The sequence below is a fragment of the Dreissena polymorpha genome, chromosome 10 (genome assembly GCF_020536995.1).
Source record: "Dreissena polymorpha isolate Duluth1 chromosome 10, UMN_Dpol_1.0, whole genome shotgun sequence".
Classification (NCBI taxonomy): domain Eukaryota; kingdom Metazoa; phylum Mollusca; class Bivalvia; order Myida; family Dreissenidae; genus Dreissena; species Dreissena polymorpha.
Window position 1 is genome coordinate 21,807,420 of NC_068364.1, and position 51,573 is coordinate 21,858,992.

The 51,573-nt window shown below is 35.2% G+C and overlaps 2 protein-coding genes and 1 non-coding gene across 3 annotated transcripts; 1 reads left to right on the forward strand and 2 right to left on the reverse strand.

Annotated features, from left to right (window-relative positions):
• Nucleotides 1-2,559: 2,559 nt before the first annotated feature.
• LOC127848346 (60S acidic ribosomal protein P1-like) lies at nt 2,560-12,460 on the reverse strand. Its single transcript, XM_052380767.1, has 4 exons — nt 12,270-12,460; nt 8,174-8,234; nt 4,125-4,328; nt 2,560-2,633 (listed from the first exon to the last, which is right to left on the reverse strand). The coding sequence occupies exons 1-4, from the start codon at nt 12,339-12,341 to the stop codon at nt 2,620-2,622; spliced, it is 351 nt and encodes a 116-aa protein (XP_052236727.1). The 5' UTR covers nt 12,342-12,460; the 3' UTR covers nt 2,560-2,619.
• LOC127849359 (small nucleolar RNA SNORA73 family) lies at nt 5,161-5,378 on the reverse strand. The gene has a single exon (XR_008034868.1). It is a non-coding gene; the product is annotated as a small nucleolar RNA SNORA73 family (small nucleolar RNA).
• Nucleotides 12,461-13,105: 645 nt separating the features above from the next.
• On the forward strand, nt 13,106-49,081 carry LOC127848341 (thioredoxin domain-containing protein 5-like). Its single transcript, XM_052380759.1, has 9 exons — nt 13,106-13,424; nt 19,010-19,097; nt 21,960-22,115; nt 23,244-23,486; nt 29,577-29,663; nt 30,227-30,358; nt 33,209-33,288; nt 33,748-33,874; nt 44,100-49,081. Exons 1-9 carry the CDS (start codon nt 13,249-13,251, stop codon nt 44,238-44,240), a joined length of 1,230 nt encoding a protein of 409 aa, XP_052236719.1. The 5' UTR covers nt 13,106-13,248; the 3' UTR covers nt 44,241-49,081.
• Nucleotides 49,082-51,573: the final 2,492 nt, after the last annotated feature.

Here is a 51,573-nt window from a genome sequence, read left to right on the forward strand (position 1 = left end):
TCAAGAACGCTTAGGCCTAGGATCATGAAACTTGATAGGTAGATTGATCATGACTCGCAGATGACCCCTATTGATTTTCAGGTCACTAGGTCAAGGTCACAGTGACCCAAAATAGTAAAATGGTTTCCGGATGATAACTCAAGAACGCTTAGGCCTAGATCCTTAAACTTGATAGGTAGATTGATCATGACTCGCAGATGACCCCTATTGATTTTCAGGTCACTAGGTCAAGGTCACAGTGACCCAAAATAGTAAAATGGTTTCCGGATGATAACTCAAGAACGCTAAGGCCTAGATCATGAAACTTGATAGGTAGATTGATCATGACTCGAAGTTGACCCCTATTGATTTTCAGGTCACTAGGTCACAGTGACCCAAAATAGTAAAATGGTTTCCGGATGATAACTCAAGAACGCTTATGCCTAGGATCATGAAACTTTGAGGTAGATTGATAATGGCTGGCAGATGACTTCTATAGATTTTCAGATCACTAGGTCAAAGTGACTCGAAATAGTAAAATGGTTTACGGATGATGACTCAAGAACGCTTATGGCTAGGATCATGAAACTTCATAGGTTCATTGATCATGACTCGCAGATGACCCCTATTGATTTTCAGGTCACAAGGTCAAAGTGACCCGAAATAGTAAAATGGTTTCTCGATGATAACTCAAGAATGCTTATGCCTAGGATCATAAAACTTCATAGGTACATTGATCATGACTCGCAGATGACCCTTATTGATTTTGAGGTCACTAGGTCAAAGGTCAAGGTGACCCATAATAGTAAAATGGTTTGCGGATGATAACTGAAGAACTGAATAACGCTTATTCCTAGGATCATGAAACTTGATAGGTAGATTGATCATGACTCGCAGATGAACCCTATTGATTTTCAGGTCACTAGGTCAAGGTGACCCATAATAGTAAAATGGTTTCTGGATGATAACTCAAGAACGCTTATGGCTAGGATCATGAAACTTCATAGGTACATTGATCATGACTGGCAGATGACCCCTATAGATTTTCAGGTCACTAGGTCAAAGTCACAAAAAACATATTCACACAATGGCTGTCACTACAACGGAGAGCCCATATGGGGGGGGGGCATGCATGTTTTACAAACAGCCCTTGTTTACATAGAGTACTTATTTACATTCATCAATGATGAAAGTGTCAGGGTGACAGTGCACAATATTTAAACCTAGCACTCTGTAAGTCATGGGTTCGATCCCCACTCTAGAATGGTTCCTAAGATAAAAGGCAGAGAAGTACTTGCCCCACTAGGTACTACAAACATTGAGTCATTTTCAGACTTATTCATTTTTTGCTAAACTTCAAACTTTCTACATTTATAAAGATAACAGACTTGAACCAGTCTACTTAGTGCAGGCCCGAGGCTTTTTAGGTCATAACTAAAATTGTGTGCGTGCTTTAACTGCATACACTTTCAAGAAGCAGTTTGTTGCATCAACAGAGGTCACTTGTGTCTGCAGCGGCCTCCCCTTGTCCAGAATGTCCTTTCGACTAAGCTGTCAACATTAAACTGATTATGTATATCTCTTAACAGCACATTGCAGCAGAAACAATTACTTCACAACACTTATTTTGTTTTAACATTTCATATTTAATGAAACATTTATGTCCCTAAGTATTAGTTTACAAATCCATAACTTTTATTTATGCTTGTTAAAATAGTAAACTGCAACAACTTTAATGTAAACACTGGCAGCAACTTTGCTGTGCTCGTCCTTTCCAACATGCATTAAGTTTTATTCTTACTCAATAAACATAAAATAATGCCTCCACAGCACTGCAGTGTAATGAGCGGAAGTTCCTCATAGGATATTTTCTGGTTTTTGAGCAGATAAACTTTCTAAAGTTTATTTTACATGAAGACAATTCCAAAACATACCACTCACTAAACTGATAAGCCCAAATGTTTTCCAATACAAATATACAAACTAAGTACCATGTCGTTTTCTTTTTTTCTTTCTATATAATTCCTATTTGATGCTTTCTATATATAACAAGACTATTGCCAAGCAATAAAAGTCCCCTACCGGCTCAACCATTGTCAGAATTGGTTTTGTATTTGTTGCTATAGCAACCAGAATTTTTGACGTAGGAACAAAAAGAAATGACCTGCATATGTCCATATTGCCATCTATCCATGTTCCAAGTTTCATGAAAAAATACTAAGAACTTTTAAAGTTATCGCAGGATCCAGAAAAACACCATTTTCAGCAGTATTTCTAGTCTTTTTGTTGCCATAGCAACCAGAATTTTAGGCGAAGGAACAAAACGAAATGACGTGCATAATGTCCATATTGCCATCTATCCATGTTCCACATTTCATGAAAAGATATCAAGAACTTTTAAAGTTATCGCAGGATCCAGAAGTGTGACAGACGCACAGAGCGAAAACCATAAGTCCCCTCCGGTGAAACCGGTAGGGGACTAACTAGACAAACCATTACACTAAAATAGAGACAATAACAGTACAAACTGTCCAGTAACTGGTGAGCCAAAAAAGTTATCCAGTAATAATACAAACAAGGTCAGTTTTTTTACTCTTTTTTTCTTTCTATACAGTTCAAGTCACAAACATAACTGCACTCTTAGTCGAAGAGACCTGAAAAACAAAGATATTTTCATGTTATAATCTATATTCTTTTGTAAATACTAAGGTCTTAAAATGCTTGGTGAACACAATTGATCCCAACTAATAAGACATATCATATGTAAACTTTAAATCTGTTTTGCCCAGAATTTCAGATTCATACTTTGCTAGAATTTTTTAATACCTCTTATTCCAAACTCAACTATTCCCTAGGCACAAACACAATTTTTTACAGCTATACTGAGTCAGGGCTCAAACATAGCACTGGCAAACTCGCATGATGAGATTACAATTTTAACAAGGGACAAAATTGTCACAAAACCAGGTTTTCAATGTGAAAAAAGTCAGATAATGGGAGACAACTAAACCTGAACTGATTTAATCAGTTCAGTTTTAGTTGTCTCCATTTTTCTGATAATTGTTTATAATTAACCCCATTTGTATCAAAAAAAAAATATTTTTAGTCCTGGTGACCTTGACCTTGGAATTATTGACGTAATTCTTTCGTGCCACACACTGCTCCATGATGGTGAACAAATGTGCCAAATGATTTTAAAATCTCACGATGAATGACACAGATATGGCCCGAACAAGTTCATTTATGGCCATTCTTGACCTTTGAACCCAATGTGTGACCTTGACCTTGGAGATATCGACGTAATTCTTTCGCGCGACACACCGTCTAATGATGGTGAACAAATGTTCCAAATGATTTTAAAATCTGACAATGAGCGACAAAGTAATGGCTGCTCTTTATAGCCAGTTTTGTCCTTTAAACTCAAATTGTGACCTTGACCTTGGAGATATTGACATAATTCTTTCGCGCGACACACCGTCAAATGATGGTAAACAAATGTGCCAAATGATTTTAAAATCTCACAATGAACAAAGTTATGGCCCGGACAAGCTTGTTCCGCCAGCCAGCCCGCCCGCCGACATTCGCCAATGTAATAACCAGTTTTTTCCTTCGGAAAACCTGGTTAAAAATGCCAGTAATTTATCTACTGCTTGCAAAAATTGATGAAGTGAACACAAATCAATCATTGTACATCACTACTTTGCAATCAGATTCAAACAATATCTTTTGAACTGATAAAGAGTAAAGCTAAAATGTCGCTTATTATCAAAGGTCTCTAGTAAAATGAAATTGTGAACAGAAAATATTTGGGAGTTGAACTTCAAGCCACTCTTAACAAATTTTCTTGTAGTAAAAATTGTTAAATTCGACCCCTGTACTAAAATATGCACCCCGAATACGAAATCACTAGATTCGGTATAAAATGAGCTATGTTCTGGGAAAACAGGGCTTAATGCATGTGCTAATAAAGAATAGTCCACACAGGCTTTTTAGGGACCCAACTGATATGTCGTTAAGAAGAGACTTCCTTCAAACAGAAAATTCAATAAAAGCAGGAAGCATTGTCCAAGAATCTGGAAAGACACTTTGCACACATGCATTAAGTCCCGTGTTCCCTGAACGCAGATCATATACAATGTTCATACCGAAGCCCATGTCATCCTCAGACTCAGAGTCTTCCTTCTTTGGCTTCTCTTCCTTCTTCTCCTCCTTGGCAGCAGCGGCTGGTGCTGCACCACCACCACCAGTAGCAGTGGGGGCACTTGCAGCTGGGGCAGAGCCTGCTGAGCTACCGATGTTGGTGATCAGGTCCTTCACATTGATACCATCCAGGGCTCGGGCGAACAAACCTACAAGACGTGAAATATAACTCAGATTTTTAAACATAACTAATCCCAGTATAGTTTGAGTGATACTACTCACATAAATGAATGCATGTTAAAATGTGCACACACAAGTACTTATCTCTGTAACAACTACATATATATGTAATTGTGTTCATTAAGAAGTTAACTTACCTATACCCATAACTCTGACAGGTAATTTAGCAGAATGATGCCACTTCCATACTATGAAGTCAGTTAAATAGTTTTTAGCAGCAACTACATGTCACTATGCAGGGCTTGCTCAGCTATTCGCCAAATAAGGCAATTGAAATTTTGCTTAAGAAATTTCCATTTGGCTACAAGGTTTTCTTCATATTTACCTATATCTATAACCATGAAATGCAAATGCGAACCCAGTCTAGGTTTGCAGGAAAGTTACCTTGAATGTCCATCTAACTCCTCCTGACAAATTAAAGTAATTGAGCTGAAAGTTGTTTTCAAGTAATAGCAGGGCTTTTTCCCTTCTTTAACAAGGGCCTTGATGTTAATTTGTAGCATCACAGATAAATTACTGGGTAGTGATCAGATTAACATTTTTAAGATCATGAAGCCTAGGGAAATTGACGTGTAAAATTGTTACAAAATGCTTGTAAAGAAATAAAATAAACTAGGATGTTTGACAGTTTCTGTTTTATAGTTTATAAAACGTGACTTTTTATTGGTACATGCCTTGTGAAGTTTCAGCACAAGTTTTACAATTTGCATGAAAACAACTCGAATTTTCTCCACTTAAAATAGTTCCAGTACCAGCCACAAAATGGTCAGAAAAACACTACAAGACGTCACAAAAAGATTATTTTATTCCGTGTATGGCTAGTCTCCCCAGTACTTGCTGTGCTAACAGCTCTAGGAAGGTTCTGGAATATACACGGCCTGAACCCACAGAGGTCCAGTTGATGTACCATGATGTGGAACGGGAATATACCTCCAGTCCAGCAGGACATTCAGCTCCCATACGCCACACGACAATGTGCGTACCTGGGCGAACCAGGCACACTACATTGCCTACATGGATTTCAAACTGTGTCCAAGAGCAGACTACCTACAAACAATTTGTAATACCTCCTACAAAACTTAAGTTAACGAATGGAAACTGTTATTCTACTTCTATTAAGTGACTGACTTGAAACAAACTAACTACAAATACAATCCAGTAAAGCTAATCTGCTTTCTTTGTGCTTTAAAGATTGATAAATGCAAACTTAAGTTAATTAACATAACAAGAGGGCCTGAAAGGCCCAAAGTCGCTCACCTGAGATTCAAAGGAACTGACCTGTTCTGTGCAGCCTAAGATGTCATTAGCACAAAATGTTCTTACCAACTTTCATGACTAGTGAAAACCCTGGCAGCCACGTCAGGGCTCGAATTTAACTTTTTTTTCTACTTGCAAAACATTGCGAGCAGCTTTAATACCAACTCGCAAAATCAAAAACTTTCTCGCAAATTCTGCTGCAAACATAATTTAATTTCGTTTTTTTTATTCAACAGTTATTGTGAGTTAACTTTGCTTTATCTTTCGTATTGTTAAATCCATCTGTGGGCAAAAAGAAACTAGTTATTTTTCGCTTCGACGCCATGTCCGTTCAAGTTCAATGAACACGTGTGAATTAGTCGACTGTTTAACGTTCTTTGTACCAATACGATCCTCGTATCTGTACTATAAGTATACTAGTCTATATACAAAGTGCGCGCTTCCGCATACGGGTATGAGGACGTTCTATTACCTCTGGTTTAGTGTTCAGGACGTCGAACGCATTTAGCAATATTACTGTTGTTGTTTTTCACTATTACTTTACTCGCAAAAAATTACTAGTGGTTTAAAACTTAACTCGCAATCGGAATTTTTCACTTGCATTTTGCGAGTGTGCGAGTGTTAATTTCGAGCCCTGCACGTTTTTCAACAGACCAGAACCATTTTCATACACATCCAAGATATCATTTTAACAAATATACTGACAAAGTTTCATGAAGATTCATAAGTCCATAAAATAAGGAAAAATGCCACGCCCACTGGTGGCCATGTCCAACTGGAACCATTTGCGAACTTGTCCAAAATATCATTGGGACAAATCTTCTGACAAAGTTTCATGATGATCGTACAATAAATATGGCTTGAAGATTGTTAACAAGGTTTAACTATAGCTATATAAGGAAAAATGCCACGCCCCTTGGGCGGCCATGTTTTTCCACCAATCGGAACCATTTTCGAACTCATCCAAGATATTATTGGGATGAATCTTCTGACCAAGTTTCATGAAGATTGGACAGTAAATGTGGCCACTAGAGTGTTAACAAGATTTTACTATAGCCATATAAGGAAAAATGCCCCGCCCCTGGCGGCCATGTTTTTCAACCAACCGGCATCATTATTGAACTCTTCAAGATATTATTGGGATGAATCTTCTGACCAAGTTTCATGAAGATCAGACAATAAATGTGGTCACTAGTGTTAACAAGATTTTACTATAGCCATATATATATATATTCATGTAAGGAACTAGGCCCAAGCGTTCTTGAGTTATCGTCTGACAACCACCTGGTGGACTGAAAGACCGACATGAGCAAAGCAATATACCCCCTCTTCTTCGAAGGGGGGCATAAAAATGCCCCGCCCCTTGGAAGCAATGTTTTTCAAGCAAAAGTAACCATTTTCGAACTCATTTAAGATATCATACAGACCAATCTTCTGACCAAATTTAATGAAGATTGGACAATAAATGTGGCCTCTAGAGTGTTAACAAGGTTTTACTATAGCCATATAAGGAAAACTGCCCTGCCCCCTGGATATAAGAAAAACTGCCCCCCCCCACCTGGCGGCCATGTTTTTTCACCGATCTGGACCATTTTCGAACTTGTCGGAGATATCAATGAAACCAATGTTTTGACCAAGTTTCATGATGATCGGGCAAAAATTGTGACATCTAGAGTGTTCACAAGGTTTCTCTATAGCCATATAAGAAATACCGCCCCGCCCCCTGGCGGCCATGTTTTTCAATGGACCAGAACCATTTTTGAACTCAACCAACATATCATTTAAACAAACATTTTGACAAAGTTACATGAAGATTGGGCATCAAATGTGACTTCTAGTGTTCACAATGTTTTTCCAGTGCTCCAGCTAGGATTTGAAAAGGGCAGGGGGGCTTATGATTCAAAAGGGCCCTTTCGACGCGCAGTAATTTGTCAAAAGGGCACTTTCGACGTGCAGTATTTTGTGAAAAGGGCATGTACGAGCGCGTGGGTGTTTCTGAAATGCTTCTTATTGCATGTTAATTTATATGTTATAAATAATTGTATTATTCCCATTAATATTAAACCATTCAAATATAATGTCTACAATGAGGATTAAAGTAATTACAATGTAATAAGAGATTTATGAATAATCATATGTAAAAAAAAAAAGATTTTTTTTTTGGGGGGGGGGGGGGGGGGAGGGGGGCAGGGCGGAGGTTCGGGAGGGCAGGGCGCAGCGCCCTTCGATTTAGGCCTAGCTGGAGCACTGTTTTTCTTTTTTGACCAAGTTTTTGACCAAGCATGAGTTAGTTTCGAACTCAGTCGAGGTATCAATGGGACAAATGTTCTGAACAAGTTTCATGAAGATCGGACAATAAATGTGGCCTCTGTAGTGTTCACAAGCCAAAAGGCGATCAAAAAAGCTCACAATGAGCACGTTGTGCTCAGGTGAGCTTAAAAACACCTTTCAGACATTATTAATTTGACACAATTGAAATACTTCAAAGGTGATGCCATAAATTGCTTTCTTGATATTGCTGAACACAGAACATAGCAGAAATGTACATGTTTCATACCTGGCCAATATGGTTCTACAGACACTCCTGCTGCCTTAAGAATGGTTGCAATTTTGTCTCCCTGTTAGAAAATAAAACCATCATTAAACTCATACATACTTTAACAGTTTAAATAAATTTTGGTGTAATCTGCAGATATAATTTAAAGCAGGGTAAGAAGCACATTTTAAGTTAAGTAATACCATGATAATAAAGGGAACTCTAAACAAATAAATGTGACGATACACTACGCGGCCCGCGATTTTTGCCTTAATCACCAATCACCACCTTTGGGTCAACGTGGCAAATCGCGGTGATTCACCGTGATAACACTCTACGGGTGATTCGCCGTGATTTCACTGCAACCATCTCGCGATAAATATCAGCTGTTGAATCATCGCAAAACACAGCGAATCGCCATGATTGGCGTTGACTACTATATTTAAAATTCAACTTATTAACTTATGTCATTATTATTGACGATCACATTATATCGCGAAAATGTATTCCAATATGAAAGTAACACCGTACTTGCTGAATGTTGAATCCTGACTACCAAACAATATCTTTATTTGTTTAAATAACAATTGCGCAGTACAGCTCACGCAAAACCAACAAAAATCGCAGCTACAAATGCTTTTGTTTTCGAAGTTTCTCAGCAGCCACAACGAGTATTCACTCCGTATCATGCCGAGGCACTCTGCGATAATTCGCGGATATAAGAAACAGGTACAGAAAATAACCTGATATTTTTACTTCTACGCGATTGTTTTAACATTTCGTCAGCTTCTCTGCATACTTCATACAATTTCCATCGGATGTCATCTGTCAATGATTATGTAGGTCAGTAACCATATTGAAGAAATTTACATAGTTTAATCTCAGAAATGAGACTTGCTTTTAACGTTGAAATAAACGATATATATTTGCATAAAACTTGCTAAAATACACAGACGACACAAATATAAAAAATGTCGACCATTTGAATAAAATCAAATGGTTGATTTGTAAAATGAATACTTACACTTCGTCCAGATTTTTAGAAAATGACTTTTACATGTGCATTTAAATTTAAATTTACACATTGCTTCAGATGATGTACGCGTCTCCAATCCCGATTGGGCTGCTAGATCTATTTAATAAAATAGTAGCGTGTAAAATTCATTTGATGGAACAATAGTAAACGTTTGTCTTTACTATTTCTCAATTAATGTTGAATGGCATATACTTTTGAAAATGGAAGCCGTGATCATTCGGAATTATTGTTATTTTAAATGTTTCAAACATAGTTTGTTACATTTAAAATTAGGCGGTGAATCGTTTGATTTGGTGGCATTCTGTTTCATTTCGGACCTCGTGCAAATTTTCAGATCATAATCTCTGTGCTTTATTACTCGAACTTGTTAGTTTCTGACCACGTGTGCTACTGAAAGTAACCATCGGGCTGTGTATTATGGTCCGTGGAAGTTGCTAAGACCCGTAATGATGATCCCTAAATGTTAGATAAGCATGTGCACTAAGTCTATCGATTAAGTTGGCAGGGCTCGACATTAAAGGCAGTCCGACTGTCCGGGACAACCAAATTGTTAGTCCGGACAAGTAAATAAAGAAATTTACTAGTCCGACAGGACATGTGGTCATTATAATTGTATAACTTAGAAAAATGCCTTTAAAGCCATTATTTCTGTGGAGATATCAACTTTTCCAAGTATATTTTGTATACGTTTAATCGTTGAAGCCCGAGATATTCCGATAGTTCCATGTGATACATGTACTACACTGAACTGTTCACAAGGGAAGCAACCCTTAACATTTTTTTCTTTGCCAAGATAAAAGAATATTCTCCCTTGTAAAGAATATGCATTTTACGACCCCGGTACATGCAGATCTTACAGACAATTAACGTAGTGACGTCCTTCCTATGTATAGAATGATTTTTTTTTTAAATATCAGTTAAGTACTGTACATATACATCACTTTTAACATTTTCTGTTTGATATTGGCAACACACAAGTTTTTGTCAGGTATAATGGCTCTGTATAATGTTAAAAAATCAATAATCTTGAGTTTTCCTGTTATTCTAGTCAGTTCTTTTTGTATTGAAATTGCCTACAATTATGTTTGCATGTAATTTGAACGATTCAAGTCTTTATGATTTGAGCATTTTGTATTATTTCATTATTTTGCAAAGAACTGAGCAGATTAAAGATATAATGGTCAGGACAAGTTGCTTTTTGGTCAGGACAAGTGAAATTATGGTCTACTTGTCCGACTGGACAAGTGGCTTCAAAAGTTAATGTCGAGCCCTGGTTGGTATACAAACATGTGTATTCATATAATAAATATCATTACAAATTTCTCCTTTTCCTAAAAAAACAACGGATTTTTTTCCCTTTGGACGGGCCCTGCCACCATTCCCCAATAAGTGAAAAAAAACACTGAATGCAATAATTGTCTCAATAATAACGAAGGAACTGAAACAGCGTAACGGTTACAATACAGCGTGTTTTAATTATATTTTATTTAGAGGAAATGTCAATGCAAAGTATTTCGCGAGGTACCGCGGCAATTAAGTTGAAATTCACAACGAAACTTTTAATGGAAATTAAAATTAATGATATCAATGTTTTACCCACTATGAAATGTTTATTTACAAATAAATACACACAAGCCAATTTTCGCGCGCTTTTTATCAGAACAAAGCAATTTACCCCCTCTTTTTCGCAGGGGGGGCATAATTTATTTGCATTATGTATTTGTGGCTAGAATTTGTAACCGAAAATAGCTGTACACGACGCATGCAAACCGTGTCAGGTGATTTACACATGTAGAATACAACTGATCTGGTTCGGCGCTTATTTAATCAAATCTTTAAATAGAAACATATGCCGAAATTCATTTGATATTTTCGAACGTTTGTGTATGATATTCTTTGGGACTCTTATTGTCAATACTAACCAGAATTCGCTTTAAAAATGGAAATCGGGCATATGCGGGATTATCGAGTAATGGATAAAGACAGAAGAAGTTGCATGTATGTGATTGAGACAGTTGAAACGTATGTATCGGGGAATCGAGAATTGGAAAAATACGACGATTACATTACAATCAGTTGTGAGTTCTCCATGGCTTCAAACTGTTAATTGCATAATCAAAAACGCAATTATCACTAATCCAGGTGCGGTATCATACAGCTAGGTGCGAACACTGTTTTGTTTTATATGCAGCACTTAAAAAGACAAAAAAAAACTGTCAGGGACATGGGTGTGAAATACATGTTGACATTTTAAAAAGGATACTCAATTATATTTGCAAACAATGCTAATAATCCCATATTGCTATAATCTCTGTTAAGATTATATATGTACATGTAAGGTAGGAAAATCGTTCTTCAACACGTTAACCGGGAACGCGGTGAATCACCCCAGAGATTATATTCATCGCATTCGCCGTGATCATGCTCGACCTAGCGTGATGATACAAGCGAGATTGCTGTGATTTTTCACCCAAAATAAATAATGACCACCGCGTGTCAGTGATTAGGCAAAAATCGCGGGCCGCGTGGTGTACATATAATGTATTTAAATATACATGTATACAATCAGTAAACCAGTTTAGAAACACCCGGCAAAAAAATTGTCATGGCATTTGCTTTCAATCAGAAAAGTTTATTTGAACATAATAAAGCCTTCTATGTCCCTGCCATATGCACATTTAAAAACATAACTCATTCAATCAGTTCCAAAGTTTTTGCCGCATTTATCCCCCTGTAAGCATAATAGCTTTCTTGCTAAAACTTTGTTAATTAATTCCTTTAATTTATGTATATCCTTAAGTAAGACACTTATTTTTTTGTTTTTAGTGGGGGCATTATGGAAAATTAAATACAAATAAATCGGAACTGGTTGAGAAACTGTACACATTTTAAAATATTATCTTAAAGTTAATGCACTTAAATATTTTCACTTTTGTCAGAAGTAAATGAAACAATTGTTTTCGCTTCGCACGTTTCGTCACATTCAAGAGTTATGAGAACTGTATACATGCAGGTATGACGATAAAGATCAATAAAGAAATGTTTGTACCTTGAAACTGAAGCAACACACGGGCTACTTACCGTGATCGATACGTTGTCATCAGACAAGATCAGGGCGGCATATGTGCAAGCTAATTCGTCTCCTGAAGCCATAGTATTTAAATTAGAAAGTTTGCGAAGTGATGTTCCTTAATGACAGTGTACGTCGCCAGATAGGCCTTAGCTCGTAGAGAACAGTACACTTTCCTTGTTGCAAAACCGGAAAAGGAAGTCATAAAAGTTGTTGTTGTTGTTTGTGTTGAATCTTGATACTAGGTTACAATACACTAAATGATCGCTTCATGTAGGGCTGTACTCTCTAAAAAAATATCATAGTTGACAGGAAGGCATGTTTTACACTTTTTACCATTATTCAGGTGTTATCTTGTGGAGATAATGGTAGGGCATGAATAGGTGTTCACTACTGAATCCCTGAAATATGATACACTTGAAGACTATAGTAAACCATTGCACTAGAAAAGGTTACATTCCACTAAGAAACGGCCGAAAAAAAAAGTTGCAAAAACAGTCGATTTTGATTTGTGTCAAGTTCTTTCTTGCATTGTACATGACATATCTTTTTTATTGCATAAATCGATTCCGCTTAGAATGGCCTTTAAGAAAAGGTATGGTTATGGGGGTCTCTATGTGCAAAATGTTGCATTTATTTTCGCTCAAAGTTGTCGCTTTTACATTGAATTATATAGGGAAACTATTTGGTGTATTATGACCTACTACTCCCTATAATTAAGTTAGGCTACGCTGGGTTTTACATTCATTTGCGATTATATGTTCAAAGTTTATTGCATTACTACGTAGGTCTTTATTATATTCTTTTATTTAATTTAATACAAATTAGATACATATGGCACATAATTACCGAGTTTTATCAATAAAAGGTATAGGTTCCCTCATATGGTGGGGTGTAGCCTGATCGATATTCGATGATCTACGGAAGTTACCGTTCAGATTTATTGTTGTGTACACGTTACTGTCTGCTAGTTGTTGTCGTGAACCCGTCATGAGCGCATCTCAAATCAAAATGCAAAAAATGTTTGTCAGCTGTCTGTTTGTGCTCCTATTAGCCGTTCATATCCGATCCGATGACCATGGAGCGAATGCAGTGTCATACACAAAAGATTTGTTTAATAGTGCGGTTGAAAAAGACAAACTTTTTGTAATGTTCTTCGCACCTTGGTGAGTATGATATTTCTTATTAAGTTATTTATATTTTTATTTTGTAACACAACTTAAGACGAAGAGGCAAATGCAATGAATTAAAAAAAGTCATGATGGTCAACTTACTATTATTACAATTTTTAAGTGTTTTCAATTTGTAATCTCTGCTATCGATAATTGATTTTTTCGTTTTTCCAAATTGGGAAAAAATACCGTATTTGTTTCATTTGACACAAATGCTGTAGGTTAAAGCCAATACCCCAACTTTGTGCGATTACAATTCAAGTAAATAATCTAACATAACCTAATGCTTTTTTATGTCTGTTGTTTACCGACATCAAAATAGTTTGTTAATATTATTGTTTAAGTGATGTTGACCAATTTTAGCAGTGGTGTAGTGGATGAGGTGTCCGCCTAGCGATCTGGAGTTCGTGGGTTCGAACCCCACTCGGGGAGCGTTCTCATTATCTCCTCCATAGACACCTAGTACTGGTTCTTTCCAGGAAACTGTCTTGATAATGTCCCTCTGCCAAAATACCCGAAAGAGGGGTTGGTAGTATACAGAGATAGATTTATTTTGTTAAAATCATTTGTCCTGAATAAATGGTTGCACAAATTATACGTCTTCAGGCTTTTTCCGCCCTATGCCACGGGTCCGAAATTTGGCCCCATTCCCAATGCAAATCTGGTTGTTTTTTTCCCAACTGAAAAAAAAATAATCCCAATTCCAAAAAATATTACCTTAAAATATATAAGTTTACCTGATCCGGTGTAGAAAATAGAAAGTGTTGCATAATTAAATTATCTGTTGCCTTGAATTTGATTTAAAAACTGTAAAATATGTTAATGATTATTTAAGACTTTCCTTATTTTCCTCAAAATCCGGCGCTTCGCACAATTTTTTTCACCTCAAAAAAGGCCAGGCCTTTTCCCCAAATTCAGATTAAAAAACCTGCTCTTATCTCACATGTTTATAATACTTTGTAAAATGTTAATAATAAGTTATCAAAATAGTCGTTATTTACCAGTTAACGGCTTCTTTGAAATATAAGAAACACTATTTACATGCGATAATTTTTCCCAATTGAGCCAATTTTGCGAATATTTTTTTTCCCAAAATGGGGGTTTTCACGACGCGAAATTCCCAAAATTCCAGTGTGGCGTATTCCCAAAATGGAGCGGAAAAAGCCTGGTCTTCTTGTATGAAATCACATCAATCTTAGAGAAAGCTAGGATATAAATATTTGACTGCTTGAAAATGTCTTTTTAAAGAGAACATTAAGATCAATGTGTGTTGAATTATTTTTTCTTAATTAAAAACAAATAATTGAAGTTTTAACTGGATCACTACAAATAGTATTGATCTCTGGCATTCACATTTATTCTATACACATTGACTGAATTTATTCCGCAGCATATGTACTGTTGTTCTTTGATGTTTTGCAAGTCATATAATTGTTTGTCGCACTTCACATGTGTAAATGTAATGTATTATGTACATTTAATGCAATAAAGTCCCCCCCCCCTCGATTTTTTTTCCCCTCAGCTGGTAAATTTTCCCCTAGATTTCATTTTCCCCTCCAAAAAAAAAAAATAATTTTTTTTTTAACCTTTAAATATATAAGTTAACCTGATCTAGTGTAGAAAATAGAAAAATATTGCATTATTAAATTTTCTGTTTCCTTGAATATGTTTTAAAAACAGAAAAATATGCCAATTTGATTATTTAAGACTTTCCTTATTTTCCCCAAAAAACCGGCGTTTCATGTGAATTTTTCCCCCAAAATCCGGCGTTTTGTGCGATTTTTTTCCCCTCAAAAAAGTCCAGGCCCTTTCCCCAAAATCAGATAAAAACCCCTGTGGATTCTGTTATGAAAGTCTGATAACCAGGAAAATTAAAATGTTGAAAAAATCGCTTTCTATGATTCTGATATATTAAAAATCACAGAATAAAAGATCACAATAGTGGATCTGCAGATAATTGTATTTTGTTTTAATATTTTTTAGCCTGCTGATAAATGCAGTTTTAATGCAAACACAACAATGAGATTTTTGCAAATTATGTTTGAGTTGTTTTTAACAATATTATAAAACAAACCTTATATCTGACTTTTGGCTAAAATATCGCCCAAGGCCCCCTCTGGGCCAACCCCTATGGTATACTGTGTTTGGCATAGAAAAAGGGTCCCTTTACTGGATAGGGAAATAGTTGCATAGGAAAAAAATCACTAATTCACACCAATTGCCAAATTTCATTGCTTTAAAGGGAGTTTTTCACAGATTTTCATATTTTTGAAAAGTGTTAGATTTTGTAAAACAACTGTAGTTTTTTTTTCCTTGAGCCTTTAAGTACAGGTCTATGCCTGTGCCTGAATTTCCAAGTCAGGGATACCCCACTGCCTTAATTTCCAAATCAGGGTTGTTTGAAATCAGGAGTACGCCTGAGCGTGAATTTCCAAATGACAAGTACCCTTATGCCTGAATTTTCTAATCAGGGGTACCTCCGTGTCTGAATTTCCAATACACTGGTACTACTGTGCTTTAACATCATATTTAGAGGTGACCCTTTGCTTTAATTTCAAATGTTATCTTTTGGTGCTTGTTTAAGCTCTGAAATAATATCAATAAAGGACACATAAAATAGAAAAATAAGCCCATGTCTTAATTCTCCCCTCTACCCAGACACAATCCGTGGGTAAGGACTGGTTGGAGGCTACAATACACTATCTCAGATTTCTCGATGGATCAATATTGATGTTGAGATCATTGACATGTATCACTAACAATTAAATATTTATTATCTTCAGCATAAACTTCAAAACTCTAAACAAGTATTGACTACATATTAAAATATTGATTTCAATACTGGTATTGTTTCATGATGATGTGTATGGACATGATGTTAAAATCATCAATTATTAATTCAGACTTCTTTCCAAGCAGAATACAATACTAAAGTGAAAACAACTTGCTGTATAATGCTTTCAATTTATTTGAAAATAACAGTTTACTCTAATGTTCATGTTCATTTTAAGCTCGGCTGTTTTCGGAGAAAACCCGAGGTATTGTCATAGCCAGCTCGTTGTCCTTTGTCTGGCGTCGTGCTAAAACCTTTACATTGGCTCTTAAATAAAAGTGCTTCCACCTACACTTTTGAAACTTAATATGTAGCTGCACATTGATGAGTGCTATACGCCACATTGATTTTCTGGTCACTAGGTCAAAGGTCAAGGTCACTGTGACATCTAAAAAAAATATTCTTCTGACAAGCTTTCAATTATTTAAAACTGCACATGCAGCCGAGCGTTGGCACCTGCAATGCGGTGCTCTTGTTTAAAGGGACCTTTTCACAGATTTAGGCATGTAATGAAGTTTGTCATTAAATGCTTTATATCAATAAATGTAAATATTGGATCTAAAATGCTCCAGTAAAAAGCAAGAAGACAATAAAGAAAGAAAAAAGTAACCATTAACTAGGCTGGGTCCACTGAGCCCTGGAGTAAAAGTTTAATGCTTAGACCACTTGGTCATCCATGCTCATATAATGAATAATGTATTTTATACTTAATATAATCAATCCTCGTTGTGTCACAAAATATAACGACAACAACAGAATTTTTCAAATTATTTAATCGTTTCGCGTTGCAACGTTTTATAATTTTCAGGTTTTTAAATCGTCAAATGATGCATATAATGGATATTTTAGAGCATAGCAGATGTTCAGTTTTACTGGGTTCTCATAAATATCATAATTGCAATGAAACTTTGCGAATCTGAAACAATTTTTTTGTAATTTTGTCAATTTACCAAAATGTGAAAAGGTTCCTTTAAAGCTAGACAGGCATGATTTTCTTCACATAATAGGCGCTTGTAGCACTCCAAGCAATTTACATTTTAAGCTCTTTAAGACCTTGGCGTCGGCGTTTGCGTCGGTGTCCGGTTAAGTTTTGCGTTTAGGTCCACTTTTCTCAGAAAGTATCAATGCTATTGCATTCAAACTTGGTACACTTACTTACTATCATGAGGGGACTGGGCAGGCAAAGTTAGATAACTCTGGCGTGCATTTTTACTGAATTATGTGCCCTTTTTATACTTAGAAAATTGAAAATTTTGGTTAAGTTTTGTGTTTAGGTCCACTTTTTTCAGAAAGTATCAATGCTATTGCATTCAAACTTGGTACACTTACTTACTATCATGAGGGGACTGGGCAGGCAAAGTTAGATAACTCTGGCGTGCATTTTGACAGAATTATGTGCCCTTTTTACTCTTAGAAAATTGAAAATTTTGGTTAAGTTTTTGTGTTTAGGTCCATTTTATTCCTTAAGTATCAAAGCTATTGCTTTCATACTTGCAACACTTACTAACTATCATAAGGGGACTGTGCAGGCAAAGTAATGTAACTCTGACTGGCATTTTGACAGAATTATGTGCCCTTTTTATACTTAGAAAATTGAAAATTTGCTTAAGTTTTGTGTTAAGGTCCACTTTATTCCTACAGTATCAAAGCTATTGCTTTCATACTTGCAACACTTATTAACTATCATAAGGGGACCGTGCAGGCAAAGTTATGTAACTCTGACTGGCATTTGGACGGAATTATGGGCCCTTTATACTTAGAAAATTGAAAATTTGGTTAAGATTTGTGTTTTGGTCCACTTTACCCCTAAAGTATCATAGATATTGCTTTCATACTTGGAACACTCACAAGCTATCATAAGGGTACAGTAAAAGGACAAGTTGCATAACTCTGGTTGTCATTGTTACGGAATTACGGCCCTTTTTTGACTTAGTAACTTTGAATATATGGTTAAATTTTGTGTTTCGATCCACTTTACTTCTTAAGTATCAAGGCTATTGCTTTCAAACTTCAAATACTTTCATGCTATCATGAGGTTACTGTTCCTGGCAAGTTGAATTTTACCTTGACCTTTGAATGACCTTGACTCTCAAGGTCAAATTATTAAATTTTGCTAAAATTGCCATAACTTCTTTATTTATGATTAGATTTGATTGATACTTTGACAAAACTACTCTTACCTGACATACCACAATAGACTCCACCCAAACCATCCCCCGTGCCCTCCCCCCCTCCCCTCCCCTAATTTTTTTTTTTTTTTTTTTAAGATCATCTCACAAATGACCACCACACCCTCACACTATACCCCCCTCCCCCACCCCCCCCCCACCCCCCCCACCCCCCCCCACCCCCACCCCCAATTGTTTTTATTTTATTTTTTTATTTTTTTTTTTATTTTTTTTTAAGATCATCTCACAAATTACCACCACACCCTCACACTATACCCCCTCCCCCCCCAATTTTTTTTTTTTTTTAAACGGTTATGTTTGAAATACCGTCCAACCATCGCACCCAAAAAATCCCCCCCCCCCTTCCCTCCCCCTCCCCCGATTTTTTTTTTTTTTTCGCTTTTTTGGAAGATAATGTAATAAATGTCCACAACCCCACACTATGCACCCCTCTTCACTCCACCCCTCCCTCCTTTGTGATTGATAATGAGAGTCCCTTCACCTTTAAAAAGAAAATAGATGAGCGGTCTGCACCCGCAAGGCGGTGCTCTTGTTTACTATATAAATAATTCTTACAGGTGTGGACATTGCAAGCGCTTGGCTCCGACTTGGGATGAACTGGCTGTTAAGTACAACATTGAAAAACGAGAAGTTACAATTGGAAAGGTAATATCACTTAAATAAAAATTATCACTTAAATAAAAACGATTGATTTATATTTATTTTAGGGATGTAAGAGGTTACAAAAATAATTAACCGGTTAACCTTATGCTGTAACCTGTTATTAACCGGTTAACTGAAACGCCTTAAGTAGTGCAAATTATTAGAGTACGTAAAAAATGTCATACCGCTCTAACCGCTCTATAGAAACGAAAGTAATTTGAAATCGCTTGTGTTGATAACATGCAAGTTTCGTAATAAAATGTATTATACAATTTATTTTAATAATTGTGTAAATGGATGCTATATATTTAATTTTTTTTCTGCGTAAATGCATAGGAGTTAAAAAACTATTGAAGAACTACAGAATATTCATTTTCATGTGTTTTAAACTTATTTTTGGTTGGGCCGCTCATATAACGTTCGCATCGTATCGCTCAAAAAATGGTGTGTTCCGTTGCTCATTCTTTTTAATTTTTTAAACTTAAATTAAATTTACTTGATATTCAAATGATTTAATTCCTGCCAGTTGACGTTAAGTGGGTGATATGTGTTCAACGAATCCGCATCTTATTATTCGATAATTGCATATTTTGTTGTTTGCATTTAGCGTATGTAGCAAACGTATTATCGTTTGATATTCATTATACATTTATTAAAAAATGTGGGTAAAATAAAGGACACAAATGCAATTTAAATCAATTTTGAACAAAATTAAGTTGTAAATTTAATAATTTATATAATCAGTATTTTTATTTAATAGTGAAGTAACTAAGTATTATGATCTCATATACTGATAGTTACGTATGTTTGTTAACGTACCATAGCGCGCAAATTTTAGGCAATTATACAAATACTAAATTTAACGGTTTTATTTTTAAAATATGTACAATTGATGTTTAATTACTTAATAATTTGCTTTCTTAAATAAAACCTGCATAGGACGGAAATGGTGGAATCGTTGGACGTAAATTATACTAATGATATTATATTCTGATAAAGAAATACACCGTTTACTCGACAAGATTTTAACTACGAATGCAATTTTTAAAAAATTGCCACTTATAAAACGGTATTTTCGCGAGCAATCTGTGTTGGCTATTGGTTCATCAAAATAAGCCGTCCAATGTGTCAACTGATTTTTATCGCGAGTTCGATAAACTGTCATTTACCGGAGGTACGTCTTCGCTTGATAGCTCGCACCTACCGCAGCTTGTTTGTTACAATTTTGCGAGTCAAACAAAAAATTAGGGCCAATTATCAAAACGTACCCCCTATTTGTTATCACAAAGGTATTGATTTATTACTTTTATTGTTGACACATTATTTATTAATGTCGATGGTGCGGCATGTTGTTTTAACTAGTCGCCAGCGCAAGTTGGCAGTATGTCATGCGTAAAAAAACATTATCAAATACTTTTTCCCAGGTTAATCTTTTCCCGAAAATATAACCGGTTAACTGATCGTTTCGGTAGGTTAACCGGTTAACCTCTTGCATTCCTAATTTCTTTCTTTTACTAAATGTGGATAACATAAGGCAAGGCAACACTATCTTAGCATTTATTTGTTTATTGTCAATTAATTGCTCTTTTTTTCTCAAGTGGTAGAGCCAGGGGTCTTTCAATCTGGGAAGGGATGGAAATTAGTGGTTGCCTGTGAGCCCGTCAAGTAGATTGTCCCGGGCAACTCAAAATCAAAAGTTGGTAGACAGCCAGGCAACATGCTTTTTTTTAAAAGCTTAGAACAATTCAGTGCCATTAAACATTAATTAAAAGTTTGCCACTGTGGATTAATAATTATTTTAATAATATTCATTTATAAAGACCAAGGAAATGATTCCACTCAGACTCATATTAAGTCACAGAAAGTGTGTCATGTTAGCAATTTTGTTGTTTAGTTATCTATAATTTTATTTTAAGAAAGTCACACATGATGCACTACATGTACATTGTACATGGTACTGGGCTCGGTAGCCTTTAGCTGGGCAACCAAAATAAGCTAGCGCTGGATCATGCAATATTCAAAAGTACACTATAGTCAAGCACAATATTAGTACCGAACACAAGGATGCAGAGGAGAAAATGGGTGTTTATCAAATTGTCAAAAAATAATTGGGTAAAAAGGAATTGTTACAAAAAGCTTGTAGTAAAAACTTATTGACATGAAATGGTATCTGTTGCCCAGCAAATAATGATCAGGTTAAGATAAACTAGTAACATTTGCATATCAATTAATTTGAAACTTCACACATGTGTTTGGGGTCATTGTTAAAGGTCACTGACCAAGTTTCATAACTCAGACCTGCAATTTATTTTCTACATGGACTTTGGTTGAGGTAAAAATCCAACATCTGAATGTATCTCTGTTTCAATGAGAGGTATTAAATTGAAACTGCACACATGTGTTTCGGTTCATCATATGAGGTCACTGACCAAGTTTCATAACCTGCAATTTAGCAGAATAATGACCCTTTTTTGTGTTCAAGAGCTCTGGTTGACGTTTGCATGCAACAACTCCGTATCTCTATATTTACTCAATACTGTAGATATTGATATAAAACATTGCAAATGTGTTCAGGACCTTTATGAATATTCAATGACCACCTATAACTTTGACCAGTCTTGAAGCATGAGTATTCCCACTTTCGTTCTTTTAAAAGTAAAGTAAATTTTTGCATGAAAGTTTAGTTTGGGTTAAAGTTTGAATGCAACAATTACATATCCCTGCCACTACTACAGATATTGTATTGAAACTTGTGACATGTCTTTGGAATCATCAAGCAATATCAAAGACCATGGCCCCATAATTCTGACTGGGGCTAATTGGGGCAAGATCAAAGTTTTAGGTTTATTATTTATGTTTTTTTAGGTTGATTGCACAGTTGAGACTGAATTATGTAGTGCTCACGGTGTGCGTGGCTACCCCACTGTGAAATTCTTCAATCTGAACAAAGAGGGCGAGAAATATGCGGACGCCCGAACCATCGAGGCATTCAGCAAGTTTATTGAAGAGAGACTTGGCAAGGTTAGAATCTGTGTATCTCTTTGTTTCTTTATTATCCACAATTACCCATACCTCAATTTATTCTTATTTTGTGTTGGTGTGCCATTTCCCGTACTAAATTAACACATTTCCCGTACTAAATTAACATTTAAAGGCTTCTCATTTTTGGTTATTTTAAAAATAATGTTTGTTTTTGTTTGTGTGTTTGATTTTTTCTTTTTTTTTAATTTAAATTTTTTAATCATATTGCTGATTTCAGCATAAAATAAAAAGATAAAGTAATAAATGATCAAGAGATCGAAATTAATGACAAACCCATTTGCACTAAACTGGTATATATCAAGAGATTTGGTGCAGTGTTTACAAAACTGATATATTTACATTTAAAAATAATAAAATAACATGCATTTCACATGACTTTGACAACTGATTTTCAATAATATCAATTTAAATTCTGATGTTCACAAATCGTTATGAAATCAAAGTATTTGGACAATTAAAATAGATTTTAACAAAATACTTTTTTTGTAATGAAAGCAAGCAGTTTTCCGGACTATGAAGTTATTTTTGTCAGCTTAATTTGTCAACACTTAAGTCAACATTTTGGTTTGTCTCAGAAAAAAATCTTTTTATGTCCCCCAGTCTATAATGGGGGACATATTGTTTTTGCCCTGTTGGTTTGTTGTTTTGTTGGTTTGTTTGCCTCACACTTTAACATGGGCCATAACTTTTTGCAATATTGAAGATAGCAACATGATATTTGGCATGCACATGTATCTCATGGAGCTGCACATTTTGAGTGGTGAAAGGTCAAGATCATGGTCATCCTTCAAGGTCAAAGGTCGAATATATGTGGGGGGGGGGTGACATAGTGTTTAACAAACACATCTTGTTGGAATGGCAATTGACATTCGTTTTCTTTGTAAACACGTACTTAAAAAAATCCATTAAAAAAGAGAATGTCTATGTAGAATGCAATCTTAGCTCAACGTTGATAATTTGTGAAAATTGGCTTCTGTAGATTTTTTAGAAATATGTATATACATGTACACTGAGTGGAAACAGGTGTGTGCTTTAAAGCGCCAAAAAAACAATGTGTGCTTTCCTGGCCAATAATCTAACTTCTAACTTAGATAATTTATCATTCAGGAGGAAGAAGTTAAGGAAGAAGAGAAGAAAGAAGAAGAAGTCGCAAAGGCCCCAGTTGCACAAGCTACGGCAGAAAACGGTCTCTATGTGCTCACAGATGCCAACTACGATGCTCACATCGCAACTGGCCACCATTTCATAAAGTTCTACGCGCCTTGGTGCGGACACTGCCAGAGGATGGCCCCCACCTGGGATGAACTGGCCAAGAAAGTTGGAACTGATGGGAAAGTCAAAATTGGAAAGGTAGCAATGCTTGTTTTTGTTTACTTTTTATGCCCCATGGATCGAATGATGGGGGGTATATTGCTTTTGGCCTGTCTGTCTGTCATTGTATGTGTGTGTCTGTCCCAAAACTTTAACCTTGGTCATATTTTTTGCAATATTGAAGATAGCAACTTGATATTTGGAATGCATGTGTATTGCATGAAGCTGCACATTTTGAGTGGTGAAAGGTCAAGGTTATCCTTCAAGGTCAAAGGTCATTTTTTTCTAAATGCTGTGCATCAATTCAATCTCGAAGATGGCCATTCCTGGTGCTAGAGGTAGAGGGAGACCAAGAAAATCGTGGTCTGACTGTATTAAGGATGACCTGCACACCTGTGGCATGGGTGACACTGACCAACAGAACAGAGGAGCGTGGAAATCAGGGCATAGACGCTCTAGCCACCTGCTGCCTACCCCAACTACTGGGACTAATCCCGCAGCAGATGACAAATAAACTCAGGATCAAGTCAAGTCAAGTGTGCAGCCTCAAAGCGCAGTAGGGGGCATTTTTTTTCACAAACACAGCTCTTGTTGTTTATGAACTAAGCAAACAAAATTGAAACTGATGGGAAAGTCAAAATTGAAAAGGTAGCAATGTATGATTTTTTTGTTTTTACTTTTTCGTTTTAACTGCTTCAAAAAGGTTATGACAGTGGTGGTGATGTTGAGGATTGATATGGCAAACAATTGAAAGGTAGAAATTCTTGTGTGTTTTTATGCCCCTGAAGGAGGGCATATAGTGATCCCACTGTCCGTCTGCAGGGCCCTCAATCTATCAAATCTGCCGCCGAAATTTCGGCGGCAGTCCCCCACCTGAAAAGTATACTTTTTTCCCCTTTTGGGGGGAAAAATTCCCCCTAAAAATTTTTTTTTTTTTTTTTTAATAGAAAGATGTGTCTCATGATTATTATATCTCGATTCTATTTCAATTTAATCTTTTCAAACATACTAAATTATGAAAAATGCAATGAATATAATGCAAACATGTACAAATAAAATAATGAGAGTAAGCAAAAAATTCCCCCAAAATGGGAAACGCCGCGAAAATTCCCCCTCCTAAGGGCTGCGGACCCCTTCCCCCAAAGTAGTGTGAGGGCCCTGGTCTGTACGTCACATTTTGCGTTTAGGTTTCAAAAAATACTCATAAATTCTATGTCCCTTCAGATGTAACATTCATATTTGGTATGCATGTGTATATGGAGAAGGCGTTTCCATACGCACACAAATTTGGTCCCCTTTGACCTTGAACTTAGGGTCCGCGTTTAGGTTTCGAAAAATGCGTTTAGTTTCGAAAAATGCTCATAATATCTAGCAAAGCGTTTATCAGGGGCATATGTTATCCTATAGAGACAGCTCTTGTTTTACTTATTCTTTTTAGCTGCCCTTGATGATAATGACATGGTGGTGGTGGTGTTGATGATTGTGATGATGATGACTATTATGGTTGCGTGAATAGTGCGTGGGTTGAAATTCATTTTGATAATAAAAGGTTTTGAATATGTTCCTTTAATCGAATACAATTATATCCTTACTTATGTATTTGAAAGTGTTTCTCAGTTCAAATTTATGGTAAGATGATGTTATTTTTCCCCTTTGTATTTTCCTTTATTATTAAAGTAAGTGCGATCTCTGTGATTGCACAAATTGAATTCAATTTCTGTCACTATGCATATTGATTTGTTTGCACAGATTCTTAATGATCTCTGGAGGTATTAAAGGGACCTTTTCCATTTTGGTAAATTGAATTTTGTTTTTCAGATTTGCATTTTTTTTTTTTCGTTATGATATTTGTGTGGAAACAGTAATACTGACCATTTACCATGCTTTAGTATAGCCATAATATGCATCTTTTGATGTTTTAAAAACCTGAAAATTATAAAGCGTTGCAACACCAAACAGTTGAATAATTTGGAGAGTTCTGTTGGTGTCGTTATATTTTGTGACACTACGAGGATTGCTTATTTTAAGTATAAAATACATAATTCATTGTATGAGCACGGATGGCTTAGTGGTCTAACTGTTTGACTTTTACCCCAGGGGTCAATTGTTCGAGCCCAATTTACGGTTACTTTTTTCTTTTTTTAAATTATATTCTTGTTTTTTACTGGAGCTTTTTAGATCTAATCTTTACATTTATCAATATAAAGCATTTAATGACAAACTTCAGTACATACCAAAATCTGTGAAAAGGTCCCATTAATAGTTTAAGAAATATTAGGTTGACTTAACTCACTTCTGAGTCGATTTGTATGTCAGCTTGCAAAGGGGACTTACATCTGTTGCCACATTTTATCAAAAAGAAATTTATCGTGTGGGAACATTTTGTGAAATAAATGACAGTTTATTGATCTTGTGGAACACATGTTTGAATATTTTCTTCTCTCCTGGGTTTGCGTATGAGGCATGTTACTCTGCTAGACATATGAATGACACGATTCTGTATTAACCCATTAATGTCAAGTGGACTCTCCCATCCTTCTAAATTGGATCAATTTATTTTCAAAATTAGGAATGTCTTGTATATTTATTTCTATATTAAGAACAATTCTTACAGAAATTCCTTTAAGCAAACAGCGTAGACCCAGATGAGACGCCGCATTATGCGGCGTTTCATCTGGGTTTACGCTGTTTGCAATGTCCTTTTTTCAGGACGCTAGGCATGAATGGGTTAACTCTTTCAGTTGTCTTTAAAAATGAATAAGAGTTATGATGTATTTTACCCTGCAGGCCAAAGAAATATTTTACAGACTACTTTCACGTTGAGATGCTTCCAAATTGTATTTAATTATACTTGATTGATTGGTAAAAAGTTGAAAATCTAGTGTCCTGGCATGGTCCCATTTCTTGCTTTAATTTATAGCCTTGTGGTTACTTAAACTCTAAAACAAATTTATACAAATATTCAACACCAAATATTTTTTTTTGTCATCATATCAGGTGTCTGTTAGAAAATGTACACAATACTGTCAAAGTGGAAAAATATTTGAGTCTGATATCTTGGGAGAGATCTTGATATTTCTATGAAGCATGTTTTTCTGCAAATGCGTTTCATCATACAGCATACGTGAAAACTGTCTTCTTTTAGATCAGTATTTGTCATTTACTTAAGGTCTTTAAACCTTTTCCACTCAGAAGCAAAATGAAAATGGCTACTGGGGTATGTGCAAACAGCATAAAACCAGAACAGCCTGCTTTAATCTTGTAAGAAAGGTCTTAAATTTAATATGACTTTCTAAGGGACTACAAATGCGTAAAAATACATATCTAAATGGTTAAGAGTTAACTGCAGATATTTATTTTATTTTAAAGTGTTTTTATGATAAATGAAATGTCTTCAGCCCCCACTGAATTTTCATTATGTACACGAGGCAGTATTGCTTTTCAATAAAATTTCAATTAAAACATTTAAAATGTTATATCTTAACCCCTTAACGTCATTATAATGTTTTTGAACTGTTTACTACTTGAAAATTGCCTCAAGATATACTATATATTTTGAAACAAGGAACTAATTGTGAATATTTAACCAATTAGCATAGCTACATGTGTATGTACATATATAGTATATATCAGAAAGCCTCTGGCTTGCTCTCACGGCTAACACATGTGTCAATAGCCTCGCTTTTGGTGACGTGTATTTTGTCTATTGGACCACGAGATATTTACACTCAGTAACAAAAAGCTGACGTCTGGTGCTGGGTTTTCTGTGTTCTAGATTAATGATGAAGAAAATTTGATGCATTTACATGTATTCGGTTACTCCCACCCAGATTTTTTGCACTTGTTGAGAGTAGGTGACGGCGCCCTTCAGAATTGGAAATCATAAGACAAAAAGGGAAATAATAAGCTTTATAATCATGATTACATCTTTTGTTTTCTATTTTGCAATTAAATGTTAATGAAATACTTTTCTAGAAATGCTTAATTGTATTACCCTTAAAATTGGTTTGGTGAAAATAGCTAAGAACATATACACAAATGGCTTTAAATGTGTCAATTTTTTGTCAAAATAAAACTCAGGTTGAATTTCAAAGCAAGGTATTTAGGCAAAAAAGCTGTACAAAATATTGCTGTTGGAACCTTATACTGGGATTTTTAAGAATTTTAATTGATTTCAGGACATTTTGGGACTGATAGTATAGCCCTTGTTATCCCCCGCCATAGGCGGAGGGATATTGTTTTGGCGTTGTCCGTCCGTCTTTCCGTCCATTCGTCCGGAGCCATATCTTGGAAGTGCTTTTGCGGATTTCATTTAAACTTGGTATGAGTATATATATATATGGATAACAGGATGATGAACGCCAAATGTCATTATACACCATCAGTTAATTACGGAGTTATGGCCCTTGGTATCTTGAAAAAATGCTTTTTTGAGTGTCAAATATAACGCTTTTGTGTCTAGAAGCATATTGGCAGGGAATATCAATTCAACAAATTTGCTTGTTGGTCATATATTTGCAAAAAGTATAGTTTTTTCCAAAATCCAGTCATAACATTCCAAATTAATGGTTTTACTTTTAGATGTTCGTGAATACAGCTGATAACTGAAGAAATAAATAGAGGATATTTGTTGGATTCGGTGGAATATTGATTTTATTACACGAGTGATCATATAAAATATGTTTTTTTATGATCACGAGTGAATTAAAATCGATATTCCATGGAATTCAACAAATTTTCTTTTTATTTGATGCTTTTTTTCACCGTTTATTTACATTGTAAAAGAGTTTAATTGGATAATTTGGCTGGATTTATGACGTCATTTCGTTGAAAAAATGACGTCATTTCACAAGAAAACAGTTAAAAATATCGATATTTCACGGTTATTTTTCACTGTTTAAAACAGTGAAATACCAGTTTTATTTCACTGATATTTCTCTATAAACCACCGGAAAGCATAAAATAAAGACTTTTAAAGTTGTAATATTTGTTTTACTAATATGTAATAATTAAGATTTTCTGATTTATGTCTTATCAATAACTCTTTAAAATATACAGCATAAGTATTTTTTCGAATTTAAAGTAAATTGACTGTAATTGCAAGAGGAAAGGTCATATCCTTGAAACAGTTGAAAAAAACACTGCATTTTCAACTAAAACACTAGCTTTGTATTATTGAAACAATCTGTTCCCACTTATTTGCACTCATTAATCGAACCTTCTGTTACCATTGATAAACTTTCTAAAGAATATTCATGCACTGACATCTGTATGATAAAGCCTGATTCATATTCCTACATCAATATTTATTGATCGCATTTTGAATTTATTACATGCAGCATTTCAGTATAATCTATAATTCAATCTTGGAAGTATATTTTAGAAGCTCGTCAGCGAATGTTGGTCCTATTCAAATCATTCTGCAACCAGCATCCCAGCATTATCATAGATTTTTTTCCTACACAAAGTGATAACAGCATTTATGTTCTGTTATAACCCTTTCCCACTTTGAAGCAAAATGAAAGTGGCTATGTGCAAACAGCATAAAACCAGAACAGCCTGAGAGTAACTCGCAGTCTGTTCAGGTTTTATGCTGTTTGCTGTTTATTGGTATTTAAGGTTTGGAGATAAAGCCTTAGAAAATTTGAATCCAGTAAGAGAGGTCTTAAATCAAATTTAACTTTTTAAGGGACTCCAAATGCGTGAAAATACATATTTAAGTGGTAATGGGTTAAAGTAATAAAGGTACAAGTATATAATGTACATTGTAATACAACTATAAATGGTATATTTTACTGAATGGATTGTCATGGACATTCCCTTACTTTCACAATCATTTTCCCCAATGTTTCAATGTTGTAGAGATTAAGGTATTAAAAATGATACACAATATTCATTTGTTATGAAGTGACTGGAAATAAAGCAAGCCATAGAAATTGATCTTTTGTATAACTTCAGTAACCATGGCAACCATGTCATCAATGTTAGTTACTACATGTATCACAGATTGCGGTCTGTGAATCAGCTGATGCATGTGCAGTCCAGAACAAATGTATTGTGTACCACAACGGACACTTTGAATTATGTATATTTATAAATTATATAAGTTATGTATTTATGCTCTTTCAGGTGGACTGTACTCTGAATTCTGCAACCTGTGGCAAGAATGGTGTCAGAGGTTACCCAACACTGATGTGGTTCACCAATGGAGAAAAGGTTTACCTGTTTACATCACCACCTTGTCCTTCATTTTCTCATTATTATGTTGCACCTGAGTGTTAGAAAGGCCTATCTGCTCGTGTAATACATCTTAGATAGGCTCTTGTGATTATGAAGTCACAACATCTGATAGCTCAAGTGCCTACACATGTATGTTTCCTGCAATTGACATCAATTTCCATACTTAGAGCCTTGTTTTGAATAACTCACATATTTAACATTGACTTATTTAAATCTTCAAAGCTAATTGTTTTCACCACATTTAAATGCTAAATTCTGATTGGTTTCATTATATTTTAGATGCACAATTCTTATTGGTTTCATCACATTTTAAATCCTCAAGTCTCATTGGTTTCATCACATTTTAAATGCTTAATCCTGAATGTTTTATAGCATTCCTCAATTGTATGTTAAATGCTAAATTCTGATTGGCTTATCACATTTCAAATGCTCAATCCTGATTGGTTTCATGGCTTTTGAAATCCAAAATTCAATATAAAATGCCCAATTCTGATTGGTTTAATAACATCTTAAATGCTAAATTCTGATTGGTTCCCCAGAGTGAGGACTACCGCGGCGCGAGAGAGATGGCAGACTTTGAGCAGTTTATTGTGCGCCTCACAAGTGCAGAGGTGGAGGAAAAGAAACTGTCTCAGGACGGGGCTGTCCCCGCGCAGGCTGCCAATGATCAGGTCAGATATATGAGCCTTGTTCTGGGAAAACTGGGTGTAATGCATGTGCCTTAACTTTCATCCCAGTTTTGCTTGTGCAGTCCAAACAGGCATATCAGGAAATCACGACACTTTACACCTAGACTTGATGTTCCTTTAAAAGATTTCTTGAAACAAAAACTTCCATAAAAGTAAACAGTAGATTAGCAGGAACTGCATAGGCTTATCTGGAAAGACACAACACACATGCATTAAGCCCAGTTTTTCCTGGAAAGACACAACACTCATGCATTAAGCCCAGTTTTTCCTGGATAGACACAACACACATGCATTAAGCCCAGTTTATCTGGAAAGACACAACACACATGCATTAAGCCCAGTTTATCTGGATAGACACAACACACATGCATTAAGCCCAGTTTATCTGGATAGACACAACACACATGCATTAAGCCCAGTTTTTCCTGGAAAGACACAACACACATGCATTAAGCCCAGTTTTTCCTGGATAGACACAACACACATGCATTAAGCCCAGTTTTTCCTGGAAAGACACAACACACATGCATTAAGCCCAGTTTATCTGGATAGACACAACACACATGCATTAAGCCCAGTTTATCTGGATAGACACAACACACATGCATTAAGCCCAGTTTATCTGGATAGACACAACACACATGCATTAAGCCCAGTTTATCTGGATAGACACAACACACATGCATTAAGCCCAGTTTATCTGGAAAGACACAACACACATGCATTAAGCCCAGTTTATCTGGATAGACACAACACACATGCATTAAGCCCAGTTTATCTGGATAGACACAACACACATGCATTAAGCCCAGTTTATCTGGAAAGACAACACACATGCATTAAGCCCAGTTTATCTGGAAAGACACAACACACATGTATGCATTAAGCCCAGTTTATCTGGATAGACACAACACACATGCATTAAGCCCAGTTTATCTGGAAAGACACAACACACATGCATTAAGCCCAGTTTATCTGGATAGACACAACACACATGTATGCATTAAGCCCAGTTTTTCCTGGAAAGACACAACACACATGCATTAAGCCCAGTTTTTCCTGGAAAGACACAACACTCATGCATTAAGCCCAGTTTTTCCTGGAAAGACACAACACACATGCATTAAGCCCAGTTTTTCCTGGAAAGACACAACACTCATGCATTAAGCCCAGTTTTTCCTGGAAAGACACAACACTCATGCATTAAGCCCAGTTTTTCCTGGAAAGACACAACACACATGCATTAAGCCCAGTTTTTCCTGGAAAGACACAACACACATGCATTAAGCCCAGTTTTTCCTGGAAAGACACAACACTCATGCATTAAGCCCAGTTTTTCCTGGATAGACACAACACACATGCATTAAGCCCAGTTTTTCCTGGAAAGACACAACACACATGCATTAAGCCCAGTTTTTCCTGGATAGACACAACACACATGCATTAAGCCCAGTTGTTCCTGGAAAGACACAACACACATGCATTAAGCCCAGTTTTTCCAGAAAAAGGCTTATCTGATAAGCAATTATTAATTGTCAGGCATTAATTTTTGTGAATAGTTCTTCTAAGCTTACTCCCAAATTTGAATGGTCGATGAAGTTTGGTGTACTTTTTATGCCCCGGAAGGAGGGCAAATAATGAGTGGACTGTCCGTCCATCTGTCCGTCACACTTTGCAATTAGGTTTCAAAAAATGCTCATAATTTATATGTCGCTTAAGATTGCAATTTCATATTTGGCATGCATGTGTATATGGACAAGGCCTTTCCATACACACACAAATTTTGACCCCTGTAACCTTGACCTTGAATTTAGGGTCCCTGTTTAGGTTTCGAAATCAGCGTTTAGGTTTCGAAAAAAGCTCATAACTTCTATCAAGAGTTTATAGGGGGCAGAAGTCATCCTATGGTGACAGCTCTTGTTTATTATTCCGATTTGTCTGACATTAATGTCTGCAGATTACAGCTAACCCAAAAATTCAAATGATTTATAAAAATTGTAGTTTGGTATTATTCTTTGTACAATATTTTTATTTCCCCCAGTATATACTGGGGAACATTGTTTTTGCCCTGTCTGTTGGTTTGTTTGTTTGTTGGTTTAAATTGCGTCAAACTATAACATTTGCCATAACTTTTGTAATATTGAACATAGCAACTTGATATTTGGCATGCATGTGTATCTCATGGAGCTGCACATTTTGAGTGGTGAAAGGTCAAGGTCATCCTTCAAGGTCAAAGGTCAAATATATGAGGGGACATATTGTTTCACAAACACATCTTGTTTTATTATTAAGCTAATGAGCTTGCTCACTAATTCAAATATTAATTGAAATTTTGTTCATTTTTTGCATAAAATTTAACTAAACTGATCTGTTATTAACTGCTGCAGAAATCAGAGAACTTTTGATTATTGCATGTAATTGATCCTAAAAATACACTACCTAAGAGCCTCAGGATGCACATTTTAAAAATGCTCGGCACAACCCTGGAATACAGCCTAGACTCTAGTATTTGTTAAGCTCCAATTAGTTGAAGATTCATTAGAAATCAGCAAACGTCATTCTTATTCATTTGGATACCCATTTAAATGTATGAAAATCCAGCATTTCCTATTTACCCTTTGCATGCTGGGAAATTTGTCGTCTGCTAAAATGTCGTCTGCTGAATTTCTAAAATTAGCATTTTCTTCATTTTTTTCAAAGAATACTATCAGAATAGCAAACAGTTTGGATCCTGATGAGACGCCACGTTTTGTGGCGTCTCATCTGGATCCAAACTGTTTGCAAAGGCCTTCAAAATTCGGTTCCCACACTGAAAGGGTTAATCTGTTTTAGGGTATAGTGACCCTGACAGATGAAGACTTTAAGGACTCCATTTCTGAAGATTTCACCCTCGTGCTCTTCTCCGATGACCAGTAAGTTATTTGTTCACATCACAAATGAAAAAATATTTTTTCTGTGATGACGAGTGCATCAATATTCCATGGAATCCAACATTTTTTTTCTTTTATGCTGTTTTCACCGTTTATTTTAATTGTTTTTTTGAGTTTTTTGTAAGAATTTCACTGAAATACTGACGTCATTTCATTAAAAAAATACATCATTTCACTGTAAAACAGTGAAAATTATCGATAATTTCACTGTTAATTTTCACTGTTTAAAACAGTGAATTATCAGTTTTAATTCACTGATATTTCTCTATGAACTAACAGAAAGCTTAAAGTAAATTAAAGTTAAACAAAGCAAAACTTTAAATTACATGTGATTTAACGCAAAATAAATACTAAGCAAAAATAGGTAAATGAAATTTCTTAAATTTTATTTTCTTTGAACCAATCTATAGATGATATTCTTAAATACTGTTGAATTTACAGGAAGCATATCACCAAACTCTTGGTTCCCATCTTGAATCGTGTGGCCCTTGATTTCGTGGAGAAACCAGAAATTCTCATCGCCCAGGTCAACTGCGGAGATAGTGTCAACCTCTGCACGTCCCAGGATGTAAGTTCTTGTTGAACCCTTTACCACATAAGAAGCAAAATAAAAATGGCTTGTGCAACCAGCAAAAAAACAGAACAACCCGAGAGTAACTCGCAGTCTGTTCATGTTTTATGCTGTTTGCTGCTCATCAGTAACTAAGGGTTGGAAATGAAGCCTTTAAAACTTGAATTTATTAAGGAAGGTTTTTAATTAAATGTAACTTTCAAAAGGACTACTAATGCGTCAAAATATGTATTTAAGTGGGTTGACCCTTTACCTCTCAGATACAGTCCACTCTCGTTATCTGGAAGTCAGCGGGAACAAGAAAAAATATCGAGATATCGAGAGTTCGAGATATCCGATTAGGCGTTTTCAAAGAAAAAATAAGACGAACATTTACCCTGTTTTCAACATCTAAATACATGCTAAGTGGTCTAACTAAAGCCGTCACTGTGTGGCATAATAATCTTTACCTGATATATACGTGTTTTTACGAGGCACAATTAATTTGCTATTTAAATGCTTAAAATGACGTTTTAAGAATTACAGAATTGCATGATCACATGCGGTTATAATTTTTCTAAATTGTCGAGTAAACATCAGTTAATGTAGCTATTTAAAGTTATGATGCAATTGACGTCCAATCAAGACGAATTTGCGACGGTTTATATACGCAAAAATATAACTCCATGCATTTTGGAATGTTGTTTGGAAAAAACAATTAATCTTTCAGCCTTTCGGCAGGCTTTGTATTAATTGCAGTTAATTGATGTTAATGTGACAGTTAAAGTGACAGGCCTTACTCAAGTGTTAATGGCTAACGACATTACACACGTATGATCATTGATGCAATTAACGGATAAATTTCCTACCGCACAGTATCGGGAGCAGCCAGGCGAAGCAGGACGGTGAAGTATCAAAGAAAAAAAATTGCACCTTTTGCCGACACTGGAACAGTTATTCGCAATGCGAGATAAACCACAGTAAATACATGTAAAATCGGGACTCGGGACAAAATTTTATATCGAGATATCAAATTATTCGACATGACGAAAATCGAGATATGCAATGTTTATTTATATAGATAAAGAAGGAAAAAAGTTGGGACATTGAGCTTACTTCGACATATCGAGAATATCGAGATATCCGATGTCGATATAACGAGAGTGGACTGTACATATTTTTACTCTTTTATTATTATAGTTGCTTAGAAAATCAATTTAAATTAAATACCTTTCCTGATTGATTAAAGTTTTGAAGCATTTATCTCCAACCCTAATATACTGATGAGAAGCAAACATCATAAAACCTGTAAATTCTGCAATTTACTCGCAGGCTGTTCTGGTAATATGCTGGTTGCATATAGCCATTGTTTGCTTCTGTGTAGGAAAGGGTTACACCCATGTGTCACAGGATGCTGTTGTAAGATGATGTATTTGTTTTCTGAAATAAATATGAATGCATGGTTGATACCTTGTTTTTTTTTCAAGGGTGAATCAAACAGATATGAGGATTTCTTATGTGAAGACATTAAACCATAAGGGTATTGGTTGCAGAAGCATGAATAAATAAGTTGGACCTAATTCTTTTAGTGGTGTTTTTGTACCAATAGATTTCACTGCAAATCTGATCATGATTTCATGCTTTGTGGTCCCAGACTTGTTTCTAATGATGTACTGGATATAATGTCAACCTTGTGACGGTGAGGTCAATGTTTAAGCCCTATCAGGAAGCATTCTCAAGCTCTTCAAAGAGACCCAAGTACTGGTTCTACCCTGGAAACCAGACTCCAGAATATCAAGAAAAGCCTGGTGTTTTGGAAATTATGGTGCTAAAATCGAAAAGGTTTCAGGTATAAATGACTGATAATTGATATCAAGACAAAGACTTTTATACAGTTAAGTCCGGTAATCTTGCACATCTGGTAATCTTGCGCACTTCGCATTTGCGAATCTCGCAGACGACAAATGGTTTTCTTTAGTGATGAAAGATGGAATTTCACATATTTAATAATTTATTTATTTAAAAGGTACGTATTTCATGCAAAATAAAATTTGATCATTACATTTAAACACCGGTTGCGTCATCCCTACACATCGTAAATACTGGCCCACTTACGAAAAATTCGAAATGAATCACAAATTCCCTGCAGTTTTAAGCGTTTTCATACTTCAAATTAAGAATTCATAAATCCATTGTGTAATTTAGCATTCCATTGCACAATATCCGATCAGTTATGGTATTTTTGGCCATGAAAATATATCGCATCAGACCGACATAGTCAATTATTTCCCGTAGTCATTATTTCCCGCCATTCTGTCAAACCAATTTGGTATGATCTCCGCATGCGCAATGGCCTAGTTTTTATATTTTCTGTAAACTATGAAGCATGATCGTGGTAAAATCAAACCCGTTATGCATAAACATTTTTTTCGCGCATACCGGTCCTTTTTTTTATTAATTGTACAATATTACTAGTGACTATATTATTTGTTGATTTGTAGTGAACGAAAACTGCACTAGAAGTCCACATTTAATTTCAATGGTAATTTTAATATTTTTCTGGAATGTTTTTTGCCAATAATTGGACACCATGTGTCTACAATTTTGCCTAAACGAGGTCAATACAGAAAGTGGGCAAGATTACCGGACACTGTGATAGTTTGAAAATGAGGTGAGTCATGTTTGTTTTGAAATCAAAGTGGACAGTTCTTCACTGAATTAATCATATATTTTGTGTTAATAAGCACATGAATTTATTATTTCCGTAATAAATTTAGATATTATGTTGTCAATTTATAAAAGAACAATTTTTTAACCAATTGACCCTTAACTGCGCAAGATTACCGGACAGCATCGTATGACTAATGACTGACCCACGCCAAAGACAAAAAAATCGTACAGGACATGAGGTCCGATAACTTAAATTTTTTATCGGACCTCACCATATTTAACCAGACCTTGTTCTTCTTTAACTAAACAATAGAAAATACCTGTTATGGGGTTTATTTTTTATCATTATGACATTGACAATGTATAACAATTCTCAATACAAAAAATAAATAAACTTGTTCTATTAAAACATGGTAAAACTTTCTGGCAAAATTGAACAAAGCTTTGTGATTATTTAATACATCACAAATACCAGTATTTTTAAACAGAAATACAAAGCACTATATGAATTGACAATGAAAAAACAACACATTATGACCAGTAACACTAATGCTCTTATTGTCAAACAAAGATTAAAATAGGAAGTTCCTTTTTAGCTCGACTTTTTGAAGAAAAATGAGAGCTATACTACGCCCCGGCGTCGGCGTTGGTTAAAGGTTTTTATAAAGTCAATAAACTTTAAAACTATCAAAGATAATTAACTCAAACTTGGAATACTTCTTTATGGCAACAAGAAAATTGTGTAGGTTAAGGTGCATTACTCTGTCAGCATTATTTTTAGAGTTATGCCCCTTTTTATACTTAGAAAATTGAAAATTTTGTTAAGTTTTGTGTTAAGGTCCACTTTATTCCTAAAGTATCAAAGCTATTGCTTTCAACACTTACTAACTATCATAAGGTGACTGTGCAGGCAAAGTTATGTAACTCTGACTGGCATTTTAACGGAATTATGGCCCTTTTTTTGCTTAAAATCTTTGAATATTTTATTAAATTTTGTGTTTAGATGCACTTACTTCGAAAGTATCGAGGCTATTGCTTTCAAACTTCAAATACTTCTTTACTATCATGAGGGTACAGTACCTGGCAAGTTGAATTTAACCTTGACCTTTGAATGACCTTGAATCTCAAGGTCAACTAAATAAATTTTGCTTTAATTGCCACAACTTCTTTATTTATGATCAGATTTGATTCATACTTTAACAAAACAACACTTACCTGACATACCACAATAGACTCCACCCAAACCATCCCCCACGCCCTACCCCAGAATCCCCCCCCCAAAAAAAAATAAATTAAATAAATATTTTTCCTTTCTTTTCTTCATATTTTTGAAAGATAAACTAATAAATGACCACCCCCTCCACATTATACCCCCTCTCCACCCCCACCCCCCACACATCCAAAAAGATTAATTTTTAGCTCACCTGATTGCTCAGGTGAGCTTTTCTGACCGGTCTTTGTCCGTCGTACGTCCGTCCGTCTGTTAACATTTGCTCGTAAACACTCAAGAGGCCACATTTGTTGTCCCATCTTCATGAAACTTGGTCAGAAGCTTTGCCCCAATAAAATCTCGGCCGAGTTCGAAACTGGGTTGTGCCGGGTCAAAAACTAGGTCACAGAAGTCACATTTTATGTTCAATCTTCATATAACTTTGTCAAAATGTTTGTCTTAATATTATCTTGATTGAGTTCAAAAGTGGTTCCGGTCTGTTGAAAAACATGGCTGCCAGTGGGCGGGGCAGTTTTCCTTATTTGGCTATAGAGAAACCTTGTAAACACTGTTTCACAATTTTTGCTCAATCATCATGAAAGGTGGTCAAAACATTGATTTAATTGATATCTCGGACGAGTTTGAAAATGGTCCAGATCAGTGAAAAAACATGGCCGCCAGTTGGCGGGGCATTTTTCTCTATATGTATATAGTGGCAGTTTTCCCTATTTGGCTATAGAGAAACATTGTAAACACTCTAGAAGTCACAAATTTTGTCCAATCATAATGAAAGTTGGTCAAAACATTGGTTTTATTGATATCTCAAACAAGTTCGAAAATGGTCCAGATCAGTGCAAAAACATGGCCGCCAGTGGGTGGGGCATTTTTCTTTATATGTATACTGTGGCAGTTTTCCCTATTTGGCTATAGAGAAACCTTGTAAACACTCTAGATGTCACATTTTTTTCCCCAATCATCTTGAAAGTTGGTAAAAATATTGGTTTTATTGATATCTTGGACGAGTTCGACAATGGTTCGGATCGGTGAAAAAACATGGCCGCCAGTGGGCAGGGCATTTTCTCTATATGTAAATAGTGAAAACATGTAAACACTCTAGAAGTCACATTTTTGGCCCAATTTTCATGAAATTTGGTCAGAACATTTGTTTCTTTGATACGAGAGTTGTGTTAAAAAATGGTTTCGGTCAAACTTGTGATCGAACACTATGGAAGTCACATTTTTATGCCCCCCTTCGAAGAAGAGGGAGTATATTGTTTTGCTCATGTTGGTCCATATGTCTGTCCACCAGATGGTTTCTGAATGATAAGTCAAGAACGCTTTCCTGACTCGCAGATGACCCCTATTGATTTTGAGGTCAAAGGTCAAGGTCACGGTGACCCGAAATAGTAAAATGGTTTCCTGATGATAACTGAAGAACGCTTACGCCTAGGATCATGAAACTTCATAGGTACATTGATCATGACTCGCAGATGACCCTTATTGATTTTGAGCAGGGGACAAAAATATTCCTAAACTGCACTCGTCCTGCAGGACGAGTGCAAACTGCACTCGTCCTGCAGGACGAGTGCATTAAAATTTTCACTCGTCCTGCAAACACACGCACTCGTCCTTCAAATATGTGTGAAATAAAGATTGCAAAGGGCTGATATGACTTATAAAGTTTCCTAAAGTATATCACTGCTAAGCAGTGAAATAAGTTACTTTATTTATGAGGAACACATTATAAATAATTTTTTCTAATGCTCGTGTGCTTTCCGTTTCGGACGTTTGAACATCGCCCTCGCCCCCTTTAAAAAACGCTTGTATGTTAGACATTTTTCAAACGAAATTCAGACTCGTTTTAAACTGTACTTCGCGCTTAAATAATAACAGTGACTGCAGTCGCATGGTTCCCTGTCAACATGTACGGGCAAAGCTTACACCAAAAAGCCAATATTTACTCGGAACACAAGTCTCGCATAACAACGCGCACCTGCTGTATGAAATTTACAATAACAATTTCCGGTTCATTCGCATTCTACTTTCGGAATAGATATGCTTTTAGAAAATGATTTTATTTAATGAAAAATAGTCATACTGGTCAGAAAATTCATTTTTGAACATCAACTTATTTTCACTCGTCCTGTAGGACGAGAGCTTTAGGGAAATTCACTCGTCCTATCAAGATTTAACTCATCAATACGAGCGGACGAGTGGAATTTTTGTCCCCTGTTGAGGTCACTAGGTCAAAGGTCAAGGTCACGGTGACCCAAAATAGTATAATGATTTCTGGATGATAACTCAAGAACGCTTATGCCTAGGATCATGAAACTCCATAGGTACATTGATTGTGACTCACAGATGACCCCTATTGATTTTCAGGTCACTAAAGCAAAGGTCAAGGTCACGGTGACCCGAAACAGTAAAATGGTTTAGGGATAAAAGCTCAAGAACGCTAATGCCTAAGACCATGAAAGTTCATAGATACATTGATCATGACTTGCAGATGACCCCTATTGATTTTCAGGTCACTAGGTCAAAGGTCAAGGTCACGGTGACCTGAAATAGTAAAATGGTTTCCGGATGATAACCCAAGAACGCTTAGACCTAGGATCATGAAACTTCAAAGGTACATTGATCATGACTCACAGATGACTCCTACTGATTTTCAGGTCACTAAAGCAAAGGTCAAGGTCACGGTGACCAGAAACAGTAAAATGGTTTACAGATAAAAGCTCAAGAACGCTTATGCTTAAGATCATGAAAGTTCATAGGTACATTGATTATGACTTGCAGATGACCCCTATTGATTTTCAGGTCACTAGGTCAAAGCTCAAGGTGACCCGAAATAGAAACATGGTTTCTGGATGATAACTCAAGAATGCTTATGCTTAGGATCATGAAACTTCATTGGTACATTGATCATGACTTGCAGATGACCCCTATTGATTTTTAGTTCACTAGGTCAAAGGTCAAGGTCACGGTGACTCAACTTTGAAAAATGGTTTCTGGATGATAAATCAAGAACACTTACGCCTAGGATCATGAAACTTCATAGGTACATTGAGGTGACCCAAAATAGTAAAATTGTTTTACTCAAGAACGCTTATGCCTAAGATGATGAAACTTCATAGGTACATTGATCATGACTCCCAGATGATCCCTATTGATTTTCAGGTCACTAGGTCAAAGGTCAAGGTCACAGTGTTTCAACTTAGAAAAATGGTTTCCAGATGATAACTCAAGAAGGCCTATGCCTAGGATCATGAAACTTCATAGGTACATTGATCATGACTTGCAGATGACCCGTATTGACTTTCAGGTCACTAGGTCAAGGTCACGGTTACTTGACACAGTAAAATAGTTTTTGGATGATAACTCAAGAAAGCTTACGCCTAGGATCATGAAACAATATAATAGTCAAGTTGATAGAATTTTCTTATTTTATATCAATCAAAAATGGAATTTATCATGTAGATGTTTTGAACATCTTATAACTTTGTTATCCATCTGACATGTGTGCATTATAATCATTGCATCTTTTTAGCTCACCTTATTGCTCAGGTGAGCTTTTGTGACTGGTCTTTGTCTGCGTCTGTCCGTCCGTCCGTCCACATTTGTTCGTAAACACTCTAGAGGCCACATTTATTGTCCGATCTTCATGAAACTTGGTCATAAGCTTTGTCCCAATGAAATATCGGTCGAGTTCGAAACTGGGTTGTGCCGGGTCAAAAACTAGGTCAAAAAAAAAGAAAAAACTTGTAAACACTGTAGAAGTCACATTTCATGCCCAATCTTCATGTAACTTTGTCAAAATGTTTGTTTTAATAATATGTTGGTTGAGTTCAAAAGTGGTTCCGGTCCATTGAAAAACTTGGCCGCCAGTGGACGGGGCAGTTTTCCTTATTTGGCTATAGAAAAACCTTGTAAACACTCTAGAAGTCACAATTTTTGCCCAATCATTATGAAAGTTAGTCAAAACAGCGGTTTTATTTATATCTCGGACGAGTTCGAAAATGGTCCAGATCGGTGAAAAAAACAAGGCCACCTTGTGGGCGGGGCATTTTTCTCTATATGTATATAGTGAAAACATGTGAACACTCTAGAAGTCACATTTTGGCCCAATTTTCATGAAATTTGGTCAGAAAATTTGTTTCTTTGATATGAGAGTTGAGTTTGAAAATGGTTTCAGTTAAATAACATGGGCGGCGGCGGGGGGGGGGGGCAGTTTTCTTATATTTATATAAAAGCTTGTGAACACTATAGAAGTCACATTTTTTGCCCAATCATCATGAAACTTGGTGAAAAGATTGGATTTATATATATATCACATAATTAATGCCATAATTATTGCCCTTAGATTGTCCAAATTTTCATTATATTATACAAAATCCATGTAAACACTCTAGAGGTCACATTTTTGTTTCAGATTTGATGAATCTTGGTCATAATATTTATTTTTGTAAGCAAAGTTTGATGTTTGGTAAGGGGGGGTCAACTCAAAATGTAGGTCACCAGGTCAAATCTTACAAAAACAAAATCACTCCATATGCCAGAGTGTTGGTTCAATAATGATGAAACTTGACCAGGATGTTTGTCTGGACAATATCTAGGTCAAGTTTGATGTTTGGTAAAGATTGAATGAACGGACTCCTCTCAGGTGAGCGAACTAGGGCCATCTTGGCCCTCTTGTTTTTGAAACATGGTAAAAAATACACAATTTATTTATTTCATTTTTGAAGGACCATCCCACTCAAGCTATTGCTATCAAACTTGCAATAAAATCTTATTTGTTTGTTTTATGTCTTTACAAATGTTCAATAGATTGTGGAAAATATACCTGAACTCGGAATCGTCTATAAAGTACAACTTCTTTAAAACATAACCGATCAAAATGTTTCAATTATGGTCCTCTTCCACTAAGAATATGATTATATTACCTTGACCTTATTGAATATGAATAATTTCCCCATGATGGCATATGTTATACTGTCAAGCACTCGAATAGTGGAGCGCGCTGTCTTCTGACAGCTCTTGTTTATGCCCCGAAGGAGGGCATGTAGTGATTGCACTGTCCGCCCGTCTGTCTGTCTGTCATACTTTGCGTTTAGGTTTCGAAAAATGCTCATAACTTCTATATCGCTTCATATGTAATCTTCATATTTTGTATGCATGTGTATAGGGACAAGGCCTTTCCATATGCACACAAATTTTGACCCCTTTGACCTTGACCTTAGGTTCCGTGTTTAGGTTTCAAAATCTGCGTTTAGGTTTTGAAATATGCTCATAACTTCTATCAAAGCGTTTATTGGGGGCATATGTCATCCTAAGGAGACAGCTCTTGTTTTTTTTCTTATTTTTGAAATATCATCTAATAAATGACCACCCCCCACATTATTCCCTCTCTCAACCCCCCCCCCCTCCCCACACACACACAAAGAAATGTTTATGCCCCTGGATTGAATGATCTGGGGTATATTGTTTTTGGCCTGTCTGTCTGTCATTGTATGTGTCTGTCATTGCATGTGTCACTAAACTTTAATCTTGCACTTGGAGTTTGCAAGAATGGGTGGTAAAATCTGAAATATTTAATTGTCAAACAAACTTATCAAAGTAAAATAAATTTTAACCAGTCGGTATATTATTTTACCAGTTCTTAGTTGCGTTTTCATTTTGAACAAAAAATGCTTTACATATTCATTTTGTAAGACACAAGGACCGCAAATTTCTGAAATAATATAAAAAATCAGTGAATTTAATCGGAAATGTCAGAGGTCTGAAGTCTTTCACAGTTGTGATAGACAGACCTCGTATCTACTACACCGTCAGGACCAGTTGTGATTTAATGTAAATGTGCACACATATCACATGTCTGGGAACCAGGTTCATTGACACCACTTGTGTAGCACTATATAATGTGCCCTCATCCAAGCTTTTATGTGTTCTTCTTAAACTAGTTGTTCATTTCGAACCGCCCTTGTTGACACCAGAACAAAATATGATTTGGTATGGGGTTCACTTCTGGTAATTGATTACGGGGTGCTCGATTTAGATTTTTTTTTTTTAATCAGTTTAAACGGGTTTAAATATATTTATCGAATCTTTAAGCGCGATTGTCACTTGATGGTGCCAGGACAATATGCTAGGTTACACATACGAAAGCCAAAGGCGTCATGAACATTATGTAAATGTTTAATCAATATTCATGTAAAAAATGTAATTGGTATGGCTAAAACTTAGACAGTATGAGAAGGATAATTTATTTAACCAATATTGAGATACTAAATAACTATCCAAATACTAGAACAGTATCATGAAATTTGTGACGTAAGTTTAACTAACCCATGCTGAAAACAATTTCAGGCCAAGGGACCGTACCCAACCCTGCGCATGTACCACAATGGCGCTCTGCTTAGCAATTACACAGGGGAGCAAACTGTGGCTGCCATCACCAAGTACCTGGATGGTCTTTTAGAAGAGCAGCGAAAGAAAGACGAGTTGTAATTATAGCATAGGCATAGGATTTTTTTTGGTAAAGATTATTTTAGGAATAACTTATTTGAAGTTTTATATAACGGCTGTATTTTCCTTATTGATCCATGCAATAATGGCATAGGCATGTGATTTTTGTTCTGTTTTTTTTGTGAAAGACAATTTTAGGATTAAATTATAATGAGTTTAATAAAATTGCTATAATCCATGTATTTTGTGAACAATTCAAGTAAAATTTAAAATAAAAAAAATGAATATTAAAAAAAAAATATTTAAATATAGTTTAAAAATTTTCATAAACCACACATTTTTACCTGTAAGTTATCTTTTGGTCCATGTATTTTGTTAACAGTTAAGTCTGATTTAAGTAGATTTTAAAAAAAGAATTGTTTTGTTTAAAAAAAATTTGGTTCTGATATGGTTTCAATTTTTTTTAAGCCATGCATGACATACATAACATTAAAATTAACAAATAATAATCGCCTAGTGTTTAAGCGTAAAATCAACAGTTTTTTGTGTAAGATCAACCTTTTGACAAGGTGTAAATATGACTTGTCTTTTCATTTACCTTTGATAACAATATACATATATTTTACATAATGTTTTCTTTATGAGTGCTTTGTTCCAATTAACATGCAAATGTATTCATGTACAAATAAAAGATTTAATTAATTTTATTATTAAAAAATATACTATCAGTCACAAATAAAGTGCTTTATAAATTATTCTATTGAGAATACAAATTTATTTTGTATTTTTAATTTATAACAATTTAAAGAAAAGTTTACTTTTGCCTATCTATCTTATGACATAAGCTGTAAGGAATATATACAATTAAAACTGTTTTTTTTTTGTCAAGTGCCTTTATGTATTGTTTTATTGCACAAATATGGGGGTTAATAAATAATGGTATGTATAAGTGTATTTCCTTGTCTTTTTGATTTTTCCCCCTTTTTCATAGAATTTTGGGGTTTTATTTTGTTGTGAAAGACAATTAAATTCAATGTTTATGACGAATATCACTTTTTAAACGTTAAAATTGTGCGCGTTTTCTTTTGGGATTCACTTGAGCCTTATCTGGCATCCTATATAACAATTTGAAACATAATTTAGAACAATTAAAACTTGTACAAGAATAACTTTGTATTGTATCAAAGATACATCATCTCTTAAACACAGATGGATGACAAAAAATTATTTTTTACATTAAGATAAATTTCCTATTAGATACTTATTTATAAAGACATAATCTTATATTTTTTAAATTATTTTTTTCAGTGCAATTTTATTGTTTATTATGTATTGTTGTTTACATTATATTGGGAACAAAGGTGCTATGTTGCCGCATGTCACATTTTATAATCTCTTCCGTAGAGTGCTTTGTCACTTGATTTTACCATCGAAGGTCATTGTTACCAGGTATTGATACCATACCATTTACTGAATACTGTATAAAAAAAGAAACTCAAAATGTGCTGAAACAATTTTTATGAAAGCACACTGTCACACATAAAGTCTACGGTAAAAAATACACATTTAAGGGAAGTAATAAGCTTTAAAGTGAGATAATTATTCAATATTGAACATAACCACTTTATATATTTGGCATGCATGTGTATCTCATGGAGCTGCACATTTTGACTGGTGAATCTAGTGGCTTTTAATTATTTGCTACTAAAAATAGAGATTTGTTAGAGACAATTATTTTCAAGGGAAGTAATTTATATAATTATAACTTATACTTATGTCCATAGATACATGATGAACTCTGGCTATGATCTCTTTGATAAACCACAGGCCTTGGTTGTCAGTGATGTCTGACTGGGTCATTGGATTGGACAAAATCCAAGGGAAGTAATAAGCTTTAAAGGAAGATGATTTCTATACCTGCCAAATGATAAATAGAAATTTTATTTCAAAGTGGCGCAGTAGGGGGCAGTGTGTTTCTGACAAACACATCTCTTGTTGGGTCAAAGGTCAAGGTCACTGTGACCTCTAAAAAAAATATAAAATTCTGACAAGCTTTCGCAGCCGAGCGTGGCACCCTTTATGCGGTGCTCTTGTGTTCTGTATAATAACACAGGCAAAGTTCTTTAATTACACTAACAGATTATACTGGAATCTTGTTAAATGTTATACTAAGTAAATAACGTTTCCACATGACTTTATATGTGTCAGTGTAGCTCAATTTAATACTTGTATCTAGTCGTTCTGTAAATACATTGGATGTTGCACAAGGGTCATGGACTCCAGGCATCTGTGATATAGAAATGTGTACAAAATACCAGTAACCTTATATTGGTGGAACAAAATTCATCGCAATATATGCCAGTGATGTGCAAATTCAAATAAGATCCACCTATGATATTGTGCTTGTTCAATGAGCGACTATGGTACCTCACATATCTCAAAGTGGTAGAAATATGGAAATTTTGGTGACGAACACTGTAATATTACAATCATATTAATTCATAATGTTTTGATTGACTATCATGAAAATCACAAATTAGTGATGATTTCCGTTTTGTCAGCAGATATTGTTATGAGTTAAATCATAGTAACATAGAAAAACAAGAGTAATAGGGCTATGCAACATTTGAACATAAGTGTTAATAAAATAAAAGTGTGACAGAAGTTAACAAGTGTATTTGGTGGATCATATTTGAGCACATTTTACTTGTTGCAATACTGCTACATTGTTACGATTTCACTTAATTGTTATGTGTATAGTACTATTGCATTTGAATTCGAGAGATTACCCATATTCAGGTTATAAAGTGTTCATTCTGCTAAGCGCATATTCCAGTTCATGATTTGATGTTAAACGTAGTTTTATTTTCACTTATTAATTAATTCTTTAGTCTTTTTGGTAGTGTTCACTTTTGTAAACTAGACTCTTAAATGTTGTACTTTTAAACAATTTGACAGTCATAAATATGTTTAAAGAATAAATTGCTTTCCCCAATAAGTGATGTGAAATGATGTAAAAAGTGTTAAATGTACACAAGGCCAAGTTTTTTATTGATTGGACATTTTTTTTTCATTATGATTAACAAAGTGTTCATAAGGTTAAGATCCTTACATTTTAAATAGATTAATGGCTTACCTTACCAAACTGTGTTTAAGATTAATAAACCTCATGCATTGATAAAGTATAAATCTAAACTTTGATGACAAGAGGTTTTTACGAAATATTTTTAACTCTTTCTCACTCAGAAGCAAAATAAAAATGGCTATAAAACCAGAACAGCCTGCGAGTAAGTCGCAGTCAGTTCAGGTTTAATGCTGTTCGCTTCTCATCAATATCAAATGGTTGAAACTGAAACCTTTAAATCTTGAATCTAGTAAGAAAGGCCTTTAATTAAATTTAACTTTCTAAGGGAACTATGTAAGATGATCATATCTTAAGCTGGAGTTTAAGGGGGATATTTCATGCAGATAATATAACAATTTTGCTAGAGTCATGGTATGTTCTCGAGTTGTCAATGCTCATGTTAAAAGTGTTATACTTTGCATCCAATAAACTTGTAAGTTTGATTGGTTTTCAACAGTCCTAACAGCTTGTTCATTTCATATTGCATCTTTTTTCTTTTTTAGCTCATCTATTTTTTTGAAAAAAAAAAATGAGCTATTGTCATCACCTTGGCGTCGGCGTACGGTTAAGTTTTGCGTTTAGGTCCACTTTTCTCATAAAGTATCAATGCTATTGCATTCAAACTTGGTACACTTAGGTACTATCATGAGGGGACTGGGCAGGCAAAGTTAGATAACTCTGGCGTGCATTTTGACAGAATTATGTGCCCTTTTTATACTTAGAAAATTGAAAATTTTGGTTAAGTTTTGTGTTTAGGTCCACTTTTCTCGTTAAGTATCAATGCAATTGCATTCAAACTTGGTACACTTACTTACTATCATGAGGGGACTGGGCAGGCAAAGTTAGATAACTCTGTCATGCATTTTGACAGAATTATGTGCCCTTTTTATACTTAGAAAATAGAAAATTTTGGTTAAGTTTTGTGTTTAGGTCCATTTTATTTCTTAAGTATCAAAGCTATTGCTTTCATACTTGCAACACTTACTAACTATCATAAGGGGACTTTGCAGGCAAAGTTATGTAACTGTGACTGGCATTTTGACAGAATTATGTGCCCTTAATATACTTAGAAAATTGAAAATTTGGTTAAGTTTTGTGTTTAGGTCCACTTTATTCCTAAAGTATCAAAGCTATTGCTTTCATACTTGCAACACTTACTAACTATCATAAGGGGACTGTGCAGGCAAAGTTATGTAACTCTGACTGGCATTTTGACGGAATTATACTTAGAAAATTGAAATTTTGGTTAAGTTTTGTGTTTTGGTCCACTTTACCCCTAAAGTATCATAGATATTGCTTTCATACTTGGAACACTCACAAACTATCATAAGGGGACAGTAAAGGACAAGTTGCATAACTCTAGTTGTCATTTTTACAGACTTATGGCCCTTTTTTGACTTAGTAACTTTGAATATATGGTTAAATTTTGTGTTTAGATCCACTTTACTTCTAAAGTATCAAGGCTATTGTTTTCAAACTTCAAATACTTTCATGCTATCATGAGGGTACTGTACCTGGCAAGTTGAATTTTACCTTGACCTTTGAATGACCTTGACTCTCAAGGTCAAATTATTAAATTTTGCTAAAATTGCCATAACTTCTTTATTCATGATTAGATTTGATTGATACTTTGACAAAACAACACTTACTTGACATACCACAGTAGACTCCACCCTAACCATCCCCCACGCCCCCCCCCCCAAATTTTTTTTTAAGATCTCCTATATATGACCACCACACCCTCACACTATACCCCGCCCAACCCCCCCCCCCCCCCCCCCCCAATTATTTTTTTTGAAACATGTTGTTTTTTTTTTCCATTTTTTTTGCATTTTTGGAAGATATTGTAATAAATGACCACACCCCCACACTATACGCCCTCTCCACTCCACCCCTCCCTTCTTTGTGATTGAAATTGAGATAGGTCCCTTCACCTTTAAAAAGAAAAATAGATGAGCGGTCTGCACCCGCAAAGCGGTGCTCTTGTTTTCTTTTGTTATTTTGTGTTATCTGGTTAAGACCTGAACTAAAGCTCAGCCTATTTTGTAATCTCTTGCATTATTTTTAAATGTTTAACATATTGGGTGGTTGTGATTTATGTTTTTCTTTTTTTTCATCAATCACTTTTTGTAACTTCATTGAGCACTTAATCATGGTTTGGTGTTTTTTTAATCGATATTTACATACAATACTTTTGTTATAAATTTCCAAGAATTATGTAGACTTTCGATCAGGAATAAATTAATTGGTATTGATGTTTGTTTTTCATAAGCTATGGCATAACGGATTCCTTTACCTCCGTTAATTTGAAATCCATTATTATTATTTTTGTTAGATGTTCAAAGCATTTGACCGTTTCCCTTTTGATGGTTATTAGTTATTTTTACATGCAAATTCTTAATACATTATAAACAGCAAATATATTATAATTGAATTATCGGTTAAATCATTATAATAAGTTTCTGTGCATTTTTTATTATTGAACAAAGCCATACATAGTGTAAATGTTATTATAGACCACAATATTTTTTTTGACATCTTTCATGTTTTCCCCAATATTTCTGTATAAAAAAAAGCATGTTTAACCAAAAAGCTGCTAAAAAAAGTCATAATATCCATTAAGTGGTTAGAGAAAAAAAACATTTTTCTTTGGTGTGTCACAACTTTTTTTGGACATCTAAAGGCAGGGCCTCTTTGTATTTTTTCCTCAGTTAAATCCATTTGACTCAGAGCACAATTTTGTTTCAAATTTCACAATTATGATGTTATTAAAAAACCTAAAATCTGATACACAAAAATCAGTATTACAGAGTAAATCCATATTGAATATTTTAGATATATAATTTATGTATGTATGCGATTTAATACTAGGCGGAATGAAAGTTTCTTTGCAAACATTTCATGTTCAACATCTCGACCTGTTAGTAATTTCTTGGTGACTAAATGTTTTTTCTTACATTTTTTTTGGCGGGTATTACTGGGATCTTGCTATTAACTCTTCCAGTGCTGGAACCGAATTTTGAAGGCCTTTGCATTACAATGCATGAAACTGTCCATAGTAAACGTTAAGAAATTGAGAGATCCTCATATTTATGATAAAATTTAGTGTCATTGTTTGTACATCATTGAGTGTTTTGTGTGAAATAGAAGTGAAATAATAATTACTGAAATATCCTGCAACAGCACTACTTTCATGAAAAATAAAAATAAAACGTCACTTTTCAGCGGATGTGTTTGTTTTATATAATTATGTCTTGGAAGGGTGGCATAAAGAAGTCGGACTGTCCATCAGTCTGTGCAGCTTTCCGTTTCCGGAGTTTTTTTCCTGAACACTTTGAGATATTTTCCTGATAATTGGTATGTGAGTATACCTGCATTAGTTACATAGAGTTCAAGTTCGAGTTTCGTTCTGGTCCATTGATTTTTAGCTCACCTGAGCACAATGTGCTCATGGTGAGCTTTTGTGATCGCCTTTTGTCTGTCGTTCGTCGTGCGTCGTCAACATTTTGCCTTGTGAACACTCTAGAGGCCACATTTATTGTCTGATATTCATGAAATTTGGTCAGAACACTTGTCCCATTGATACCTCGACTGAGTTCGAAACTGGGTCATGCTGGATCAAAAACTAGGTCACTAGGTAAAAAAAAAAATTAAAAAAATGTAGAAGTCACATTTGATGCCCAATCTTCATGTTACTTTGTCAAAATGTTTGTCTAAATGATATGTTGGTAAAGTTCAAAAATGGTTCTGGTCCGTTGAAAAACATGGCCGACAGGGGGCGGGGCAGTATTCCTTATGAGGCTTTAGAGAAACCTTGTGAACACTCTAGAAGTCACAATGTTTGCCCAATCATCATGAAACTTGGTCAAAATATTGGTTTCATTGGTATCTCGGATGAGTTCGAAAATGGTCCAGATCGGTGAAAAAACATTGCCGCCAGGGGGCGGGGCAGTTTTCCTTATATGGCTATAGTAAAACCTTGTTAATACTCTTGAGGCCACATTTATTAGCTCTACTGGCCATAGGCCAGAAGAGCTTATGGGATGGCATGGTGTCTGTATGTCTGTCTGTCTGTGTGTGTGTGCGTTAGACTTTCTCTTGTTTATCCGATAAAGTCCACATTTTCCACATCCGATTCTTTTCAAACAAGTCAGTGTGTTGATATTAATGAGGACTCGAACCCGATTGAAAATGGGTTACATCAGAGTAAAAAGTCCAGAATTATCTCCCCTTGAATTTGAGAAAATAGTG

What these genes read in the sequence shown, in the direction of transcription:
- LOC127848346 (XM_052380767.1), bottom strand. Translation starts at nt 12,341, where the DNA reads ATGGCTTCAGGAGACGAATTAGCTTGCACATATGCCGCCCTGATCTTG. An exon ending in ATGACAACGTATCGATCACG is followed by an intron (nt 8,235 to 12,269) that starts GTAAGTAGCCCG and finishes ATTTTCTAACAG; the next exon opens with GGAGACAAAATTGCAACCAT. An exon ending in TGTAGAACCATATTGGCCAG is followed by an intron (nt 4,329 to 8,173) that starts GTATGAAACATG and finishes CACGTCTTGTAG; the next exon opens with GTTTGTTCGCCCGAGCCCTG.
- LOC127848341 (XM_052380759.1), top strand. Translation starts at nt 13,249, where the DNA reads ATGAGCGCATCTCAAATCAAAATGCAAAAAATGTTTGTCAGCTGTCTG. An exon ending in GTAATGTTCTTCGCACCTTG is followed by an intron (nt 13,425 to 19,009) that starts GTGAGTATGATA and finishes TAATTCTTACAG; the next exon opens with GTGTGGACATTGCAAGCGCT. An exon ending in GGAAAGTCAAAATTGGAAAG is followed by an intron (nt 23,487 to 29,576) that starts GTAGCAATGCTT and finishes ATGCTCTTTCAG; the next exon opens with GTGGACTGTACTCTGAATTC.